Here is a 71,943-nt window from a genome sequence, read left to right on the forward strand (position 1 = left end):
AACCCACTTGTCATCCTCCACCCTTGTTGGGAAGTTACGACATTAGCATGTATTGCATTTGCAGGTAGAGTACTTCCACTTATAAAAAGCACATTAACTGTCTTCGTATGATTTCTCCAAATAAAGGGCAAAACAGACCACTTTTATAATTGAACTATGTACTTTAAGCTTTGTGTAAACCATCATTACTTTGTTTGCAAATTAAACCATCGTAGCTGACCTGTAAGATACTTAGTAGTTGACCTTTTAAAAGTTGTAAAAATATTGCTTTAACCAACACTGTAAATACTTCAGATAAACATTATATTCTTGTATATAAACTTGACAGCCTGTTTTACCTACTTTCTTTGTCTTCTGTCTTTGGTTTGAGGGATTGTTTTTTTTAAATCTCTTAGAAAAAGAATGCTTTTTGCTTTTTGCTTTTTTTTTTAATTTGTTTTGTTTATTTGCTTGGGGTCCACACCCAGTGGTTCTTGGGGCTTACTCCAGGTGCTCAGGGATCACATCTGACAGGACTAAAGGGACAATTTGAGGTGTCAGGAGAGTGTCGAATCCAGGTCAACCACATGCAAGCCAAACACCCTCCCAGCTCTACTATCTCTTCAGTCCCTTTTAAGTTTATTTTTTCCCTCCTTGTGTTACTGCCAATAGCGGGGGTGACACACACTTGGTTGCAGTGCTTGAGTACTTGGTACTATGTGCATATCCTTAGTTGTGGTGGCCCAGAGATTTCACACTTCACTTTAGTGTTGGGATTCCAAACAACGTTCTCTCCAGGCACAGGCTGGGCTGGGGTACCACGGATAGAACTCCGGACTTAACCACTCCATCAGAGAGCTATCCCAGGCCCCTGTCTTGTTTTGTTAGTGGACATGGACTCTGTGACCATCACCAATATGCTCCCAAGTGACTTTCCCTCCACATCCAGGCTTCTCATGTCATGTGTGGATTTACCACCTGGGACATTGCAGGGAGGCAGGAATTTGCCTTCCGTTGTCCTTTCTCAGCTGTTTTTGCTTCACCTCTGTGCAACACAATTCTAAACCATGGGTGAAGAAGGAACACCAGTTCTGCCTCCAGGTCTGCACACTGTCCCACCAGCCCCTCATGCTCTACAGGCTATTGAGCGCATTGGATTGTCCAGGTGTAGAGCCACTCAGTGCCTCATTTTACCACCTCCTCCAGAAAGAAGACGTCAAAACCATGCATTCCTCCCTTTTAAAGAGATTTTTTTTGTCCTCTACAAGGATACAGATACCTCCATCTTCATGAGATTTCTCTAATAACATCAGTTTCTGCTTTGCAGCAGAAGGTCAGGTTTTCAACAATCTTGGACTGAATACCTACTGTGTGTTGGGTGCTGTCCAGGGTGCTGATATCTCCATCCTACCCAACACAAGTTCCTTTCTGGGGCCCCATGGCTTAGAAAGCTGCCTTATCAGTGTACAGTATTTTTAATTACATATCTGAGAGATAGATCATTACAAAGCTATTCAGTCATACAATGATCCAACATTCATCCCTCCACCAATGTACAGTTCCCACTACAATGTCTCCCATTTCCCTCCCACCATCCCCAACACCCTCCCCAGGAGTAACCCCTGAGCATTGCCAAGTGTGGCCCCAGAACAAACACAAACAAACACAAAACATACACAGCAGCCTGTGATCTGAGGCTAGCAAGAAAATAAAACTGAAAAATATATCAAACAAGAAAAGTAATTTCAGGGCTGGAAACGCACAGCGGGTAGGGCGTTTGCCTTGCACGAGGATGACCCGGGTTCGATTCTCAGCATCCCATATGGTCCCCTGAGCACCGCCAGGAGTAACTCCTGAGTGCAGACCCAGGAGTAACCTCTGTGCATCACCGGGTGTGACCCAAAAAAGCAAAAAAAAAAAAAGTAATTCTGCCCAGCAGAGCCAGACTACCAACATAAATCATAAACAACTTTTATGATATGGAAAGGAGTGATTCAGACAAAGAAAGTACAGAGAGAAGGCAGTGCGGAGAAATAGAACATTTGACAATAGTAACTGGAGGTTCCCAAAATTCACTTTGAACAATGGATTAACCAAGCAGGCAGGAAGCGGGGAGGTGCTCCAGTCTCTCCTTGATCAACCCCAAGTCCTTGAACTTACTGCATGGTGTAGAGAGAACATTCCCCAAGATATACCATATATAAGGCCATATATAAAGCCCCAAATATTTTCAAAGGCCAACTACCACAAAAGAATAAAATTAGAAATAAATAGCAAAGGGAAATTTGGGAAATTTACAAATAGGTAAAAATTAAGCAGATTTCTAAAAGTGCTTGAAATTTAGGTGAAAGGAAATGAAAGCTCAGTATAACAAAGTGTATGGAATGTAGCTAAAGTAAAGCTCAGAGAAAGCGGCTGGAAATACAATATTACAAAATCAAATCACACAAAATCACAAATCATCCTGTTATTCGTCGATTGCCTCGAGCAGGCCCCAGTAACGTCTCCTTCATCCTAGCCCTGAGATTATATTCAAGGCTCTTTAGGAGAATGAGACCCATCATTGTTACTGGTATGACTACAAAATCAAAAAAAAATCTCAAATCAACAAGCTACCTTTGCTCTTTTTTTCCAGGAAGAGAGCATTGCTAGCCACACCCAGCTGGGATTACTCCTGGCGACACACTCAAGAATCACTCCTGGCAGTGCTTGAGGGACCATATGGGATGCTGAGAAAAGCTGGGGGCCACTCAGGTTGGCCCCATGCACAGCAAATACCTTTCCCTCTGTACTATTGCTTCAGCCTCTGACCATTTTAGCAAAATTAAAAAAGAATAAACTAAGCCCAACGCAAGTAGAAAGATATTATGTGGATTAGAGAAAAAAGTGAAGAAATTTGAAAGCAAAAATTGACTGTTTAAAGAAATCAATAAGTTTGAAAAGACTTTAAATTTACTATAAAACAGGAGAGTTCATAGAGGAGAGTTCCAAATTACTAGAATGAGGAGTGAAAGAGGAATATTTACTACTACCCGCACAGAAGGAAGAAGGATATTAAGGGGCTATTAGGAACGATTTTATGCCAATAACTTGCATAACAAGATAAATTTGACTTTAAAACAAATCAAAAATCTCTAAATATCTATACCAAGCAGTGACACTGAATTATTAATTTTAAGTCCCCTGAAGAAGAACTCATGGGTTTTACTAGTGGATTCTGAAAATATTTAAAGAAAAATTCACTAAAGTCATTCACAAATTTATCCAAAGACAGAAGACTGGGAAACACTTCCCAATTCATTCAACGAAACCAATATTATTCTGATATCACAACTAGACAAAAAGATCACAAAAAATAAGACTGTAGTCTTATGAATATGCATGTGAAAGTCCTCAACAATAGAGCAGCATTTTAAAAGGATAATAAACCATGACCAGTAAGACTCATCCCAGGAATGCTAGCTTGGTTTAACATATGAAAAATTAATCAATGTAGCACATGACAGTCATAGAATAAAGGACAGATCTCACATATTCATATCAATAGATGCAGAGAAACATGTGACAAAATCTAATGCCCTTTCAGAATAATACCCTTCACAAACTACAAAAAGGAAGGTAGCTCCACCACGATGTGATAAAGTCATCTAGTTAAATCCCATGGTTACCACCACACTTAACGGCAACAGTCCAAATGCTTTTCCTTTACATTTGGGGGGAGAAAGGTTACATCCCCTCTAGCCTCCCTTTTCTAATCATGGCAATAAGGCAAGAAGGGAATAAGGAAGGGAGGCAAGGAGAGAGGGAAGGGGGAGGAGAGGGAGAGGAAAGAGAAAAGCTTGTCAGATGGCATGTGTACTTGAATTGAGACTTAGATCCAAGTTGATTTGATTGTATTCCACTGTTTGAATGATCAGCTCTACGCTGGCGCTGTCTTTTTCATGTTATAGACTTTCTGGGAATGTCAGCACCTCAACACAGAACCTTTTCAGACACCTACTGTCTGTCTCTATTCACAGGTATTTTTTTTCTTGAATCACTTTGTTTCTAGCTGTGGATACTGTTTCTGTGAGGCCTGGAAATGCCTCAACATCAACCCACCTTCTACTTTATTTTTCTTTTACCCATAACTCTTCCTGGCAGTTCCTCCTCCCATTGACTGGTACCATTTCAGTTTCTCATGCCAGATTATTAGCTGATCCTAAGTCCAAAAAATTGCTGGGTTTCTGGGTCTGGCCATTCTCGCCAAGAAGACTACACTTAACCACATAATTGCAGGGGTTTTGCCAATTAGAGGGAGGTATATATTCAAGAATATATTTTATATCCAAGAATCCTGGTTCCATCTCCAGCATCATTTGGTCCCCTGAGCATCCCTGAGAGTTACATCCCCCAAGCACAGAACCAGGAGCAGATACAACCCCCAGCACTGTTGGGTGTGACAGGAAAGAAAGAAAGAAAGAAAGAAAGAAAGAAAGAAAGAAAGAAAGAAAGAAAGAAAGGTTAAAGGTTGGAATATGACCATGATGTGAAGTTTTTGTTTTAATTATGCCAGTATTACTTAAAAATAATTTATTAATAAAGGTCTTTGTTGCATAATTAAGAGGCACAAAATATTTGCAAACGCACGTTAAAATTGAACAGTCCAATTTAACATTCATCATTTCTTTATAATTAGGTAACATTTTTTATGGTCTGAAAAACAAAATTTTAACAAGTTAATTGCTATTGACTTGTGCACTATAGACAAAATACTATGCATGAGAAAAAGTATTAGTGCTGTGTGGTATGGACTTAAAAAACTGACTCTGAAGATTCTGCACTGCTGCTACTGATTTTGTCATTTGATGTGCCATCCTCAGCAACTCTCCTCTCAGATGTGTCTACGTCTACACCATCTTTGGGTCCATCTAATACATTCAACATTCTCATCTTTTCAAAGCTCTTGATGACTGTTTCATTTGGTGTGAGGTCTCACGTCTTAGCTGCCCACATGCATGACAAGGACAGGTCCTTACTATTCCCAGAGTTCATCAATTGGCAACTACTATGCATCACTAACTCCTTATAGAAAGAGTGCAGGTAGGTTTTGGAGCGGTTGTTTATCAGTGACTGCAAGAAAGATGCAAGACCAATGGGAATACTACCAGTTGTCCCTTATTTTTGTGGAGAAGCTGCTTTGCTTCCATTGTGTGTGAACTTGAAACTAAGATGGTGTACTGCTGGCAGACAAATGACAGTTTAGCTAGCTGTGAAGACAGGAGTCTTATCTTAGCAGATCATGTGACTTACACAAATCAGCTACATGTGCCTCCTATCTGCTCTCCTGCTCCAAAACCTCCTCATTGGGTTGAGTGAAATGTCCCCCTAAGTACTGCAGCACTTTAAATAAAATCTAGACTCACAGCTCACAGAGCTTGAAAGACCTAGGCTCACCCACAAGCCACCAATAATACACTGCTGCTCTGTTTACCTCTAGGGCACTGGAGGCTCAAGTTTTGGCCTCTGTGGCTCAAGTGGTGATGGGGAGTGGAGGGCTCAGTGATTCTCAGTCTAGTGGGATGGCAATTCAATGCAAGAGCCAATGCATGTAATGCCACTCAAGTGCTACTCAAGCTTGTGCTGTCAGTACTAAGCCCATGTCCAACTGGGCACTGCTGGAGACCTCCGAGGTTTGGGGACCTCGTGGTACTAGAAATTGAACCTTGGCTTGGTGCAAGCGTAGCATGAGCCCTAAATGCACCAGCATCTCTGGCCCCCCTCTTTGCTTTTTCAGTGTTGTGATGAGCAGAGTTCCATCATGTAACAATTAGGCACTGAAACATTATAAACCAATGGTTTAAATACTTTGAATAAAAACACAGTTAAACAACTAAGAGAAAAACTAAGAGTTTTTCTCCAGAAAACCCTAGTTTAAGACAGGGAGGTTGGACCACCGCCAGTGATGCTCAAGCCTTACTTCTGACTCTGTGCTCAGAGATCACTCCTTTCAGGAGGTGAGGAACCCTATATAGTGCCAAGGGTCAAACTCAGTCAGCCACATGCAAGGCTAGCGTCCTACCTGTTGTACCATCACTCCATTCCTATAATTCTTTTCTTTTTTCTTCCAAATAACCCTAAAGAGCCACAAGGAGAGACAGGCCCCTGACTTCTCCACATTTTCAGAAGGATAAAATGTCCTTTACCCCTAACCCCCCAAACAATGGTCGCTTGCTTGGATAGATTTCAGAAAAAAATCTTAAATTAGCATCTAATTATGTCCTGAGTCACTCACTATTGTATTGAAGATAACTTCTAACACCTTTCCTTCTTTGGAGACTCAGAAAAATGTTTTACTCCAAAAATTAAATATCCATAAGCAATTTTAAAAGCATCACAATTAGGCAAACTGCCTGGGCAAAATTGTGCCGAGAACCATTTGATAGCTTGAATAACAAAAATTGTGTCCCCCTCCTCCAACCCTGCCACCAAATTAACTCATCAAGAACTCCAACATTCCATTTCTCTAATATTCCCAAAGTATGTAAATATGTGCTTGATTCCCCCGGGTGCACTTGTTCAACTATTATTGGATGTTTAAGAAACACAGCTTTTCTAGAGTGAACTGGAAAAGCAAAAACATAGCCAACACTCCAGTGTTCCACATATTTTGAGCAACTGTTGTAGCTGAACATAACAATAATGTCCATTGGCTGCCCTGAGGGGAAAACAGGTGGACTGGAACAGACCCAGACTTTCCCCTTAGGCACATCCCAGCTTCTTTCATGATCACCAGTAACGGCACATTATAGAGTAAGATGTAGCACAAGCACATTCTGAAGTACAGAAAACAATGCCAATGCACTGAGGTCTTTCTAGTTATTCAGTTTGCGTCTGCCTCACTGTGCAACATTCGGTTCTCGGGTCCTGGCGTGGAAAGTTGTTGGAAGGTGTGGCTATGGAGAAAGGATTTCCTCTCCTTCCCGGGGGAATCTCTGCCCACAACAGGACAGGAAACCTCCTGTCCTCACCCCCTCTAGCACTAGGTGACCTGGCAGTATGACTACCCTGTCAACTAGAGTGAGCTCCAGGCCAGGGAATGTTCTCAAAGCAATGATAGAACCTAGATCAGATGGGGCCAGAGAGTACATCCTCAGCACCGCATATGGCCCCCAAGCACTTCTAGGAGTCATCCTTGGCCATAGAGCCAGGAGTAAGCCCTGAGCACCGTCGGGTGTGTATTCAAAAAATAAATATGAAGGGCTGGAGCAATAGCACAGTGGGTAGGGCGTTTGCCTTGCACGTGGCCGACCCGGGTTCGATTCCCAGCATCCCATATGGCCCCTGAGCACCACCAGGGGTAATTCCTGAGTGCAGAACCAGGAGTGACCCCTTGCTTCGCCAGGTGTGACCCAAAAAGCAAAATAAATAAATAAATAAATAAGAAGAGGCTGGAGTGATAGCACAGTGGGTAAGGCATTTGCCTTGCAAACAGCTGACCTGGGTTCGATTCCCAGCATTCCATATAGTCCCCCAAGCACCACAAGGAGTAATTCCTGAGTGCATGAGCCAAGAGTAACCCCTGTGCATAGCCAGGTGTGACCCAAAAAGCAAAATAAATAAATAAATAAATATGAAGTTGTGGCACTCTCTTGCCACCTGTGGTCGGTGGTCTCGGGCCACTTTCCCCACCCCCAACGGTTAATGACAATGAGTGGGCGAAGGAGCAAATGAGGGTCAGGCTGGTGGTGATCAGTTGCAGTTATTCCAATCCCATCTCCTTCTGCCTCCTTCCAATCTCACCCACTCCTGTATTCCTCCTCTCTCCCTCTCGATTCTCCTCTCCTCCTCCTCCTCCTCCTCCTCCTCCTCCTCCTCCTCCTCCTCCTCCTCCTCCTCCTCCTCCTCCTCCTCCTCCTTCTCCTCCTCCTCTACCTACTGCCCACTCTTACAGCCTTAGTGATATTCCCAAATCATGAGGGGTTGGGGTAACAATTACACATAGGTGTGGTCATACAACCAACAGATGCAAAGTCCTTCCCTCAGGGGAAACTTCTTCTAGGACAAATTCTCATGCAGCAAGATGACCTGCCTAAGGGCAAAATACAATCTAGGGGTGTGTTTCTCCTTTCCTAGTTCAACAACCATGTAAACACTCATCTTAATTCTACTTCTTAAGAATATCAGTCAATTTTTATGGACACAGTAAGAGATACATTAAGCTTATAGGGGGGCTCTCCTGGGGACATCTCGTTATAGTTCACAGACTACAGTGCTCAGGCCAGATTAGTCCTTCCTAACCTAGCACTGTCCTAATCCAGTTATTATTCTTTGGATTGTGATAGAATTTGTCCATGAACCATGCTCATAACTTATAGTTAAGTATTATGGCTCTTGGCCTGACCCATTTCGATGCGATGGTAGCTCTCAGCTTGCCCTGGGTCCATCAAGTCCTTCGTTGGCACCCTGATTTTTAGTAAGAGCAACTGAGGCTTAAGTTGAGTAAACAGATATCCAGGGGTCAATATTATTCAGAGTCAATTAACTCCCAAATTACAAAAGCATAGCATTAACTGTCTTCCTGTGTCTGTACAAAAAGGACATTGTTCTAAAATAACCACACAAAAGGACATAAAGAGAAGAGAAGATTTGTATTTACAAATTCAAATCCGGAGTCCTTAGAAGGATCTGTTTTTACAAGTCAACAGAGTCTGATTTGGGGATAAAAGTGATCGACCAGTTGGGGAAGCAGAGCACAGAGAAGAGGTTAAAGATAAACACAGAGGAATGGGAGTGCCTCTGGAGCACTGTGATGAGTGTAATCCAACAAACCTAAGCTCCCTGTGGCCAGGGAGAAAGGACAAACCAATGTTGTCCTACAGTTGGGTATGACCCCAAGCCCCAAGGAATGTAGATCAGAATAGGATTCTGCTTTCCAGAGCTGTGTAGTGAGGGATTACAGACTAGGTCCCAGACCTGAAGCCAAATCTGAACAGAATAGAGGCAAATCTGCCACGTTGTCAGGCACAGGCCGGGAGGGGTGTTCCCATATAGGTCTAAGAAGGCCTGGTGAGCAAATGGAATATTTGGGGCCTGTGGATGAGGAGCTTCTAAGGATTAAATAAGAAGAGGATTCTGGTAATGTGACTTAGTTGTAGAACACCTGCCTTGCAACCATGAGGCTTTGAGTTTGTCCCCGGCCCACCCCACATGGAGTCATCCTGTCAAGCTGCCTTTAATAATTCTTGGCATCACAACATAGGGTGTAAACTCCAAGTTATCACAACAACAAAGGGATGAAAAGGGAACATTATTATTATTATTATTATTTTAAAATTTTATATATATAAGTAATTTTATATAAATTATATAATTACATTATATTCTATCATCGAGTAAATCAATGAACAATGGGATGACAGTGATACAGTGATAGTGATTATATTAGGTATTATATATGATTACATTATATATTTGCTCAAGCGGGCCCAGTAACGTCTCCATTAGAGACTTTGTTGTTACTGTGTTTGGCATATCAAATACTCTCGGTAGCTTGCCGGGCTCATAAACATATACTTATACATAAATATATTGTAATATAGTATAATATATGATATGATATAATAATATTACATAATAAATATATTATTATATATTATGTGTTGTTATATAATAATAAAATTATTATCATTATTATTAAATGAGGAAGGGAAAAGACATATAAGCAGAGAGCAGAGTCCAGAAGTCCTTTTTTGTTCTCCCTGACAAAATTAAAATTCTAATAACAGTATATCAACCAAATAGGGTGTTTTTAAGAAGGACCTTCATGGAAAGGGCCTGAACTTAGCAGAGAACATAAAAAGGGTTTGAACTGTTGGGTGCCCGGAGAGCAGGCTCTATAAGGCCAAAAGCACTCTGGGAGAAGGCTCAGCACTAAAGCGAACTCTGTGTCCACGGTCTGGTCTCAGCCACACCCAGGCAGAGCAAGCCTCTGAAGTCAAGAGAAAGTCGGAATCTCCTATTTTTCCCTTCCCGTGTATATGACTTCTGTAGAAGAGAGACAAGGGGTTTCCTGTGATTCACTCAGCGTGGACAAATAACAATTAGCCAATGCTGGGACTTCACTAGAAGTGACAAGACAACAGGCACACCAGGACAAGGCGGGGATACCCCAGGAGCTGGAGAGAGAATGATTGATGAGGAGTAAAGCGAGGAGTCTCTGGGACTCAGAGGTCCCCTCTGTGCAGTGTTTTGGTGGTATGTGTCACGGCGGGTCCCTTTGAAGCCAAAATGCTATCAAACACAATACTCTGAGCTCAGGGCCGGCATGGCACGTAAGGGCAGGAGTTTGACAAATATTAACCCTTGTTCTAGGCAGGACGGTGGAGACCGGCTTGCTGAGGACGGGCTGTCTGGCTTCTAACTCAGCAAGGATGAGACTTCTTAGAAGAGGCACCAGAAAGGGAAAACAAGGGGAGGGGAGGGGAAGGCACCCCCTCCGGGGCTTAAATGTGGTTTTCCCTCCTGCTGAGAGGGGCCCGGTGCTCAATAAACTCGAATGACCCGAGCTGAACTCCCGGCTTGAAGGCAGCAGAGCCCGGGTTTTGAAAAGAGTTCTTTTTTACAAGATCAATTGTCCCACAAGCTGAAAAGCCGTCCCTGGGAAGAGGCGCGGTCCTAAAACCTGCAGGGCAAACCCTGAGGAGCGGGAATGTGCCTTTTCTGTCCCAGGAGGCCCCGGGGCCCATCTGCCGTCTGATGGCTGTGTCCTCTCTCCCAAATTAGCCAGAAACCCGAGACCCTGAACGCTGAGCTCCAGCGAACATTATTTAAATGAACCGGCTGTTACGTGAACCTTAAACCACATGTCATTTGGTTGTAGGGCTTCCCTGGGCCAAGAGACTTGAATTTAGAGACTTCCCAGCTCACAAACAGATTGCCTTCCCAGCGTGCATGGAGGCCTTGAGGTTGGAGGGGCACTCAGCACTTTCCTAGAGATGCGAGGTTATAATGGGTGACTATTATAACCACAGGGCAGCTCACAAAACTCCACAGCGCCAGAACAGGGCCAATACTGATCCTTTTAGCCAAAAGAGGAGCCGTGAATAGCACTCTAGTGTTTGGAAGCTTATTTCACACCACTCACAACAAATCCACTCAAAATGGATCGACTCCATACACATGAGACCTGGTACCACAGCATCTTCAGAAGCAGATAAAGCTGCTCACCACTATAGGTCTTGGGGACTGGGGAGATAGTACAGGAGTTAAAGCACTTGTCTTGCATATGGCCAACTCTGGTTTGGTCCCCACCCAAAATATGGTCCCCCAAGCACCAGTATGTGTGGCGTAACTCTCCACACCCCCCCCATTCACCCCCCTCAAAATAAAAACATAAATTGATCTTGGAAATAATTGTTGGGGCAAGATTTTGAGCCCAAAAAAATCAGCATAAAAAATGAATGGGGAAACAAATCAACAAATGGACTACATCAAACTCAAAGGTTTCTACATAGCAAAAAAGAAAGAAAGAAAGAAAGAAAGAAAGAAAGAAAGAAGGACAATTTACAGAATGGGCATATCATCTGAATATTTTCATAATCCATGAGTACATCAGATCAATGGTTAATATTCAAAATACTCAAAAGAAATTAATAAGCAAAAAAATCTCATTTTAAAATGGAAATTTTAAAATTGAAAAACATGGAAAAATAAAACTAAGTAGACATTTTCCCAAAGACTTCAAACTGATCAACAGATATTCAGAAAAGACAGTCCTGGGGCCCAGGGCAACAGCACAGTGGGTAGGGCATGTGTGTGCTTTGCATTGGATCACAGGTTCAATCCTTGGGACCTGTGGTATTCTGGAGTACTACCAGGAATGATCTCGATGAGTGCAGAGTCAGGAGTAAGCCCTGAGAACTGTCAGGTGTGTCTCCAAAACCAATAAAAGAAAAAAAGAAGATGAAGTCAATATCACTCATCATTAGGGAAATTAAAATTAAAACAGTGGTGAAATGTCACATACATCAATTAGATTGGCCACTGTGAAGAATACAGAGCAAGAGTTTCTGGCTGAAGGTGGGTTGGATGGGGGCCCTTGTATTATGCTGTCTGGGATGGGATATAAACGGGTTCAGGAGACATCTTAAGAGATTAACATCAGACTTGGAGATATGGCCCCAGGGCCAAGGCCTATCTTGCTGGTTTGGCACCAGTGAGATCCCACATGCCACACCTGATCCCAGTGGCACTGCTATTTGCCATCTCCAGCACCATAAGCATGCAATCTCCCCAACTAAATGTGTGCAAGCTCCAGAACTGAAATGCATGACCCCAGCACACACCACAATCAAGTGTGCAAACCACCATGAAGAATAGGGAAAAGGATAAATGAAAAAAAATCAGAGCTTTTCACTACTTACAACAGCCAGAATGTGGAAAAAACCCAAGTGCCTGAGAACAGATGACTGGTTAAAGAAATTATGGTACATCTACACAATGAAATACTATGAAGCTGTACTAAAAGATGAAGTCATGAAATTTGTATATGTGTGGATCAACATGGAGAGTATCATGTTCAGTGAAATGAGTCAGAGAGAGAGATCAGAGAGAGAGAGGGACAGACGTAGAATGACTGCACTCATTTGTGAAATATAAAGGAACATAATGGGAGACTAACACCCAAGGATAGTGGAGATAAGAACCAGGAGAATTCCTCCACAGCTTGGAAGCCTGGCCTCACTTGAAAAGGAGAAAGGCAGATGAGATAGAGAAAGGACCACCAAGCAAAGGATGCTTGGAGGGCTCGCTCAGGATGGGAGATGGGTGCTGAAAGTAGACTATAGACTGAACAAGATGGTCACTTAATACCTGTATTGCAAACCATAACACTCAAAAGGAGAGAGAGAGAGAGAGAGCAAAAAGGAATCTGTCAGTCACAAAGGGAATGGGGTGGGGGTAACGGGAAGGATACTGGGAAAATTGGTGGGGTGGAGAATGGGCACTGGTGGAGGGATGGGTACTCAACCATTGTGTAACTGAAATGCAATCATGAAAGCGTATAAGTCTGTAATTGTATCTCATGGTGTTTCATTTAAAAAAATTTTTTAATCACTTAATCACTTAACTTCCCGTTAGTCGTCGATTTGCTCGAGCGGGTGCCAGTAACGTCTCCATTTGTCCCTGTCGCGTGCTAGTGTAGCCCAATGGCATCTGTTCGCTCCGGGAACATGAAGGGCCTCAAACCGATCATTCATGATCTTGACGAAGAAGTCTGACCATCTGGTAGGTGGGTGGCCACGCGGTCTCTTGACATCCCGTGGAATCCAATCAGTAACAGCTCTAGTCCAACGGTCGTCTTTAAATCTCATTACGTGACCAGCCCATCTGATTTTCGACACCTTGGCAAATGAGACAGCGTCCCTGATCCTTGATCGTCGACGGATGTCAGAACTCCGGATTCGTTCTCTCATTTGAGTGAAACGTGATATTCCAAGCATAGCTCTTTCTATTCTTCTTTGGGAGACCTGAATGGCGTTCTCATCTTGTTTGCGTAGGGCCCAGGTCTCTGAGGCATATGTTAATGCAGGAAGAACAGTGGAATCAAAGAGATGTGCCCAGAGCCGGAGGTTCTTCGTCCTCTTAGCTATTTCTTCGACGTTCTTGAAGGCGTTCCAAGCTGCTCTCTTCCTCCTGCGCAGCTCGGGTGCCAGGTCATTTGTCATGTTGACCTCTTGACCTAGGTAGACATAGCTGTTGCATTCGGAGATGGTCGTTCCATTGAGAGCGAATGGGGCGTCAGGAACAAGGCTGTTTCTCATAAAACATTGTCTTCGTAAGATTCAGCTGTAGTCCTACCTTTCCACACTCACGGTCAAAGTCGGCCAGCATTTGTGCCGCTTGGCTGATGTTTGGTGTTATTAAAACAATGTCATCAGCAAAGCGGAGGTGGTGTAATTGCCGACCATCTATCTTCACTCCCATTCCTTCCCATTCCAGTCGTCGCATGATGTTCTCGAGGGTGGCACTGAAGAGTTTCGGTGAAATGGTATCACCCTGCCGTACCCCTCTCTTGACATCAACGATCACTTCTTTGTAGAATGGTGAGATCCTGGTAGTGAATCCGCAATACAGCTCACGGAGGATCCTGATGTATTGGGCTTGAATGCCCTGATTGGCTAGGGCTTCAATGACCGCTTCCGTCTCAACAGAATCAAAGGTCTTCTTTAAATCAATGAACGTTAAGCAGAGCGGCATCTTGAACTCCCGAGAAACCTCAATGAGCTTGGTTATCGTGTGGATATGGTCGATGGTGCTGAATCCTTTGCGGAACCCTGCTTGCTCACATGGTTGTCCTTCATCTAATGTTCTGCCAATCCTATTCAGGATGACTCGAGTGAACAACTTGTAGATGACAGACAATAGGCAGATCGGGCGATAGTTGCCAATGTCATGGATGTCTCCCTTCTTGAACAGTAGTACGGTCCTGCTGGTTTTCCATTGGGACGGAACCTTGCATTCAGACAGGTAGCGAGTGAAGAGCCGAGCCAGTGTATTTTAAAAAGAAAAAAAAGAATACAGAGCTTCTGAATGATCTGGGAATTCCTCGTCTGGGCACGGACTCGAAGAAAAGGAAATGGGATTTTGATGCTATAGGTGTGTCTTCACATTTATCTCAGCATTATTGATAATAGTCAAGATGGGAAAAAAAAACTCAGAAGGGTATCATGGAGTAAATGAACTAAAAGGATCTGGTCTGGGTGCTCAATGGCAGATCAGTCAGTCGTGAGAAAGGAGATTATCCTGACACTGGGAACATTCTGGACCACAAGCTAAAAACTCAACCAGAGAGGGGCCAGAACCATAGTACAGTGGGTAGGGCACTTGTCTTGCACTCAGTCGATCTGGGTTCAAACCCCATCCTGCATGGTCCCCTGATCACTGCTATGAGTAATTCCTGAGAGTAGAACCAGGTAACCCCTGCGCATCTCCAGGTGTCCAAAAACATCAACCTGAGAACAAATACTATATGCAAACATGCACCTGTGGAATCTAAAAATTCAAACCAAACCTACGAAAAAAATAAATAAACAGAGGGGAAACAGTGATTATCAAGATGTGGGAAGTGAGGAGATAAGATCGATGAGGTTGGGGGGTCAGAGCAATAGCACTGCAGGTAGGGAATTTTTCTTGCACCCGGCCAGCCCGGATTTAATCTCTGGCATCCCATATATTCCCCGAGCAATGCCAGGAGTAATTCCTGAGTGCAGAGCCCAGGAGAATCCCCTAAGCATCAATAGATGTGACCCACATAGCACTGTAGCACTGTCCTCCCGTTATTTATAGATTTGCTCAAATGGGCACCAGTAACGTCTCTATTGTGAGACTTGTTGTTACTGTGTTTGGCATATCAAATATGTCACAGGTAGCTTGCCAGGCTTTGCTGTGCAGGCGGGATACTCTTGGTAGCTTGCCGGGCTCTCTAAGAGGGGCGGAGGAATCGAACCCGGGTCAGCCGCGTGCAAGGCAAACGCTAAAAAAAATAGTGATAATAAAATTTAAAAATAAAAAATGATGAAGTTGAAGGGAACAAATTTGGTACAAGTAGTTTACAAGTCAAAGAACTACCTACGCACAATATGATGACTACAGACAATAATGCTGTACTGAAATGATATAATGTAATAAATATTGTTCTATGATAATCATAAAAATGTTTCTTCATTTCATTTCATTTCATCATCCTGTTATTCGTCGATTGCCTCGAGCAGGCCCCAGTAACGTCTCTTTCATCCTAGCCCTGAGATTATATTCAAGGCTCTTTAGGAGAATGAGACCCATCATTGTTACTGGTATTTGGCATATTTGGTACGCCACGGGGAGTTTGCCAGACTCTGCCCTGTGGGCAGGCTACATTCGATAGCCTGCAAGTTTGTCCAAAGTAGGAATGAGACAATAAGATGTCATAAAAAAAAGTTCTGATAAGATGTCGCACGGCCGCAAATGCGGCCGTGCGGTTCCGGGATCTGGATTTTATAGTCTCTGAGTCTTGGCCGCTGATGGGATTACACGGCGCCAAGGGGCCAGGTGGTGGGTGTGACCCCCGCCTACTGGAATTTGGAGGATCTGGGTGGAGGATGCTCGACTCCAATCTGAGTAGGCTTGGAGGTCTCGGCCCCGGAACCCGCGTGGCTTTGTCCCTCTGCCAGTACCTTCATGTGTGCGGAGAGTGGTCTCAGCATGGTGGTGGCTGGTCCTGGAGGTCTGCAGACAATAATGCTGTACTGAAATGATATAATGTAATAAATATTGTTCGATGATAATCATAAAAATGTATTGAATAATAAATAAAAAACCTTAATTTATTTAAAAAGTATAATGTGGAAGTTATAAATATTGTTATAAATACTGATGTTGCAATATTAATAATTAAAAAATGAAAGACTATCTCTCTTTGAATATTAATGCCTTCCAAAAGCATATTAAACTTAGGGAGGATAAAAGGGGTAATCCCATGTGGCTGCTGGCCCAGGGAAATTTGGGACTCCAGCCACGAATCTTGACAGTTGGAATCAAACTACTTATACAATTTCTGCTGATTTTTAAAATGTTTTTGGGTCCTGTCCAGCAGTGCCCAGGGACTATTTCTACCTCTGTGGTGAGGAATGATACATCGTGAGTTCAGGATTTAGTACATCACTCAGGGGGATCAAACCAGGGTCTAAAGTTGCAAGTCCAGCATCCTACCTCCTCTCTCACTAAGGCCCAATTTCTGCCAATTTTAAGGGACATTTATCTATATATAAGAGCCCAGGAAGTGGGGTGATTGATGAGAAGTGGACCTAATCACATCAGTGTACCATTTCATCATCCAAGGTGGAGACTGGCTTCAGCATCCCTTTACCATAAGGACTTATGGCCGCCATAGACATCCAGACTCCCCCTGGTCCCAAAGGTCCCTGAAGTGTAGAATCACTTTGAGTGGTTTCTTTAACCTGCGTGCAGACCAGACAAGCTCTTGGCTACTCACATTTCTTGGTGGTCTTGAATTTGCCCCCTCTGCCCCATTTAGACCATGTTGGCTCTCCCCACTCTCGCAGCTGAGGGGCCCACTCATTCTCTAGACTTTCACTCCAGTCCTTTTCCATGTGACCTCAACTCATCCAGGCTGCAGACGTGATGAGTCACCCATCTGAGCTGCCATGCTAAGGATCAAAACCACATTTTATCCATAACCAGGAGGAAGACATGAGAAAAGAGGACAGGCGTGAAGTGAAAAAGAAAGTTACTTGGAAAAGTTCATTTGTCAGGCAATGTACTGCAGATTCTGGAATGCTGTTCCCTTCAGTCTCATTTCATTAAAATTTGATGAGGAAAAAACCAATCCCAGTCCATGTTGAATGATGTTAGCCTTAGACCCATACTCCTTAAAGTTACAGTTTCCGCATCCTGCTCACTTTCTATGCAGGAATTTAACTAGAATGGACTTATTCAAGATCTAACCATTAGGTGGCACCAGTGGTTCAAAACAGTTCCCTTCAACAAGGAAAAGATGAATGAGTGGTCGGTGGGGTTAGAAAGCTGGGGGAATCATAATTTGATATGTATACAAGAATTCCTGTGAAATGCAGGATTTGGTCACACTGAAAGTCATGCAAAAATTAATTTTTCTAGAATTAGAAAAGTGACTCATTTCGGGGCTGGAACAATAGCACAGCGGGTAGGGCATTTGCCTTGCACACGGCCGACCCAGGTTCGATTCCCAGCATCCCATATGGTCCCCCGAGCACCGCCAGAAGAGATTCCTGAGTGCATGAACCAGGAGTAACTCCTGTGCATCGCCGGGTGTGACCCAAAAAAGCAAAACAAAACAAAACAAACCAAAAAAAGTGACTCATTTCATTTCTTCTCCTTGGTTTATATTCCCAGAACATTTTCAGTTCTTTTACACTTTACAAGATTTCTATATTTAAAATTGGTTTGAGAACCCCGCCCCATGTTGCTTTCCTTAGCAGTGAACCAATTTACGTTCCCACAAAAGTTCCCTTTTCTCCACTCCTTCACCTGCACTTGTTGTTTCTTGTCTTTCTCATTTGCCTTTTTGTTTTTCAGACTTTAAGCATTTTTAAATTCTTTTTTAAAAATTACTATTGAATCACCATGAGATACATAGTTACAAAGTTGTTCATGACTTGGTTTCAGTCATATAATGTTCCAACACCCATCCCGTCACCAGCGTACCAGCCTGTATGGCAAGCACTTTTCCTCTCTTCCTCCTCCTCCTCCTCCTCCTCCTCCTCCTCCTCCTCCTCCTTCTCCTCCTCCTCCTCCTTCTGCTGCTGCTTCTTCTGCTGCTGCTTCTGCTTCTCTCTCTCTCTCTCTCTCTCTCTCTCTCTCTCTCTCTCTCTCTCTCTTTCTCTCCCTCCCTCCCTCCCTCCCTCTCCCTCTCTCTCCTTTTGAGCATTATGGCTTTGCTTGCCTATTTATATTTGTGATTTACTACTGTAATGATAGTTTCATGCAGATATTGATCCGACACCACACCCACAGCCAGAGTACCTCCTTCTCTAGACCAAAATCCCAGAGACCTCCCCTTCAGACAATTCCACAACTCAGTTTCGGTCCAGCTCCCAGTTCTGTTGCCTCTAGCCATTCGTTCTATGGTAAGCAATAAGAAGATTTCTTGAAAAGGTAAGAATAGAAGTCCCATTGGTCCAGCGATGTGGAACTTTAAGTCCCCCACTCCACTGAGATCATTCCATACCCATCCCTTTCCTTCTGACTGACTTCATCCGGCGCAATACCCTCTAGTTTCATCCATGGTGGACAAACTGCATGATTCGGTTCTTTATTCGATGTGCTAAGTCTTCCATGCACCACAACTCACTGATACATTAATTCATCGCGAGGACCCCAGAACACAACAGCGACAACAACAACAACAAAATGAATAAGCAAAGAAATAAAAGTAGAGGGGCTCAGGACCCTGGGGGTCTGTGTTCTCCCCCCTGGCTGGGGGAGATTGGAGTTCACAAGGGACTGTCACAGTCAATGGAAGAAGAGCGTCCAGGGGACCCAGGGCAGAAAGATCACTGGGGTTTCAGTCTCCCGGAGACTGGACGACCCTCTCGACCCCCTTCTCCCCCCAGCCCCCCCCCCCCACTGGCCGGGAAGGCTCCTTCCAGCCGCTCGAGGGCCTGTCCCCCTCGGTCCCCGAGGCGTCTCACTCCCTGCTCCACCGATTTCTCTCCCGACCGCCCCCCTGAGCCTCCTCCCGCCTAGCCTCGGGGTGTCGGAGCCCCGGTTCCCGCTGTGCGCGTAGGTCGCACCGGGAGCGCGGGTGACCAGGGCCAGGTTCCCCCAGGAGGCCTCCCGGGGCTTGGGGGGCGCGGGCAGGGCGCAGCCGCACGCCCGGCTCGGCTTCCAGGGCCGCCCCCTCCGGCGGATCGGCGAGACCCTCTCCGGCCCGGATTCGGCGCCGCAGCCGAGGCATGGCCCGGGGGGCGCGCAGGGTGGCGGCGCCGGTGCTGGAGGCGCCCCCGGAGCATGAGCAGGTACGGGCGGGGGGCGCACGGCTGGCTGGGCCCCGAAGGGGTCGCCAGGCAGCCGCCCGGGGGAAGCCTATTTGCACCCCTCCCGCCCTCCGTCCCTTTCTCTTCCCTCCCTCCCACAGGCTCCCTTCCCAGCCGGCGCCTGCCCGGTCCTGCCCGGCCCGCGAATGCCCCCTCCGGGGCCTCATTTCTGCAGCTGGTTTGCAGACTCTGCCCCGGGCCCGCCAGCCCAGGAGAGTTTCGGGGTGGTGGGACATCTGGCTGGAGCATCCCCAAATCAGAGCATCCTTCTGGAGCTCCCTGCCCCCCCCCTCCCCCCCGAGCTTGGGTACCCGCAGACCACGTGGCCACCCGGGTACCCTGCGCCCCGCATCACACCCCCACCCCAGGCCCCCTGCCACTCCCTGCCGGTGGGCGGGACAAGATCGAGCCACTTCCGGGGTGGTGCCGACCCTGGTGGACCCCCGGGCCGCGGCTGTCCGCCTGCCCGTGCAGGAGGCGCTTTCCAAGGCCGCGATGCTCTGCGGACCCAGGCTGCCTACGGGGCCTCGCCAGGCCAGGAGCTGGGTTACTGGGGAACGCCCAGAAAAGCTCTGGAGGACTTTGGGGGGGATTCTTTATTTGGGGGGTCACACCGGTGATGCCCAGGGTTGACTCAGGCTCTGTGCTGAGGATCAGCCCTGGCAAGGCTCTTGGAAACAGATAGGGTGCCCAGGAGCAAACTGGGCGGGCCACCAGCAATGCAAGCCCCCTACACTGCACCACTGTACTATCTCTCTGGGCCCGCGATTTAGAGGATTCTCTCTCTCTCTCTCTCTCTCTCTCTCTCTCTCTCTCTCTCTCTCTCTCTCTCTCTCCTATTTCCTCTCTCCTCTCTCCCGCTTTTAGGGTCACGCCTGGCGATGCACAGGGGTTTCTCCTGGCTCTGCACTCAGGAATTATCCCTGGCTGTGCTTAGGGGACCATATGGGATGCTGGGAATTGAACCGGGGTCAGCCACATGCAAGGCACATGTCCTACCCTCTGTGCTAGCGTTCCAGCCTCTCTCTCTCTCTCTCTCTCTCTCTCTCTCTCTCTCTCTCTCTCCTCACACCTGCGGTGCTCAGGGGTTACCCCTGGCTCTGCACTCAGGATTCATTCCTGAAGGGCTGGGGGTTGGGGGTGCAGCAGGTTGAACCGGGTTAGCAGAGTGCAAAGAAGTGCCCTCCCCGCTGTACTATCTCTCTGAACCTTCGGTTTGGAAGATTTTTTAAGAAGCAAGAGGGCCTGGCAGATGACTCAAGGGTTGGAGCACAAGGAAGGAAGGAAGGAAGGAAGGAAGGAAGGAAGGAAGGAAGGAAGGGAGGGAGGGAGGGAGGGAGGGAGGGAGGGAGGGAGGGAGGGAGGGAGGGAGGGAGGGAGGGAGGGAAGGAAGGGGAGGAGGGAGGGAGGGAGGGAGGGAGGGAGGGAGGGAAGGAAGGAAGGGGAGGAGGGAGGGAGGGAGGGAGGGAGGGAGGGAGCTGATGTTTCACCATAGAGCCCTCCTTTGTACCCAAACTTCTCTTCCTTAGAGAAAACCTCACACCGCCTCTACTGCCACTTTGTCTATCCCCGGGAGTTTTGTCCTGTCCCTGCAACATGGATTCCATATCACTCCAGACCCGCAGTTCTTACACCAGGGGCACGTTAGGACCCTAAGAGTGTGCAGATTAGGGTGTGAGGCACCGAGTGGCTCTGTCACTATGCGAACATCATGGAATGTGATTTCTCTGCCTGTGCCTATGCCACCTGGGGTGAGGGCGGGGCGGCGGACCTAATATGACCAGCAGTGCTGCATGTGGCCCAGAACATTAAGCGATGCAGAACCACAACTGGAGTTTCCTGATGGGTTTCTGCCACTCACATTAGTGAGATTTTCCTAACTGCTGGGGCTTCATGGAAGGAGAGTGGAAAGGGGGAGGCGTGAGTTCAAGGGAGATGCAGCTGGGGCAGCCCTTACCTGGCAGCTGTTGTACCTATACCCCACCTGTGCTGTATCCCCCTCTCAGATGGCGGATTCCCCATTCGGGCGGTCTACTTTCCCCTGTACCCTTTCCAATAACGGAAATTAGAGTGGATTGGACTTTTTTAGGGAGGATTTCATTTAGGGGCTGCACCTGGTGGTGTTCAGGACCTTTTTCCGATTTGGTGTTCAACAGTTTGCCCTGTCAGGACTGCGCAGTGCTGGGAATTGTCACACCAGGGTTTATTCTCTCTCTCTCTCTCTCTCTCTCTCTCTCTCTCTCTCTCTCTCTCTCTCTCATTTATTTATTTATTTATTTAGGTTTTCGAGTCACACCCAGATGAGCTCAGGGCTTATTCTTGGAGGTGCTCAGGGGACCATATGGGATGCTGGGGATTGAACCCAGGTCAGCCACATGCAAGGCAAAGGTCCTTCCCACCACTGTCCCATCTCCCTGGCCCACCCCCCACCCCCCATCCCAGGGTTTCTACATACCGAGCCCAAGTTCCCGTCCTCTCAGCTCTCCCCATGGTCCTTGTGCTTAAATGTCTTCAAAATCTGCTTTTTTTAAAAAAAATTTTTATTATTTCTGGGCTCTACATCGTAGTTAGAAATGCCATCTTCACATACATTCATACAAATGTTTACCCATATTTCCTTCAAGTAACACTTAAAGGAATATTTTACATGTAAACATTTGCCCCATCTGGAATTTATTTTGAAGTAGAGTTAGGTATGGATCCAGCTTTGCATTTTTTCCAAATGTCTAGCCAATTGTCTCGGCACCATTTATTGAATAATCCATTTTTCCTCACTATTAGCAGTGACTCATCGGTCCTATGTATTTGGATCTATTTCTGGCCCCCGTGGTCTGGTCACTTATCTCTTCCCGTTCCTTGGCCAGAACTGCTCTCAGCTCATTCCTGCGGCTCGACTGTGGATTTCAGTGTCTGGAAGGCCAACCCTCGGGCTTCTTTTACTACTGGATTTTCCTGGCTGCTCTTATGTGCTTATCCTTCCAGATAAATTTTAGTGTTGTTTCAACTTCCAAAATCCATAATACTATAAAGTTTCCAGGGTTAACGTCACACCTTTACATGTATAATACTCATCCCTCCTACCACCAAAGTTATTTCATTGCCCAAAAAGGCAATCTTTTTTTCCTATTTACTGATTTTCTACTTACTCATTTCCTATTACTATACATTTATTTTTATTTTATTTTTTGCTTTTGTAAGTACTGTGCTTTATAATACTGTTAATGATGGATTTATGTGTATGTGGTTCCAGCATCACACCCATCACCAGAGAACCTATTTCTCTCCATCGTGGTCCCAGAGCCCCTCCTTCTAATCCTCCTTCCCCTACCACATCACACACACTCAGTTCTGTGGACCAACTCTCCAATTCTGTGCCTTTAGATCTTTGTTGCTCCCTTACTGTGTATAGGTCAATCCCACATATGAGAGAGCTCATTCTGCCTCTATCTCTGTCCTTCTGACTCACTCCACTCAGCATGATATCCTCAAGTTCTATCCATGTTGCCATGTCACAGCAAATTGCATGATGTTGTCCTTTCTTCACAACTGCATAGTACTCCATTGTGTTTATATACCAAACTTCCTCTGTTCATCCATAGTTGAGCATTTCGGTTGTTCCCACATTTGGGCTATTATACTAAGGGTTGTGTTGAACATGAGTATGCAAACATCCTTTTGAATTAACGTTTTTGTGTTTTGGTGATAGACACCTACAAGTGAAATAGTTGGATATCCTATGGGAGTTTCATTCCCATTTATTTTCAAAGATCTCCATACTGCTTCCCAGAGAGGTTGAACTAGAGGACATTCCTACCACCAGTGGATGCAGGTTCTTTTCTCACCATCACCCCACCCAAACTAGCTGCTTCCAGACTTTTTTGATATATACTGTGTCACTGTGTGAAATCACATCTCCTTACTGTTTTGAATTGCATTTCCCTAATCATAAGTGATGACAAGCACTTTCTCATATGCCTATTGACCATCTGTATGTCTTTCTTGGGGAAGTGGCTGTCTTTCCTCCCTGTTTTTGTATGGAGGTGTTGAGGATTTTTTTTTGTCATTGAGCTTTGTGAGTAAATAAAGTCCCTCTTTTCTATCGTTGTTCTTGTGCCTTTTCAAGGACAACACCTTTGTACCCCAGCGAAGGGAAGGAAATGAAACAGTTGTGCACTTGTATGCATGTAAGCATAGAGTTGTTACCCAAACCTGATGTTTCTCCAGATTGTACAAAAAATAAAATCACATACTTTATGTAAGAAAAAAAGTATGCACAAAAAATAGTCATATACATGTAAAGTCATATACCTTATGTATAGTATGTATAAGAACACATTCTATAATGTCAATTAACTTATAACAGCCAGCTTTGAGTGTTGGCTAATAGATTTTTTGCCTCATTTTCATACCATGAACTGTTCCTTGTACATATATTGTCACTGTCCTTTCGTTGTTCATCGATTTTCTCGAGCGGGCCCAGTAACGTAACGTCTCCATTGGAGACAATGTTGTTACTGTGTCTGGCATATCGAATACGTCACGGGGAGCTTGCCAGGCTCTGCCATGCGGGCGAGATACTCTCGGTAGCTTGCCAGGCTCTCCGAGAGGGGCAGAGGAATCGAACTCGGGTGGGCCATGTTGGCTGCGTGCAAGGCAAACGCCCTACCGCTGTGCTATCACGACTATTCAGAAATTTTATAAAACAGAGTGAGAAAATATTGGTGGGAATGTAAGCTGGTTCAGCCTCTATGAAAAAGAGTTTGAAACTATCTCAAAATACTAAAAGTGGATCTCTCATCTGATCCAGCAAGTCTACTCTTAGAATCAATTCAAAGAATATGAAAACACTAATTTAATAATAATTTTAGAAGCTACTACTTGTACATATTCACACCTAAATTCATCGCAGCACTGGTTACAGTAGCTGAAACTGTCTAACAACTATTAGTTGGAGCAAGAGAAAAGAAAGCACAATAAGATAGGGGGTCCAGATTTAAGCTCTGCCTTCCTCAATAAACAGCGATCAAAGTCTTGGGGTCAAGTTTGGGAAAGACTGGTGTTTATGTGTTTGCAAAGGTAGCCTCTACCCAGATTTCAGAGCCCCCGCCATAAAGTCAATCTTTGATGTCAACCATCTCCCAAAGGCAAGTTTGGGGGATGCTAGATTTTTGCTGCCCTTCATCTCTGCCTTCATTGTAGGGTTTAACTTTCCAAGGACTCCTTTTAACACAGCCGGGCTGGCAGTACGGCAGCTTATGTGCCTGAGGAGCGTACAGCTTGACCTTTCCTGTCACTGGCTGCAAGGTTACAAATGACCCAGCACTGTGGATGGACAGCGATCCAAGGGCAGGCACAGAGACCCTCTGTGGATCTGTCAAAAGCCTTTCGTGGACGGTCACTGGCTCTGTAGGGCCTAGGCCAAATTCTTGCCCTCCCTAGGCCAAGCTTTCCGGGCAATCGCAACAAGACTGATAATTCTCATTTCTGAATCCTGGGATCTGGAGGTGATAGTCGTTAGTATCGGTGGGGCAGGCCTGGGGGATGGGGCACACACCTGGCTGTGCTCATACTCACTGGCACCATTGGGGTGGGCCTGAGGAGGAGGCCACACTTGGCTGTACTCAGGAGCCGCTCCTGGCTTTGCACTCAGAAGTGACCCTGGCAGTACTCAGGGGAGCGTGTGTGTTTCTGGGGATTGAACCCCCTGTATGATGTCTCTGGCCCCTCAGTGCCATCATTTAACATGCCAGCAAAATAGAACCACACCATAGAATAGAATAGGCCAGATGCCAAGGCGGGCTAGTGCCTGTTGGGAGATTGCTCCCTGCAGCCCTGATGAATTGCTGAACAAGGCAAAAGAATTGAGCCTCATCTGGTCATGGGACCTAAGAGAGGACTTGTTCATAATTAATCATTGCATCACAATACGCAGATATATGTGCGTGTGTACTTAGGCGTGTGTGTGTGTGTGTGTGTGTGTGTGTGTGTGTGTGTGTCATTCCATAAGCAAGCATTTTATCAGGGGATTTATCCTAAATTCTTCCCATACTAGGGAAAATGTACCACTGTTTCTCCTGGTTTGGGTTTCCCAAATTAAGTACAAGTTAAGAAAACAAAAACATTTTGAGAAATTTGTTTTTTTTTTTTCTTTCTGTTTTTCAGATCTCTCACACAAAGTTTTCTGCAGCTGAAGAGTGGAAGTAAGTGATTCAGATTTTTTTTTTAATAGTTGTTAGACTGAAAACTCAAAACCACCATCTGATGTATCAGTTTCCCAGGACGGAGAAGGTGGGTCGACAAGGCTGAGGTCCTCAGAGACGACAGCCCAGTCACAGCCCTGTGCACCCCCACTGAGCTGGGGCCCCATCCCTCACAATCGCGTCGTCAGCATTTCTTTTAGGAATATGATGCATCTGGTTTCCATTACATGATATTTCCCTTGTGTTCTGGTACCTACTGTGGGGCCATTAGGTCCTTACAAGGAAATGAAATAAATATGCAAAGTTCCCCCATGAGCATCAGTTCTGATTGTTTTCCTAATCAGAAGAGGAAGCATTTATTACATTTGTATTACATTACCCATTACGAAATTCAAAGTTTCCCTTATTTTAGAAATGTCTTCAGTATATATCAAGAAATGGATGAATAGCATACAGCATGTTTCCTTTTACATCCGCGTTACAGTCTTCTTTGATGATAATTTCACTCTTCCAGCTCATGGCCTAAGTGGAAAATCTAATTACATAGACTATTAGGTCAGTATTTTGGATTTAGGGCTGCAAAAACTGTATGTAAGCTCCTGAGCATTTTTTATTTCTCTTGACTTGCATTTCTTCAGCAGAATCACTGTATTTCATAAGCTTCTAAAATCATTCTTATTTTCTAAGCTCAGCTTCTTCCACCACGGAAGCTATATAGGTTTCAGCTTCTTGGTTTGACAAATGACTTTCACCAGGCTCTGCGGTGTCCTTTTGGCACATTGTCCAGCAGGGGGCGCTCCCGGGATTTGGATGGGCCTAAACTGAGCTGCCGGGGGTCCTTTTCAGCCTTCAAATGCTGCTGAAAAGTTGCATTCTTGAGTCCCAGAACATTACCTTTGCAGCTTCTTCTGACTTACAAACTAAATGCATGCCCTAACTAGTCAGAAGCAGAAATTTGGAGGAGTTTGTGACTGATGGCTCTGAGTGAGGGTGAGGATTGATTACATATTGGGGTTAGGGCCACACCCAGTGGCCCCTGTGGGGCTCCTCCCGGCTCAGGGCAGTGCTTGGGGATCCTGCTGTGTCAGGGATGGAACTCAGGGCACCCCTACACAAAGTCAGCGTCCAGCCTTCTAAGTTGTCTCCCCAGCCGTGATCATTACTTACAAGTCATTCACAGTGTTTGTCATTTCCAACCCTTTTCCTTTGTCTTGACTCTGGGTTCTTCTTGCTTGTTATTCACAATCTTGGCCTATTTTAAAATCACATCCGAGGCTACCTGGCCCCCCCCCCCTCCTGGAAACCTGCTCTTGTCTGGTAGAGCAGACGTTGCAGCGCACGCCTCGTGGGGAGACTCAATCACCGACGTTCATTTCCTCCTAACTGATGAGGTGAGAGAATCCAGTTGTCGTAGGTTCTTCTGAGGCCTCAATTCTTGGCCGCTTCCCCTCGTCCTTTCGTGGGCTTCCTCTGTGTCTAGAGCTGAGTTTCTGGTCAGAAAAATTAGGGGCCTGCCAATAGCCCCCATTTTACCCCTTTAAAGCTTCTAAGCTCTTAGGGCTGGAACGGTAGCACAGTGGGTAGGGCATTTGCCTTGTACACGGCCAACCCGGGTTCAATTCCCGGCATTCCATACGGTCCCCCAAGCACTGTCAGGAGTAATTCCTGAGTGCAGAGAGTGCAGAGCCAGGAGTAACCCCTGAGCATCTCTGGGTATGACCCAAAAAGAAAAAAATAAAAAGCACTTCTAGCTCCAAAGACTCGAAAGAAAAGACAAAGGGACAGAGAGAGAGAGAGAGAGAGAGAGAGACAGAGAGACAGAGAGAGACAGAGAGACAGAGAGAGAGAGACAGAGACAGAGACAGAGAGACAGAGAGAGCATTGAGGCTCTCGCCTCGCTCCCCAGCCCATCACCCCCAGGAGTGACACCTGAACGCAAAGCCAGAAATATCCCCTGAGCACTACTATTACATGTTGAACCAAAAACCAAAAAAATCAAATAAAAAAAACGAAGTCTTCTAGTTCCACATGTACTTCCTGAGGTCCTTTAGTCTATGAGTCTGTGGAGATTAAAAACTCAACCTTTATGGCAGTGACTGTGCCATGGGTCTGGGCCACCACTTGGATTCTGAACCTGTCCAGGATTCCCGCTGGCAGCAACTCAGGAGCCCGGTGCCAGGCTGCCTCTGCACATCCGCAGTGGAAGCCCGAACCTACATGATGAGGCTCTTCTCACACTGCACAGAACTAAGAGTCCAGCAGACGCAGAAGCCCTGGCCACCCTTTGAATGTTCACGCCTGTCACTGGTCATGCGGAGTTGTCTTCCTCCTTATAATAGAAACAATTCGTACAACTCACTCAAGGGTTTTCCTTAGTTCCATGAATGGGATCTCTGCCGGTGCCATCTTTAGGATATCCCATATCTGAGAGAGATCATTGTTGTGTCTGACGGGCTTCACTCAGCAGAACTTTCAGGTCGACCCACGTAGCAGCAAATTGCCGGATTCCATCTCCTCTCACAGCCCAGTAGTACTCCCTGGCGTGTATGTGCCACGGTCTCTTTGCCCAGCCTTCCACTCTCAGACACTTTGGGTTGTTTTCCGAACACGGCTGCTGTGAGCAGTTGCTGAAAGCATCGTGGCAGTGTTTCTGGTGCTTGTTTGTTTTGCTTCGTTGTGTTTATTCTCTGGACGCACGCTCTAGAGGACTTGCTCAGATGCCCTCATGTTCCGGTTCCAGCCCGCAGCAGGAGCAGATGGACACGACGCACCGCGGCCACGAGTCCATGCACGTGGAGATGATCCTGATCTTCCTCTGCGCCCTGGTCCTCGCGCAGGTGGTGCTGGTGCAGTGGAGACAAAGGCACTGCAGGTCCTACAACGTGAGTCACCGCTGGGTGGGTGGGCATGGGGCCCAGGCTGCGCTGGATGCTGCTTCTCTCACCAGGTCCCTCCTTCACTACCACTTTGTGGTTTTTTTTTTAACTTGGTATATGTATTTATTATAATTATCACAATCAGTTTAACATATATCCCCTCAAAGAGTTATAATTTTTATCATGTATTTAGAACTTCCAATGTCTACTTCTTCTACAATTTTATTTTTTTATTTTTATTTATTTTTTAAATTTTTATTAGTGAGACACCATGAGGTACAGTTGTAGACTTACAAATTTTTGTGCTTGGGTTTCAGTTATACAATGATCGAGTACCCATCCCACCACCAGTGCCCATTCTCCACCCCGACGAGTCCCAGTATCCCTCCCACCCCCCATCCCCCCATCCCACCCCCCCTCTGTAGCAGGGCATTCCCTTTGGTTCTCTCTCTCCTTTTGGGTGTTGTGGTTTGCAAAAGAGGCATTGAGTGACAAACATGCTTGGTCTATAGTCTACTTTCAGCATGCTTCTCCCATCCTGGGAGGATCCTTCCAACACCCTTTATTTGGTGCTCCCTTCTCTATCTGAGTTGCCTTTTGCCCTAGCATGTGCTTTACTACCACTTTGGAGTAAATGGTTTGCTTAGGTCTGTAGCCCTCAATTGGATGTCATTTTGCAGCCAGACACACTTGGGGACATTTCAAGGCATAGATACTGATGTCTAGTGTGCAATGGTGGAGGGATGGGTGTTCGATCATTGTGTGACTGAAACTCAAGCATGAGAGCTTTGTAACTGTAGCTCACAGTGATTCAATTTTTAAAAAAGAAAGAAAGAAAGTGCCCCATGGGACTCAGCACACCCCCCCACTGGGTCCCAGTGCTCTGTCACCTTTTTTGGCCTCCGAGGTAGCTTCAGCTGATGGAATCTGACCTTGTTGAAGAAGTAGCTTCTGTGTTAATCTCGAGGAGCCAAGCGGTGGGGTGGGGTGTCATTTTGTCATGGAGAATGCTGAGGGCCAGGGGCCCCTTGAAGCGATTGCTGCCGCTACATGGTCTCACTCTAATGACCTAGGGGACCCCCCCTACCTGCTGAGCGAGGTCACTGTTGACAGCTGGAGGCCTCTGCCAACCTGCTTCCCTTTGCCCTTCATACGCTGTGCTGCCATCACAACCCTCCAGAGCCGTTGATTTTACTGCTCAAACCGCCCACCCCACCCTCACCGGATTCCAAGTCGCTCCCTGCTGCTCCCTGGGGTCACTGCTCCTGCAGCAAATCCCCCAGTCACTCTACTGAACAGCGGCCCAAGGGCAGTGGCCCGAGGCAGCCCTTGGAAGTGAGTGTGAGGCTGTGTCAGAGCTTTCTTCGGGGAAGTCTGCAGGACATTGGCACCAGGCCAGGAGCTGGAAGAGGCCTTGTCTGTGGCCAGGGACTGAGTGGAGTCTCAGGGTGGCCCTTGGGTGCTCTGCAGGTGGCTCACAGACTCCACGGCCTTAAGAATGCTTCAGGGGTTGGAGAAATAGCACAGTGGGTAGGGCATTTGCCTTGCAAGCGGCCCACCCGGGTTCGATTCCCAGCATCCCATATGATCCCCTGAGTACAGAGCCAGGAGTAACCCCTCCTGTGCATTGCCAGGTGTGACCCAAAAAAAAAAGGAATACTTCAGATAGTTCCCACTCATATGCCAAACACAGTAACAACAAGTCTCAAGATGGAGATGTTACTGGGACCTCTCAAGCAAATCAATGAACAATGGGAGGACAGTGACAGTGACAGTGACAGTTGGCCCATCTGGGCATCGATGATGATCTCTGTCCCAAAGAGCAGGAGCTTGAGCCCTCCTCCCCATAGCCTCTGCTGACATTCTTTGGCTCGAGGTGAGACTAGTGGTTCGGCTAGGCCTTCCCACCCTGCTGCTCCCTCTGTGGGCTTCACCGCCTGAGCCAGGCACCAGCACACAGGGACCTCTAGGCATCCCGGGAACCCTAGGGATATCTGCGACCAGAGCTGGATGCGGGCCAGAGCATCCACTGCCGACTCCGTTGGTTTCTCGCTTCCTCTTGGCAATCTGCACGAACTGTCTCAGAAACCCCATGGACTTCCTGCCCCACTCCACTTCGTGTCCCGGGCTGGAATTTGATGGACAGGTTTCCACAGAGAGTCACCTAAACCGTCCTATCATCCAGCAAGAGCTTCACTGGAATTTTTTTCTCTTGGCATCTAAGATTATATGGGAACTACCAGAGTTCAGACTCATCTGTACACATTAGTTGGGGCTGCAGAAATAGTGGAGTGATAAGGCACTTGTTGACCCAGGTTTGATTCCCAGCACCCTAGATGGCTCCCCAAACACCTTCTGGGGTGATCGGAGACATCCCGGAGCACAGAGCAAAGAATAAGCCTTGAGCTGTTTTGGGTGTGACCCCCTGCCTCTCCTCCCAGACAGAAAATTTAGAAAATTGCTTTCTATAGGAGAGTCATATAGAAAATTTTATTTCTATTATTTAGTGTTATAAACTCTAACAGTAGTAACATCACATATCTATAATGTTAATTATAATCACGAGAGCAAGTTACGATTAAAATTACAATACTAATACTAACCCTAACCATAATGTTTGTAAAGTAAAGTAAAGTAAAGGCCCTCCCGTTGATCGTCGATTTGCTCGAGCGGGCCCAGTAACGTCTCCATTGGAGACTTTGTTGTTACTGTGTCTGGCATATCAAATACTCTCGGTAGCTTGCCGGGCTCTCCAAGAGGGGCGGAGGAATCGAACTCGGGTCGGCCATGTTGGCTGCGTGCAAGGCAGACGCCCTACCCGCTGTGCTATTGCTCCAGCCCATAATGTTTGTAGCTACATGTATTAATTCTGTTATTATAGTTGTCATAAGTGCTTTTTGCACATTATTTAAAATACTCTGGAGGTAATTATGTCTTCCCATTGTAAATATAGTTCAGAGGGATTAAATAACTTCATAAATAATACAGAGATTCTAGAATCCTTCCTCATTAGCCATTTTTTCTTATATCAAGGGTAAGGATAAACTCCAGCAGTAGAACAGAACCGTGGTTTCCTTAGCTGCAAATGGAAATACTGCAGCAGGAATTTATTGCCTAACATTGCCACAATTCAGAAATGTCTCCTTGTCTGGAGTGAGACAGTACAGCAGGCAGGGCACTTGCCTGGCATGTGGCTGACCTGGTTTCAATCCACGACATTCCACATGGTCTCCTGAGCACCACCAGGAGTGATTCCTGAGTGCAGAGTGAGTAGTTGGTTCAGGATATACTCAAGAGATAGTGCAGGGGCTGGAGAGATAGCACAGTGGGTAGGGTGTTTGCCTTGCATGCGGCCGACCCGGGTTCGATTCCCAGCATCCCATATGGTCCCCTGACCACCACCAGGAGTGACTCCTGAGTGCAGAACCAGGAGTAACCCCTGTGCATCGCCAGGTGTGACCCAAAAAGCAAAAAAAAAAAGGAGCGCTTATATATAATATTCATGCAATGTAATTGTACAGATTCTTATGTAATAAAATAAAGTAAGTATAAAATAAAAATGTATGATTACATAGAACAACAAGGATTATGAAACTCAACACTCTGGTTCTCCTCTTATGCTCACTACCTCTAATATCTTGTACATACACAGTCTGGGTTTGATCCCCGTCACTGCAAAAATTACCAAATATACAGACAAAAATAACAAAACCCCACTCACTTCCTGGACAAAGAAGCTCCTTTCATGCTCTCTTCTGTAATGATCATTCCTTATCTGGCAGGAATATCGCATTTCTATAGAATACATTCACAGTACGATTAAGTAGAAATTATCCCAAATCGGGAAGTAGAAATTATCGGGCTGGAGCGATAGCACAGCGGGTAGGGCGTTCGCCTTACAAGCGGCCAACATGGCCGACCTGAGTTCGATTCCTCCGCCCCTCTCGGAGAGCCCGGCAAGCTACCGAGAGTATTGGATATGCCAGACACAGTAACAACAAAGTCTCCAATGGAGACGTTACTGGGCCCGCTTGAGCAAATCGATGATCAACGGGAGGGCCTTTACCTTTACCTTTTAATTTCTGTCAAAAGCAGTTCCCTAATGAACGACTCCTTTCCTTAATGCTTTCCCAGAGCAAATGTGACTATTCAGTCATTAATCTACAACTCAGTTGACGAAGCCAGGTGAGATAGGGAAAGAAAGACGAGCTGGGGGTTTAGACGGCTCTGCCTGGGACCAAGAGATGTTTCAGCAGTGTGAGCTGAATTCACACATATGGCGTGTGGAAGATTCGATTCAATCCCTGCCACTGTCTGGTCCTCTGAGCACTGCTAGGGGCAAACCCGAGCATAGAGCAGCAGGTCCTCGAGCACCGCCCACTAAAGCGCTGAAATAAAAAACAAATTCAGTGAACCAGAGCGAGCCTTCACTTCCTGATCTTTCAATGAATGACACTTTCAAAGTAAGGACTTCCAGTTTCTGGCCCACTAAACAGCTTCAAAGACCTCCACCCCTATCTTACAATTTTAAAAAAGCCAAACTAAATATCAGTAACGTTCTTTGGCCCTGTCAGAGAACTGAAGTTGATGGACAAATTGCTACCCCAGTCTGGAAAGTCAAAAGAATGACAGGGAGATCTGTAACTGGGACAGAGGCTGGCAAAGGTGGAAATGGGGAGAAACATTCAACGTTAATCAATTTCGGAGTTTACACTCCACAAGAGAAGAAACCTGGGGGCTAGAGCAATAGCACAGCAGGGTAGGGTGTTTGCCTTCCATGTGGAGGACCTCAGTTCTATCCGGGCATCCCATAGGGTCCCCCAAGCACCGCCAGGAGTAATTCCTGAGTGCAGAGCCAGGAGTAACCCCTGTGCATTGCTGGGTGTGACCCAAAAAGAAAAGAGAGAGAAAAAAAGAGAGAGAGAGAGAATAAAATGGTGTTGTGAAGGTACCAAACAATTTCACTAGACTTGGGGACCACTGCTTGTGTGAGGGTCTGGAAGAGCCAGGCAGGAGGCAGCAGAGAACTGGGGGCTCTCGGGGGTCCACTGGCTCCCGACTTTCACACCTCTGGACCCATGAGAGTAGGAGAAATATTTCGGGAACAGCCAAGACAGAAATGAAAAAAACATGATTTATAAAGAATATTTATTTTATTGGGGGGAGCGGGGCTGGAGAAAGAGCCCAAAGACTGAGCCACCTCATTCTCCAGGCTGTCAGCTGAAAGCTGATGTCCTCGCGGAACTGTTTCCAGTGGGGGAGCAGGCTATGCTGATCCTGCAATATCTGATCTCCAGTAAGTGGATGGAGCTGGTTAGAGTCAGGCAACTTACCTGGAAGCGTAGCAAGGAATGGAAGCTGGAGAAACAGGAAGCCCGTACACAACAATACTTGTGATCAGCTGTGTACACTGAAGATGTTAATACTTCTACTACTACTACTACCACCACTACTATTGCTACTACTACTATTTGTGTGTGTGTGTGTGTGTGTATTTTGCACACTAGTGTGATGCTCAGGAGTTACTCCTGACTGCACTCAGGAACTACTCCTGGTGGTGCTCAGGGGACCATATGGGATGCTGGGGATCAAACCTGGGTCAGTCAACTGTGGGCAAGGCAAGTGCTCTCCCTGCTGTACTATCATTCCAGAGAGAGCAGGAGGGAGAGAGAGGGAGAGGGGAGAGGGAGAGAGAGAGAGAGAGAGAGAGAGAGAGAGAGAGAGAGAAAGAGGGAGAGAGAGCTCCTAGTAAGGATGAAACCCAGTGGCTTTGCATGTTCACGTCCTCAGTTTTCATCTCTGGAAGGGAAGGAGAGAAGAGAGGGGAGTATAAGAAAGAAGAGGTGAATATATACATATAAATAAATATACATCAGCAGCTTCTATTAGTGCCAAAAGTTACAAACAATCCTCGAGAGTGACCAGAGAGAGTGCAGGGTTATTCAAGCACTTGCTTTAAATGCCTCTGACCTGAGTTCCAGCCCAGGCACCACCCGGAGTGACCCCTACGCAGAGAGCCAGGAGTCTGCCCTGAGTACAGTCAGATGTGGCCTCACCCACCTCCCTTTAATGTAAAAGTAAATAAATGATTTTCAAAAGAAAAAGAAAGTATTCAAAAAAGGGTATTTTGTAATCTTGTGTTAGAGATACTACTAAATACCTGGATGTTTCTATTTTATTTTTTGAAGTATTAGGGTTTTAATGTTTATATATATATATATATATATATATATATATATATATATATATAGGCTGGAGCGATAGCACAGCGGTAGGGCGTTTGCCTTGCATGCAGCCAACTTGCCGACCCGAGTTCGATTCCTCCGCCCCTCTCGGAGAGCCCGGCAAGCTACCGAGAGTATCTCGCCCGTACGGAAGAGCCTGGCAAGCTACCTGTGATGTATTCGATATGCCAAACACAGTAACAACAAAGTCTCCAATGGAGGCGTTACTGGGCCCGCTCGAGCAAATCGATGAACAATGGGAGGACCGTGACCGTGATATAGATATAAGAATAGTTTATATAAAATAGTTTATATGTAATAATATGTTATAATATTCTATATAGAGAGAATAGTTTTTATATATAGATATATAAGAATGGGCTGGAGTAGGGCGTTTGCCTTGCATGCAGCCAACTTGCCGACCCGAGTTCGATTCCTCCGCCCCTCTCGGAGAGCCCGGCAAGCTACCGAGAGTATCTCACCCGCATGGCAGAGCCTGGCAAGCTACCCATGACGTATTCGATATGCCAAACACAGTAACAACAAAGTCTCCAATGGAGAAGTTACTGGGCCTGCTCGAGCAAATCAATGAACAACGGGAGGACAGTGACAGATATAAAAATAGTTTATATATACTCATATATATACAAGAATCATTTATCAATATACTCCAAAATTGACCATAGTCTGCTAGTTACCTAAACATAGCTGGAAATGACTTTTAAAGTGCAGAAAATAGGACTGGTGATAGTACAGCGAGTAAGGTGTATGCCTTGCGTGCTGTTGACCTTGGTTCAATTCTGGCACCACATATGGTTTCCTGGACTTTTCCAGGAGTGATCCTTGAGTGTAGAGACAGGAGTAGTCCTTGAGTATTTCAAAGGTGGCCCCCAAATCAAAAAATTTTAAAAGGTGCAAACATACCTAGATGTTTTTAAACAATGACTTTTTTTTAAATAAACAAATCACAACATAAACCAAGCAATAAATACTTCAATTTTTCTCTTTCTTGTTGATAGTATTGATATGGTGTAGACAGATGAAATCTCAAAGTTAAATGGTTTCTACATGTCTTTTTTGTAGCTGTTTGTTTGTTTGGGGGCCACACCTGGTTTTGCTTGAGAACTTGACGACTGGCTCTGCACTCAGGAATCACTCCTGGCAGTGCTGGGGGGCCAGATGGAATTCCAGGGATTGAACCAGGCTGGCCATACTCCAGGGGAGGCAAGCCACCTCTCTGTAGTATCTCTCCAGCACCTGGAATGTCTTTAAATGGCATTTCATTAAACTTGAAATTTTTCTTAACCTTTTTTTATGCCTTATTTTTCATGTCCACAAGAACTAGGGTTGGGTATCCCAAAGAATCCTCATCTTCCCTCAAGTCAGTAGGAAACCTGATGACTGGTCTTCATCATCATCAACCTAAGGACTTCCCTTAAGTCAGTAGAAGACAAAGAATCTGGGCTCAGACAACTCATAGGCAAATAATGTCCTGCAGATTGAACATTGCTCCTTTTATTTTTGTATGTTTTTATTTATTTATTTATTTGCTTTTTGGGTCCCACCTGGCAATACACAGGGGTTACTCCTGGCTCTGCACTCAGGAGTTACTCCTGGTGGTGCTCAGGGGACCATATGGGATGCTGGGAATCAAACCCAGGTCAGCCGCGTGCAAGGCAAATGCCCTACCCGCTGTGCTATCTCTCCAGCCCTACATTGCTCCTTTTAAATCGAACTTCCTGCCTACTAGTAGTGATGTAACACTAGAACCTATTACACACCAACAAAGAAGTGTATCACTCAGATCTTTTTTAAATTAGGCAAAATACAAATGTTCACATTACGACACACACAACATTGCAGAGCCTCCTGTAGGATTTAAGTAGGCAAGAGCAACAATCTGAATAGACTGAAGCTCGAAATAGGAGCATGGCCCCAAAGAATTCCTGAGTCCATAGTCTACTTATTCCACTTTGGTTCACAATTTCCTTCACTGCTTTTAAAAGCAGCACACTTCCTGGAGTTATTTATTTACAGATAATATTCAGCTTACCTCTCACCATCTTTCTGCTCTTCCTCAAACACTACCAACCCCGACAACTCCCCAGATAGTTTGGGATTTTCAGCCCAGAGCTCTCTCTCTCTCTCTCTCTCTCTCTCTCTCTCTCTCTCTCTCTCTCTCTCTCTCTCCCCCTCCCTCCCTCTCTCTGTCTCCCCTCATTTCTTTCATATTTATGACCCGTTCATTTTATACAAATAAAAAGGTGTCTCGTTTTGTCTTGCTTCGCAATTCCTTGCCATTTCCTTGTGTGTGGCTGCAAGAAAAAGACATGGTACCTTTGGGCAGTATCCGGACTCATCAGGAAATTCCTCCTGCCCTCCTGTGGGGGTGGGGAGAAGGTGGGTGATGGGATCCAGATGTAGGGCTGCCGCGTGCCAGCAATGCAGATGTGTTACCGAGGCGCATGCCCAGATGGTGACCCCTCCGGGCATTAATTAATATGTCCCAGCTGCGGCTTCCCCGTGCATGCATGCATGCACCTTGATTTCCCTTGCTTCTGGTGTTTATTTATGAGGAACAACATTCCTAGTTTTCTTAGTAGCAGTTACTACTAAAAATGAGAACTTTTTACGACTCTGAAAACTGCTGGAGTATCTTTGAAATTGCAGTGAAATGAAATCCTCATCCCCAAACGGACTTCTCATGCAACTGTTGAATTCCTAATGCAAATTTCTTACCTTTCTCCTTACATATCAATAAAATAGGGTGTTGGGTAAACAAGTTGAAGATAGCTAAGAAATTAAATAGCTGCATGCATAATGCACTATAGTTTTCGATAGTTTTCTTTTATTTCTGAATTACATGGCCTATTTTTAAAAGGTAGCATGTTTATTCATTTGACCACTGTTCTTCACTATTACTTACAGATTCTTGCACCCAGGGAGAATAATTTGGGATCTTCTAGAAATGGATGGTAGATTCACAGGGAGAAAACTTGTTTTATAAAAATTTAACCCAATCATTCCTTCCAATGATCATAGATTGTAAATCTGCACAATTGATGAAATTAAATAGTCTTAAATATTCTGTCTTATTATCAGAAGTATAAAATGAAGAAGCATGGTAGTTTGAACTGAATTCAAATCAATTGACTCTTCGAGTTTTATTTTTATTTTTTAAATTTTTACTTATTTAATCTTTTAATTGAATCACTGTGAGATACAGTTACAAAGCTTTCATGTTTGCGTTTTAGTCATACAATGATCAAACACTCATCCCTTCCCACATGCTGGGCCACGTAAAAACAAAACTACATAAAAACAACTACATAAAATTGTAGCACTGTAGCACTGTCTTCCCGTTGTTCATCGATTTGCTCAAGTGGGCCCAGTAACGTCTCCATTGTGAGACTTGTTGTTACTGTGTTTGGCATATTAAATGCGTCACGGGGAGCTTTCCAGGCTTTGCTGCATGGGAAAAATACTCTCGGTAGCTTGCTGGGCTTTCCGAGAGGGGCAGAGGAATCGAACCTGGCTCAGCTTGCAAAGCAAATGCCCTCTGCTGTGCTATATCACTCCAGCCATAAAATTCGGGTTTTATTTTTAAAGACTCAGCATATATAGGGAGAAATGTAGTGCTGAGTCAAATTCTTATTTGATTTTTCCTTTATTAAAAAATGCATAATGTCATCCTATTATGACATCTTATTATCTCATTCCTACTTTGGACAAACTGGCAGGCTACCGAATGTAGCCTGCCCACACGGCAGAGTCTGGCAAACTCCCTGTGGCGTACCCAATATGCCAAATACCAGTAACAATGATGGGTCTCATTCTCCTAAAGAGCCTTGAATATAACCTCAGGGCTAGGATGAAGGAGACGTTACTGGGGCCTGCTCGAGGCAATCGACGATTAACAGGATGATTTGTGATTGTGATTGTGCTTTTCTATCCGTGGTGGTGGGAAATGGGCACTGGTGGAGGGATGGGTATTTGATCATTGTATAATTGAAACCCAAGCACAAAAATTTGTAAGTCTACAACTGTACTTAATGGTGTCTCACTAATAAAAATTTTTTTAAAAAATGCTTTTCGGGGGTCTGAGGTGGGGTCTTTTTGTTGTTGCTTTGGGGCCACTTCTTCCTCTGTGCATAGACACCTCTGCTGGCGGGGCTCAGAGGACCATAAGGGGTGCCAGTGATTGAATGAGGGGCAACGGGATGCCAAACAAATGCCTTGACACCTCTACTATCTTTCTAGCTTGAGATGATCCAATTTCTTAAAGTTAAAAGATGAAAAACAAAAATAATAGGTGATCAGATTTTAAAAGGTAAGTTTCTTGTCCATTTCCTTCTTTAATTTCTGAAGAAATTGACTAAAGATCTAAACCTATCATTTATCATAAACAATGACCCATACTCAGGGTCAAATTACAAAGATGCTAGTGCCAGAGAGAGAGTAGAGTGGGTAATGCACTTGCTTCGTACACAGCTACTCTCAGTTGAATCCTGGCACCACATATGGTCCCTCAAGCTTCACCAGGAGTGATTCCTAGGCAGAGAGCCAGGAGTAAGCCCTGAGCCTGCCCAGTGTGTCCCTCTAAAAAAGAATGAACCCAGATCTTTCTAAAAGATCCAAAATCATTCCCCTTAGTTGCCTCCTTTTTTTTTATCACATGGTGAAGGAAAGAAAACAAATAATTGGATGTGATAGCACAGCGGTATGGCATTTGCCTGGTGCGCAGCCGGCAGAACTGGGTTTGATTCCTTTGTCCCTAATGGAGAGCCCGGCAAGCTACTGAGTGTATCTCACCTGCAGGCAAAACCTGGCAAGCTACTCGTGATGTATTCAATATGCCAAACACAGTAACAACAAATCTCACGATGGAGACGTTACTGGGCCCGCTCGAGCAAATTGATGAGCAACAGGAGGACCATGATTGTGATACTTTTTAATGCAGATGATATATCTTTGCATATCACTGGAAGATGTTGTGAACTGACCATGAATCTCCTTCCCACTAAACCAGCCTGGTTCAAACCCTCCTTGGCAAAGTATTGCCACAGACTCTATGAAACTCACTGGAAGCGCCCCCCCCCCCCCCACCTGCCTCCAGGATGGTCTGGACAATCCCTAGCACCGCCTGGCTCTCAAGCATAGTGTTCTTGGACATTCTCATTGGCAGTTTGACAGATTGGCAGATAATTGCCAAAAGAGGGTCCTGGGAAACTTGAGCATTGTTTGGATCCCCCAATAATTTAATTTAATTTTAAAAGTATATATATTCTAAAAGTCCCCTCGCCTGTAATGTTGAGCAAATAGCCCATAGGCAGCCTGAGTAGGATAAAACCTAAAGGACCCAGAGTTGCTGCTATTGTGGAAAATGACTGGGGGCCTGGGCGGTAGTACAGCTGGTAAGGTGCTTGCCTTACATGCGGCCAACCTTGGATTGGTTCTTGGCATCCTACTTGGTTCCTCCATCTCCTCCAGGAGTCATCTCTGACGGCAGAACCCAGAGTAAATCCTGAGCACTGCTGAGTGTGACCCAGAAAAACAACAAAATAGAAAATTATCTACTTCCCTTGGGCTGGAGCGATAGCACAGTGGGTAAGGCGTTTGCCTTGCAAGCGGCCAATATGGCTGAAACGAGTTCAATTCCCCTGCCCCTCTCAGAGAGCCCAGCAAGCTACTGAGAGTATCTCGCCCGCATGGCAAAGCCTGGCAAGCTACCCGTGAAGTATTCTATATGCCAAACACAGTAACAACAAGTCTCACGATGGAGATGTTACTGGTGCCCACTGAAGCAAATCGATGAATAACGGGAAGACCGTGACTGTGACCGTGATCTACTTCCCACAATGTGGGACCCCAGTGTGGGAATCACCCCGTTCCCTGACACAGCCTATTTTCTCAGCCCAGCTCAGCTCCTGCCCTCTGGAATTGGAACCAGGTTCAGATCTGTGGGACAGGTCACTTAGGGTTTGCACACAAACAGACAGAAAACAGACTGCAGCACATAAGGGATGGGAAACTCAATAGGTAAATCCAAAATGAATGGTGGGCTGTGGAGCCAGGAGTCAGGGCAAGGGAGTCTCTGGGGTAGGGGCATGCAGCCTTCAAAGCATCCCAGGACCGCAGGCAGGAGAGAACCCAGGAGCTGCTTGGAAGCACAGACCCCATCCCTTCAGTGGCCTCTATGGTGCTGTACATTTGCACATGCTCCTGAGCTTGTCCTACCCGCCTGCTACTCTTGTTTCCGGAGTGCGTCCCATTTGATTGCATCCTCCCTCTGGACTGACCAGCAGAGCACTTGGTCATCTCCAAATTTACGACAGAAGTGAGGCCGCTCTCTCCATGCCTGAAGCCCTGGGGGGGTCAGAGAGAGAGAGTTCACCCGAAAATACCCAGAGGAAAGGAGCCTTGGGACAGAGGGTTCTTGGGATGATCTTGTCCTTCTGTTTTCCAGATCACTGAGCTCCACGCTTTTGCACAGAGATGCATTTTAGAATCTGGCAGTGAGCTGGTAGCCATCGGGGCATTGCAGACCTTTAGAGTCCTGCATAACCCCTGGAGCCTCTGAGAAATTTCCTCCCGGACTTGACTCTGTTGGTTTCCCGACAGCTGGTGACGCTGCTGCAGATGTGGGTTGTGCCTTTGTATTTCACCATCAAACTCTACTGGTGGCGGTTCCTGTCCATGTGGGGAATGTTCTCCGTTATCACCAGCTACATCCTCTTCAGAGCGACACGCAAGCCCCTCTCAGGGAGAACTCCGCGGTACGTCGCCTCTGCTGGCCCATGATCCCTTTCGTCTTCCATGTATCATGACAGTTCATTTCCATGGGTAGGCAGGAGGATGCTACGCTTCCTTTACCTTCAGAAACAGGGGTATTGGGAGTTTAGGGGCTCTGCACTCACCTTCATTCCTTACTGGTTATGCAACACACAGGGAAAAGTTATTACTCTATTAGCTAGTAAAGCCTGGGGATAGAGAAGTGAAAGTGTTGTGAGCATTCTGAGAGAGCACTATTTGCATGCTTGCTTTTAGCTTAGGACTTAATTTTATTCTGCTAGAAATTGTGTGCCACACATCTTGAAGCGGAACAAGTGCTAGAAGTTAGTATTTCAACTTGAAACTAGCTGATAAATATTAAGTCATGGACAACTTATTACTTTCAAAACAAATGAGGCAGGGGCCCGAGTGATAGTACAGCAGGGAGGGTATTTACCTTGTATGCGTTGACCCAGGTTTCGGTCTCCAACATTTCATATGGTCCCCCGAAGCACCACCAGGAGTAATTCCTAAATGCAGAGCAAGAAGTAGCCCCCAAAATAAATAAAATAAAGGGGAAAAAAAAGAAGTAGCCCCCAGCATCACCGGGTATGACCCAAAAGCCAAAAAACAAACAGACAAAGAAAATGAGGCCATAATATCCCAATGACTGTTTGAAAAATCACTGTCAATCTCTGAATGTTTATATAAATTTTCAGATCATTTCCAAATTACTTATAATCGCATCATGTGCTCATTAGCTTGCTCCTTCTTTTGTGAACTAGAGTTCCATTCTATCCAGACCAGTCTGATGGGATAAAGAGAAAATCTATAAAGTCTGAAACGGCAAAAAGATAAGGATGATTTTTTATGTCTATTAGAGAACAAGTTAAGCTCCTGTGAAATATTTTAAAGATGAACCATTTAAATATTTGGTTTTCACCCTCTAAAATGTGGAGATGAATAGCAACTTTTCTTTGAAATGAGAAGGTTGGAAGAGATCCAAGAGTTTCTAGACAGAACCAACGATTTGTGAAGGCCATTTTCACAAGAGGAACAACATACTTGGAGTACTTGTCATGTAATACACTGTTATGTCTGCAAATGTGTGCGCATGCATATGGAGTTCTTTATATTGTGCTTTAGACATTACATGAAAATTCTTTTTTCACTGACTTTAGCTCATAACATATATATTAGATTATATTCCATAATTAATAAAATTTAGAAGTTAAACTAACATAGCAAGATTTGAAAAAGATAAATGCTGTATTGTAATATATCACATTCTCTCTTTCTCCTCCTCCTTCACTCCGTAGACTGGTCTACAAATGGTTTCTCCTAATCTACAAACTCAGCTATGCCTTTGGCGTGATGGGTTACTTGGCCATCATGTTTACAATGTGTGGATTCAATTTAGTTTTTAAGTAAGTATCTGCAGTGAAGACAGTTGTATCTTCAAGCCCTTGCTTGTAATATTTATCAAGTTCTCTGTAGTGCAAAGCCATTTTTGATCCTATAACTTTCCACATAAATATTGTGTTTAGTAGTTATTATTGGTCTAGTCATTGGGAAAGGAAAGGAAACAAAACAAAACAAAACAAAATGCCCAAAGAGTATTCTCTAAGCATAAGTTTTATACCACACCATCTGCACATTTTTTGAAAAATCATCATTAACAACTGGCCTCCATATATTAGAGAATAATTCTTATTGAACTAGAAATTTCCCTCCCATATAATTCTGAAGTGTCATGGTCAGAGAGATAGTACAGCAGGTAGGGCACTTGCCTTGCATGCCATCATCCTTAATTTGATCGCTGGTGCCCTTGAGTACCGTTAAGAGTGATCCTTGAGGGTGCTGGAGTGATAGCACAGTAGGTAAGGCGTTTGCCTTGCACATAGCAGACTCGGATTCGATTCCCATCATCCCATGTGGTCCCCTGAGCACCGCCAGGAGTAATAGGAGTAATACCTGAGTGCAGAGCCAGGAGTAACCCCTGTGCATCCCCAGGTGTGACCCAAAAAGAAAAAAAAAGTGATCCTTGGGGCTGGAGCAATAGCACAGCGGGTAGGGCTTTTGCCTTGCATGCAACCAACCTAGGTTCGATTGCCAGCGTCCCATATGGTCCCCCGAGCATCACCAGGAGTAATTCCTGAGTGCATGAACAAGGAGTGACTCCTGTGCATCACCGGGTGTGACCCAAGAAGAAAAAAAAAGTGATTCTTGAGCTCAGTGCCAGGGATAACCCATAAACATTACTGGGTGTGGTCTGAAAAGCAAAACATAAAAAAAATTATGAAGTGCCATTTCTTTTCTTTTTTAAAAAAACTTATGATACAGATTTTATTTTTTATTGTATTGAATCACTGTGAAATAGAGCATTATAAAGCTATTCATGATTGGATTTCAGTCATACAATGTTCTAACACCATCCACCAGTATAATTTCCCAGCACCAACCAGTATCTCCAGTTTCCCTCCTACCCCTCATGTCACTCCGCATCCCTCCCTGCCTCTATGGTAGGCACCTCTCTTCTCTCTGTCTTTCGTCTCTGTCTCTATATCTCTGTCTCTATCTCTTTCTTTCTCTCTCACTCTCCCTTTCTTTTTCTCTCTCTCTCATTTCTCATTTTAGGCATTACTGTTTGCAATACAGGTACTGACAGGCTATCATGTATACCGTTCACCTACTTTCAGCACTTAGTTCTTGTCCAGAGTGATTGTTTCCAACTAATATTTCTTTCGTATATATTTTCCTCAAGTCCCCTGGAGACTTCACTCCAGGAGCCGCTGGCTCAGGTGACTGTTGGGAGCTTAGTATTGTAAACAGGAGGCGGAATATGTGCTGAATTTCAAAGGCTCTGTGCAAAGTAAATGCCATGTTGTGTGTATAGAAATGATAGTATTGAGGATGTCTTGATGAAATTATTTTACCCTTCTGTAATTTTTCCCTAATATTCTTGGCAGGGAGATAGTGCAGTAGTCCATGCCTTGCTGTGCCAGGCTCTGAGTTTCATCTTTGTGCTATCTCTCCAACCCTAGATCCACTTTTTTTTTTTAGGTTTTTAGGTCACACCTGGCAATGCTTAGGGGTTACTCTTCGCTCTGTACTCAGGAATCACTCCTGGAGAGCTTAGGGGACCACATGGGATGTCGGGGATCGAATCCAGATGGGCCTCATGCAAAGCAAGCACCCGACTTGCCGTACTATCACTCTGGCCCCTAAATCCACTTCTAAAGACATTTCTTCCTTGGGGCTAGAGAAATAGTACAGGGATTAAGCACATACTCTGCACACAGCAGACTCTGGTCCCCAGCACAGGGTCCTCCAAGCACTGCCAGGTCACCTCTGGAGCCTCCCAGCACTGCTTGCGGGGAGGGGATCTCCAAAACAAGAGATATTTTCCCTAAAGAGTCCTAGAGGGGGCTGGAGCAATAGCACAGTGGGTAGAGTGTTTGCCTTGCACATGGCCGACCTGGCTTCGATTTCCAGCATTTCATATGGTCCCCTGAGCATCACCAGGAGTAATTCCTGAGTGCAGAGCCAGGAGTAATCCCTGTGCATCGCCAGGTGTGACCCCCCCCCCAAAAAAAAAGCAAAAAAAGAGTCCTAGAGTGTTTGATAAAATCTAACCTTGGGAGGAGGGCAGGGCAGCATCTGCCTGGTGGCCGAGGAGCTTGGTCCCTGCTTTTAGTTTGTGCCAATGGCCATTCTAAACAAATCCTTTTTATCTAGGTGTCCATATTTGTCAAATGTAAAGCAGGGTGGATCAACCTATTTCAAATATTTGTCCATTGAGATTGATTCCTTGAGGGCTGCCTATAAGCCTGAGCTGGAGAGCAAGGATTCTTCTTCTTCTTTTTTTTTTATTTCTAATACTTTCCTATTATGTACTTTTTTAAAAAAATGTTTATTAGTGAAACACCATGAGGTACAGTTGTAGACTTACAAATTTTTGTGCTTGGGTTTCAGTTATACAATGTACAATGATCGAGTACCCATCCCTCCACCAGTGCTCATTCTCCACCACCACTAATCCCAGTTTCTCTCCCATCCCCCATCCCCCATCCTGCCCTGCCTCTGTGGCAGGACATTCCCTTTTGTTCTCTCTCTCCTTTTGGGTGCTGTGGTTTGCAAAAGAGGCATTGAGTGGCAATCATGTTTGGTCTATAGTCTACTTTCAGCATGCTTCTCCCATCCTGGGAGGATCCTCCCAACACCCTTTATTTGGTGCTCCCTTCTCTATCTGAGCTGCCTTTACCCCTAGCATGTGCGGCTGGTCTCCAAGCCATGGAGTAAAGGATTCTTGACCCCAGTACAAGGACAGAATGTTCCTGGAGCTCATCACCCAGAAATACACACCCTGGCAGACCCCAGCCCACATCCAGCAGATTCCACTGACACCCAGCAGATTCCACTTCCTTTAATTTTTTTTTAATATTTTTATTTTATAAAGAAGTTCACAATATTTGATTACATTTAATACTCAAACACCAACCCCACCACCATGACACCTTCCTACCACCATATTTCGGATGTTTCCATCCCAAACCCCAATCCCTGCTCCAAAGGGGAACAAAAATAGTATATTTTGTATGGTTTGTTATGAAAAAAATGCTGAAAATGCTACAAAAAAGTATCATTAGAGGACAGAGTGTGAAGATTGTTGTATTTTCACCCAGGGGCCATTAAGCCCTACTATAAGAGATCACTAACATGTTAAAGTTTGAACCTTGTTTGCTTTTATAATATATATGTATATATATATATATATATATATATAATCTGTAAAAAAATTTCCCCCTAAAAATTGGTTGCCTCCCATTTTGAATCCCATCAAATGTGATGTGGTACTCTTGGAGTATGGGTAGGGTATGTCATATGAAGTGTCCACTTCAGGGATTTGCTCACCACCTCCAGGTGACTTTTGCCTTTATTTCCAGCTGAAATTCCTCTTTCTCTCCACCCAAGAGGCTCTTGATCCCCCATGGAGAGCCCCACCCTGCTTTCCCCCAAACCCCAGGTTCAAGAGCTTCTAAAACATTGTTTGGAAACACTTCAGGGAGATTTATTTTTTTATTAAAAAATAATTTTTATTATTAGTGAGACATCATGAGGTACAGTTGTAGACTTACAAATTTTTGTGCTTGGGTTTCAATTATACAATGATCAAATACCCAGCCCTCCACCAGTTTCGAGCTTTTTGTGCGTTTCTCTGTGCACTGACGCTTGAGAACTTGGTCTAAGTGAAGCTACTTTTGAGTCCTAAAAAGTGTTTCAAGACCCTCAAGATTGACTTTTGGGGGCTGGGGAGGTAGTCTGGAGGGTCACGCCCTCTGGGCTTAGTCCCTGGTACCACAAATGATCCCCGAGGACAGGCAAGAGTGATCCTTGAGCATGGAGCTAAGACCAAGTCCTAAACACAGCCGTGACCCCAAACCCTAAATAATAATATCATAAAGACTTTGTCCACTGAGCACTGTGGCCAAATGGGAATTTAGAGAATTTTTCGTCCTTTCATATTCATATAAAAGCCAAGCAAATGGGGGGGATACCCCATAAGGTCTGTTAGGGACTGGGGCAGGACATGTCTTTCATGTTCTCCCTTTACTTCGGGAGTTCTGATTTCCTGACTCTCTTGTCCCAGCAGAATCCGGGCTCGAGATTCCATGGACTTCGGCATTGTGTCGTTGTTCTATGGCCTGTACTACGGAGTCATGGGGAGAGACTTTGCCGAGATCTGCTCGGATTACATGGCTTCCACCATAGGAGTAAGTGCTCTGTTGGGGGATCCCAGGGACCACCGAACACAGGAAGGAGTGTTCCCGTGTGGGCAAGAGGAAGTGTTTTTGATTTTTCCAGACCAGTTGTTCCCTGAATTCTCCTTATATCAAGAAATGCCTTTGTCACGGGGCAAGACTGATAATACAGGGGTTAGGCATATAAAACTGCCCAAATCCCCAGCATCCCACAGTCTCCCAGCATCGCCAGGTGCAGCCCTGGAGGCCCTAAGCACCCTCCCGGCTGGCCCAGGTCATGGCTGGCACCAAGGGGCCCTCACAGTGCAGTGTCCTCTGCGCCTCACATAGAACCGCTGGAAGATCAGTGGACAGGCCCAGGCCCACTGAGCACCACTTGGGAGGTCACATACACACACACACACACACACACACACACACACACACACACACCACTGTCTTTGCAGAGTTAGAACCGCAGATCTCACGTATGCTGGGATCTAAGGCCTGGACCAAAGAAAACCTGCATCTGCCATTGGAAATCACAATCTAAGGGACTCAAGGCAAGACACAGTTAGAGGGGCAGACCGGATGTCGAAGTCAGCCTCCAGGAACCTGAAATCCCAACTACATCTGCATCTGCCGGGCCTCAGATTTTGATGCTTCCACGTTTACATCAGCCACACACACCAGCCTCCCTCCCTGCTCCCTAGCCCCAAGCCTACCAGCCCTATCCGGAGTCCTCCCCACCACCCAGGACCCCACTCCTGGTCTCCTAGGGCCATGGAGAGCAGTGGAGCCCAGGCTAGGAGATGCCTTGGCTGAGTTAGGACCTGGGTACCATCCCTGGTACTGCAAACAAAGCAAAGACAAAGTAAGAAAAATGCATTTTCTACTTCCACAAAATGGTTGGGAATGAAGGCATCTTAAAGCTTAAAGCTAATATATATGCTCATTATTTAGAAGTTTTCATAACAGCATATTTTGATTGCCAGCACTTAAGGGATTCTACGAACTTCAGTAATAACAAACGCCATTTATCTCTGCTGAGTCTCTGTCTACAGCAAGCAGAATTGATGTGTGATGCTGCAGTCAACACTTCAGCTCCAGGGATTGGATCAAAAAAAGATCAGTTGTTGGTATAAACCTCCAACGACTAAGAAGATATCAAATGTTTCCTTGTCGCTCTCCACACGCAGGGCCACCGGGCTGACTGAGGGGCCAATAATGGCAGCTCTCCTCACACAAGCAGCCTCAGAGGTGGGGTGAGTACACAGAGGCGCAAGAAAGACACACAACTCCAGGAACGCTTCGGAGAGACAGCTCATTTATTGCAAGCGGGGTCAACCTTATATTCTGCAAGGGGCAAGAAGCAAACACTGTAGGGGGATTTCCAGAAAATTCTTGCACAAAGTTAATGCCTGCAGAGTGAAAGCAAGGTAGGATAGGATGCTGATTCTTTTTGACTGGGGCCCTGTTCATTCAACTGTCCACTGGCATTGTTTCACTGAGCACACATTTACCAGAGGGGAGGGGAACTGTTGCTGGGAAGGGACTGCCTACTGTTCAGTTTCTCAATCCTCACCCCTAACTACCCCCCAGCTACGCCCCACAACATGTCCCACACTTCTTAATGTGTTCTCTTCTCCACGGAAGCCCATGGTAGAGATTGCATCTGCCCAAAGAACCAAGTCTCAAAGCATCAACTTTCTGGAGACTTCTTTACCTCCCATCCTTCATCTTCTTGTCATCCTGTCATTTCTATTCCAACAACCACAGACATAAATCCACTGCCTCAAGCCATGGGCAGAGCTCCCTGGGACACAGGAACGAAGAGGAGCATATGTGTGCGTTTGAGGTCACGCTCTCGAAGGAGGAGAGGAAGAGCTCTCTGTGTCGCGCTCCTGGGCCCAGCCCACACTCTCGGAGCCAGACTCTGGGCGTGGAGCCAGCACCTCTGCTTTACTTTGCAAACTCCCTAAGAAAAAAGAATGGTTTATGAACCCGGCATGCGAACACATGGATGGATCCCACATACATATTACCAAGTGAAAGAAGCTAGTGTGAGAAGGCTGAGTACTGCGTGGCTCCGTTCATATGATATTCTGGAAAAGACGCAACTATGGAGATGCCAGGCAGCTTCCTGTTTGCCAGAGGTGTAGGGAGAGGTTAGCACAGGGCTCGGTTTAGGGTGGTGAAATGGTTCTGTAGGATGGCAGATAAAAGACACTAAGAATCTGTCAAAACCAATAGGGCTGTATAGCAGAAAGGATGAAACTTCATGTATGTTAATGTAAAAAAAAATTGAGGGACCAGAATGATATACAGTGAGTAGGGCACTTACCTTGCATGCAGTTGACCTGAGTTGGATCCCTGACACCCCATATGATCCCCTGAGTCCACTAGGAATGATTCCTGAGCATAGAGCCAGGAGTAAGCCCTGAGCACTGCAGCGTGTAAACCAGACCCCATTCCCATTTTTTTTTTTTAGCGCATCAGGGAATTTTAGGAGAGACTGTAGACTGTGGTGAAAGACTAATTGTATTACACAGATGTGATTTCACCATGCTGGAGGGGTTGGGAGGCGGGGAAGGCAGGTGTATGTAGACCTGACTAACTCTGAAATGAGTAGAGATTTTTTTGGTTTTGTGTAGGGGGTAGGCAGGTCACCCAATGCACTGAGCTCATGCTTCACATGTGGGACGCTCAGGTTCATGTCCCAGCACTGCATGGTCCTTTGGTACTGAAGGAGCAATCTCGAGCACAGAGCCAGGAATCACTCTTGAGCAGTAGCTGGTGTCACATTAATAAGGGTTGGAGAGATAGGGCAGGGATTAAGGCACTTGCCTTGCATGTGTCTGAGCCTAACTTGATTCCCTGCTCTGCATATGGTCCCCCAAGGACCTCTAGGAATGACCCCTGAGCACAGCCTGATGTGGCTCCCAAACCCCAAAATAAATAAAATAACAAATAAATTTTATAAAATACATTGATGCCTGGGTTTTCTTTAGATCAGAGTCTCCTGGAGAATAAAAGGAAGGGCCAGACTAGTAGCTCAGAAAGCTTTTGTGGGGCTAGAGTGGTAAAACAGGGAATAGTACATTTTCCTTGCACACCGCCTTCCCAGGTTCAATGCCCAGCATATCCCATCTGGTTCCCTGAACACCACCAAGAATGATTCCTGAGCACAGAGCCAGGAGTAATCCCTGAGCACCATCAGGTGTGACACAAAAGTAAAATAAAAAAGTGAAAAAGAGGAAGAGGAGGAGAAGGAGGAGGGAGAGGAGGAGGGGGGAGGAAAAGAAGAGGAAGAAGAGGAAGGAAAGGAAGAAGAGGAAGGAAAAGAAGAGGAAGGTAAGGAAGAAGAGGAAGAAGGAGGAGGAGGAAGGAAGAAGAAAGAAGAAAAGAAAGTTTCCTGTGTGAATGAACTACAGCCCTGCATAAAAACGCTTCCCAGTAGGATCCCACACAGCAGAGAGTGAACTGCAAGTTATGATTTGGGATGTGCCTTGGAGCCAATGCGGGTCTGGCCTCCTGAGCGCCCCTGTTGCATCATTCCTTAGAGGGAAGGAGTTTCAAGTTCTATCTAACCCAGCCACCTGCCCCAAAGCCCGCTGTAAGTCCCACTTCCTGGAATGACATGACTCTCTTTTCCCTCTGTATCCTGTGCCTCTCCCAACAGTTCTACAGTGTCAGTGGGATTCCCACCAGGAGCCTGTCAGACAATATCTGTGCCGTCTGCGGGCAGGAGATCATCGTGGAGCTGGAGGAAGAGGGGCTCATTGAGAATACCTACCAGCTCTCCTGCAACCACGTGTATCCTTTGCACCAGAAACCACTGGGGCTTTATCAAGTCACTGGGGAGGAGCAATCTTTAAATAATCCATGTTGGACTCAGGAAATGGCAAATCAGGGGAAGACTGGCTCAGAACCTGATTCCTTTCTGCCCCCTCTTCTCTCTGTCTCTGCTGATTTCGCTCCATCTCCACACCCCAGGCCGTTCCTCTTGCTATCTTTCTCTGAGACTTCCTTATCATCCTTTCTCAATAGGAACTTCTAATTAAATTGAGCTTCCTTCTCCTCCAAAGAGTCCCTTAATATGGGGAGTGGGGTGGAGAGGAGTGGGAAATTGAGGGTTGGAGAGATAGTACAGGGATTTAAGCATTTGTCTTGCACGAGATGACTTTGGTACCCTGAGCATCTCCAGGAGTGATCCCTGAGCACAGACTGATGTGTCCCAGCTCCTCCCTTTAAAAGGAATTGAGGGCTGGAGAATTATTATAGGGGTTAAACCACTTACCTTGCACACAGCTGACCTCAAACACAAACTCTACATATGGCCCCCAGGCACTTGTTAGGAGTGATTCATGAGCACAGAGCAAGGATTAAGTCCTGTGCACAACTAGATGTGGCCCAAACTTCCACCGTCACCCCCAAAATAGGAATCTTGGAGTGGGGAGATAGTTCTAAGAGCTGGAGCACAGCACGTGGGGGATATTTCTGATTTTGTTTTGTTGTTGTTTGGTGCCACATCTGGCAGTGCTCAGGGCTTACTCCTGGCCCTGCACTCAGAAATCACTCCTGGCAGTGCACAGGGGACCATATGGTGTGCCAGCAATTGAACCAAAATCAGTTGCATGCTGGAGCATGCATTTTTTTATTTAAATTTTATTTTATTTTTATAATTTCACTATTTGTGTGCACTGTAGCACTGCCCTCCTGTTCATCATTTTGATGAGCTCGAGTGGGTCTAGTAGTGTCTCCATTGTGCGACTTATTGTTACTGTGTTTGGCATATCGAATACGCCACAGGTAGCTTGCCAGGCTTTGCCATGCGGGTAAGATACTCTCAGTAGCTTGCTGGGCTCTCTGAGAGGGGCAGAGAAATCAAACTTGGGTCGGCCAGGTCGGTCACATGCAAGGCAAACTCCCTGCTGCTGTGCTATTGCTCCAGCCAAAGTTGTTCACAATGGGCTGGAGTGATAGCACAACAAGTAGGGTGTTTGCCTTGCACGCGGACGACCCAGGTTTGATTCCTCCATCCCTCTTGGAGACCCCGGCAAGCTACCAAGAGTATCCTGCCCACACAGCAGAGCCTGGCAAGCTCCCCGTGGCATACTTGATATGCCAAAAACAGTAACAACAAGTCTCACAATGGAGACATTTGGAGACATACTGGTGCCCGCTCAAGCAAATCGATGAACAATGGGATGACAGTGCTACAGACAGTGTTCACAATAATTTATTACATTCAATATTCCAACAACAATCCCACCACCATTACACATTCCCATCACTATTATTTCAAATTTTCCCACCACCACCCAAGCCTGCCCCAAAAGCCAGGTCCTAAAGAGTTTATTTTGTTTTGCTTGTTGTGACTAATCTGCTAAAAATGATCCCAAAAGTTTTCCTTAGAGGAAAGTGTGTGAAGATTGTTATATCTTACTCTGAAGCCATTAAGCCCTTGTATAAGAGATTACTAACATATTGTTATGGTTGAGACTTGCGAGGTATATATATTATATCATATATATATGTATATTATCAAGATTGGTTGCCTTCAACAGTGGCGTAGAGTTATGAGAAGTCATATGGCTGTGAATGTGGCCACATGCTCCAGGAATTCTAAAATTTTAAATAGGGTGATACAGCTGGAGTTAAATTTTTAAGTGGATGGTGATTTGGGGTCCAGAGGCATCTCTGCAGCTTGTTTCTCTCCCTGAGATTTATTTGTGAGTTTCTGGATCATGGCCTTTAATGAGTTTATATGGCACCAGAGGCAGTTCATGGGTGTGGCTGATAGGTTTCTGGAAGAACAGGGAGATGGAAGGAGGTTGCTCATCTCCAACTCCATGAAGGCCTGGAGATTTCAATCACAAAACCTGCATGTCTGATTGTTTCAGCAGATTCATTGTCATGCATGAGGCTTGTTCCAAGTCTGTGGAAATCAACCATGAGGATGACAGCGATTGGTTTCTGGAGGTTTTTGGCTGCCAAGGCTTTTTTTGGATGGTTGGTGAGCTCACTGTCCCTTTCCAGGATGGAGCATGCATTTTACATTTTAGGATCCCTGAATTTGATTCCCACCACTGTGCGGTCCTCTGACCACAGTCAGCACTCAAGCACTGAGCAGCTAGTAGTTCCTGAGCATCCATGTATATATGCATATGATCTACTCTCTCTCTCTCTCTCTCTCTCTCTCACACACACACACACATACACACAAAACTTTTATACCACTACCACTTGAACAGGGAGGTTGTAGGCAGGGGGCTGCCTAGAGGAAGCTGGTCATTAGTGAGCAGACAGTAAGAAGCATGAAAAGAAAAGATTCAAGGGTGAAAATGGTGATGTTTCCAATTCAATCAGCTAATCAGTGGCTGAATAAATAGCAGTACTCCTACAAAAAAAAATAGTGATGTTTCCAATTCAGGGAGGATCTGGGCTCTCAGATGGCACCCTGTGTTTGACTTTCCTGGGACTAAGGAGAACAAAACATGCTTGACCTATAAGTAATTCTAGGAATTCCCTCATATCAGTATGGAAGTGAGGAGAATCAACTTTCTGATTTGGGTTTGCAAAGAAGAGGAGGCCCCTTAGATAGCAGGACCCCTTCGATGACAAAAATAGAGATTAAAACTACAAAAGTGGAGATCAAAACTTGAACTAGACAGATACTTCATAAACCAGCTTCCCACCTGTGGGTTCTGACCCCAAATGACCATCTACTTAGTGTGGGGTTTAGGTGTAAGGGACCAGGCAAGCACAGACCTGGAAACCAGAAATCCCCCATCAAACCCAGAAACCTTTAAAATATATTGACACTGGTGTGCACCACCAGTGGCTCACACTTAAATGTGGCTTAACACAAATTGCAGAGCCAGCATCAATGCTCCAACGTATTAACGTACTCCTCCATCAGTGCAAAGTTGCTGGGATCAAGAGTCATGAGAGAAGCAAGCTGTGCTCCCTGTTAACACAAAACTCAGGCACCCAAGTTGTGCTTGAGTTGGCCAATCATCTGTATTCTAAGTCCAAAAAAGTCACCATACACCTATACAATAAAATATCAATTTTATAATATTGCTGTATGTCCAATTGGTTCAAAGATGTGGACTTGTCAAGGGGTTAAGCCATCTACCTGCCTTTCGCCAGCCAACTCCATTAGTAATACCCTTGATATGCAGGGGCGATGACTCAATTCTGTTTAACCTGGATAGCGGCCCTTTATGCAATCTGGATGGTGAAAGATTGGACCAAATGTGTCTGAAATGTAATAAGAGCATTTACTTCAGCATTTAAACCTTAATACTTTAAAGAAAGAAACCCAAAGATATCCCACGTGGAATTCTACAGTGGTTTTATAATACCATTCCCCAGATCTATCATTCTTAGTGGAAATTTTCCATGTCTGGCCCTAGTTTTTGATATGATTTACTTCTCAAAGGTTGGAACAGAGCCCGTTCTGCCATTTATAAGTGGAAATATTTTCTCTCTAAGCCCTTTGGAGTTGCTAGACGTGAGTGTCTATGTAATCCAAAATGTAGTCGCCTTTCAATTTGCTTTGAGGGAGTATTATGAATGGCTCCTTTTAGTACGAGTCATGGGTAAGTATAAGTCATATTAACCAGGGGAGGGTTGATCTGAATATGGCTCTGCAACCCTACCTGGGTGGCAGCTTTTCAACTTTGACATTTTGAAGATGACAGGGAAAATTAAAGAAATGTAATGTTATTGACCCTGAAGTCTAGACCAACCTAGAAGATAGGACTCTCAGCCAATCCTTTTGAATGAAGGAAGATAAGGAAGGATGATAAGGAAGAATCTCTCTTAGAATTGGGTATGTCTTGTTAACTCAAGCTTATCACAAAAGAACTCCCATTCCAAGAATATAAAATTATTATTTTTATTATATTTTTATAATGGCAGAGCCTGGCAAGCTACCCGTGATGTATTCGATATGCCAAACACAGTAACAAATCTCACGATGGAGATGTTACTGGGCCCGCTTGAGAAAATCGATGAAGAACGGGAGGACCATGACCGTGATATTTTTATAATATTTATATATAATTATTGTAAAAAATTATAATTCTTATATAATATATTTTAGTCTCCAATGAGTGGAGACTCCTAGTTGCACAGAGATCTGATAATGAGGAATCGTATGGGGGTGCCTGATCTTTTCCGCACCTTCATGATACCGCACCGTTGGAGAGGGGAGCTGCACATGCCTGCTGTTCACCGGTGTACAAACATTGAGATCTTATCCCAAAAATCATTTGCAATCATGAGCATAGAAGTAAATAAAGTGATAAGCTAGAACTCATTAGAGTTAATAATTTCCCTCTAGATCTACAAAGTTGTGCTTCTGGGGAAATTTATTTGCAAAGTAATCAGTTTTGAGTTGTTCCCTCAAATATTTGTCCAATGAAAAGGCACTTAGAGACCACATAGGGTGCAGAAACCATGATAAATGAGTGAGATATCCCAGTGAAGTAGCTTATGGCCCAGGAGTGACACAGAGCTGAGCAGAAAAGCATGTCTCTGTGTGATGTGTGCTAAGAAGAGCAGGGAACTGGTGCTTTTAATAAACACAGGGTTTATGGCAACCTTGGGGACAAAGAATCAACTTTTTTGACTGGGGAATGATTTTTAAATGCCTAGATTTTCAGCAGTTTATTAGCCCTATGTTCTATCTAAAATAACTGGTTTGGGTGAGAGAGGTAACTCGACAGGTTAAGCACATTCAGAGTATGCTTGGCATACAGGGAACCCACGTTTGATCTGATGTCCTCAGGACCAGATAGTCTCCTGATCAGTGCCAGGAGTGACCCCCAAGTACTACCAGGTGTGGCCCAAAACAAAATAATTAAAATATTTTTTAAAAGCTGCTTCTCTAGGCCAGAGAAAGAATACTACATGCAAGGTGCTTGCATTGCATGTGGCTAACCTGGTTCAATCCTCAACACCCCATGCTGTCCCCTAATCACTGGCAGGAGTGATATCTGAGCCCAGAGCCAGGGGTAAGGTTGAGCACTGCTAGGTGTACCCCCCCCCAAAAAATCCAAGGGGCCAGAAAGATAGTACAGCAGGTAGGGTGCTTCCCTTTGGGGTACCAGGGATTGGCAGCTCAACCCCATATGACCCCTCCCCCCCAAGCACCTCCAGGAGTGATTCCTGAGTGCAGAGCCAGGATTAACCCTGAGCACCACTGGCTGTGGCTCCAAAACCAAAAACTAATACAACAACCACAAAATTCTTCTCCTTAGTATCACTATCACCCCGTTGTTCTTCAATTCGCTCTAGCGGGCCCAGTAACCGTCTCCATTCGTCCCTGTCATGTACAAGTGTAGCCCGATGACATATTGGGGGCTCCTTCAGGGTCAGGGGAATGAGGACCATTCATTGTTACTGATCTCCTTAGCAATTTTTTTTAAAGAGAAAAAAAAAACTTAGGAAGCTAATAGATACACTTGTATGTTTATGATCACAAATAACTTAAGCTTATTTAAGCACAAATCTGATTAGGAAGTTGATAAGCAATGTACAAGAAGTAGAGTTGGCATGTGGTCTGATGCAACCAGGAGTGATGCACCAGGAGCTAGGTGAGAAAAATGATTGACTTATGTAGAAAAACACTTTCACATCCTTGATCTATTTAATTCCTTTGAGGCAGCGGGGTAGGGGTGGGGGAGACCCATACACAGTGGTGCTCAGAGGCTACTCCAGGCTTTGCTCAATGGCTACTCCAGGTAACTGCCACAGAATCATATTTAATTCTAGCTATTGAACAGGATAGTCCACCTGCACAGCAAATGCCTTAACTTCTATGTCATCTCTCTAGCCCAGTCTGGTTTAATTCATATGAGAGTCGAGTGAGACCAGGAGAAAAATGTAAGACCAAGTTGCTTAATAAATTCCTTAGTATGGTTTAATTCATATGAGAGTCGAGTGAGACCAGGAGAAAAATGTAAGACCAAGTTGCTTAATAAATTCCTTAGTTAAGTTTCTCTGTGTACAAGCTCACTGTCCTGGGGGTTCCGTTCCCACCCTCCACTTCAATCTCCTGCACTTGCAGTCATTTCCTTCAATCATCATGATGCAGATGTTGCCCTTTAAGTTCTAGAAACTTCCCTAACAAGATGCTTCAGCTTTCATGAATTCTGCATCCGAGGATGGTGTATTGTGGGTAAAAAGCAGACTTGTCCTTACTGCAAAGAGAAGGTTGATTTGAAGAGGATGATCAGTAACCCGTATCCTTTTTTCTTAAAGTGGTAGTATTTTATCTTATGACTTTTGGTGAGACATTTTCCAACCTCATTTATATGATCTTTTGTCAAAGCAGAAAACATTTTACCTAGCCACCTATTTTAAAACAATTTACTGGGTTTTTTTTTCACCCTGTGCCTATGTACTACAATTCTGGTTAAGAAATTGGATGCCAAAATAGAAACATTCCAATTTTTATGTTCTATATATTCCACTTTAAGAACATTCAAGGGAATGCTCTTGAAAATTGTGAAAGATGGGAAATGCATGAGACAATGATGATAATAGTTAGATAATACATAGATAAGATTCGTGGTGTTTGAGTGGATGAATAATTTGGAATAGAATGTTTTAAAGCCCCAAATGTGGAGTAGTAATTTAAGTATGTTCCAGATATTGTTTGTACCAAAAAATAGGTAGATTCCCCCCCCCCCCACTCAATTTTGACTTTTTAAAAATTCCATGTCATGTCTCATCTTCTCTTAGGCTAATCTCACTTGGTCAGCTTATAGCAGCAACTTGGATTTGGGGGGAGGTTTGCTTTTGGGTCACACCCTGTGGTGCTCAGGGACCACTCCTGCTGGGCTCAGGGATGAAATGGGATGACAGGGATTGAACCCTGGTTGGCCACGTGCAAGGCAAGTGCCCTACCCGCTGTAATATGGCTCCAGCCCCATCAACCTGGATTTTTAGAGATGCTAAGGAATCTTTAGTAGGTAAGCCAAAATATCAATCATGTCTCAAACGTAGTTGCCCCATCTTGAGATGATTACTAAGACTTCACCCTCCTGCCCCCAGCCCTGCTGTCTCTTTCCAGGAGTCAGTGGGATGGAAACATCTCCGCTAAAGAAGCACAATGAGGGGCTGGAGCAATAGCACAGCAGGTAGGGCATTTGCCTTACATGCAGCGGACCTAGGTTTGATTCCCAGCATCCCATATGGTCCCCCGAACACCGCCAGGAGTAATTCCTGAGTGCATGAACCAGAGTGCATCGCTGGGTGTGACCCAAAAAGCAATAAATAAATAAATAAATAAAAAAGCACAATGAGGAGATTGATTTCCACCGACCAAGGGTCTCCACAGTTTTGGAAGGGAGGGTCTTCTAAGCAGATCAAGGAGCTGCCTGTGCTGTGGGGAGCACATCCCTTGTTCGTGCTCTCCCTGTTCCTCAGCAAATCAAAAGGCATAGCTTTTCACAATGGTCATGGGGAGCACCGAGCTCACCTCTGGGGCTGCAAGCTAAGGACAGGCTTCCAAGCAGAGCCACGGTGGAGGCTATTATTGTTATTATGGTTTTTTTTTTTATTTTTTTGCTTTTTGGGTCACATCCAGCAATGCTCAGAAGTTACTCCTGGCTCTGCACTCAGGAATTACTCCTGGCGGTGCTTGGGGGGACCATATGGGATGCTGGGAATCGAACCCAGGTCAGCCTCGTGCAAAACAAACGCCCTACTCGCTGTACTATTGCTCTGGCCTGCCTTTAGGTATTGGAGCCTGGGTTTTCCAATACACTCATTCCCCTCTTCTTTTTCATTCTTTTGTTCATATGTGGCCCTTGCTGTTGTTTTTCCTTTCTTCTTTTTGGGGGACCAGATCTGGCAATGCTCAGGGGTTTCTCCTGAGCATTCCTGGCATTACCCAGGGGACCCTAAGGGATGCCAGGGATTCAAACTTCGTAGGCCATAAGTAAGGCAAATGCCCCACCTGCTGTACTATCACTGTGACCCTTGTGCTTTTCTTTCTCTTTGGGGACTATATTATAAACTTTTGACTTATGTTTGCAGACTTAGATATGGTAGAAAGAATAAGGATAACCAAATGTTTCAAATGTCTTTTAAAGAGCTTTTAAGTGAGTATTTATTGACCAAAAATACCCCCAAAAGCCAGAGAGCTAGTACAGGGGGTTAGATTCTTGCTAGAATGTACTGATCTAGGTTTGATCCTTGTGAACACATATGGTCCCCTGAGCACTGCCAGAAGTTATTCCCAAGTGCAGAGCCAGGATTAAGCCCTGAGCACCACCAGGTGTGGTCCAAAAACCAAAAGAAAGGAAGTACACACTCATTACATTGGTTATATTTGCAAATGATATTTATGAATATTTCTGCTACTTGGCTCATATCAAGTAACCTCCTTAACTGAGATTTAGCTGGGAGCACACACATATTTTATATGGACAAATCCTGGATTGGCTTCGTTATTTGGTGGCCTGGCAACCGGTGGTGATCGGGGTAGTTCAAGGCATTAACTATTCACTGGGGCTGGAATAGAGCCCCCAGAAGCAATACATTGCATGTTGCAATTTTTAGAAAATCCTTGTCCCTGGATTTAATATTGATGTTCTTTTCAAAAGCTGAGACATGATCCCAAGAGTGTGGAGAGCCAAATAAAATTTGGTGTTCCACAGAAGGTAATTTGTCCATGTGGAAAGAATTTAAAGAGTAGCCGAACAATGGAATAAACAATAAAGGATTCTTGGCATTCCCCCACCCACACTACAGTCGTTTTCCAATCCATGCATAGGATACACTGCTTACACACCCCGCGGGGAGGTCCTGCCTCTACTTTAGCTGATAATGATCTCATCGGTCAATTGTTTCCCGGGGGCTACCAGGGATAGCTCGGTGGTCGAGTGCCAGCCTTGCAGGCACGAGGCTGAGGGTTGGATCCACATGCCAAGTGCAGCCCAGGCGGCATTGCTGGCACCCCCAGCGCCACAGCCAAGTGTTTTATCTCCAGCAAACAGCGGAAGTTACGTGTATCAGCACCACAACCGAAAGTGTGGGCTACCCTGGCCATCACAGCAACAACAAAGAGAAGGGAAGTGGGGGCTGGGGGGGAGAGGCTTAAGAGGTCTGCTAAGGACTTCTCAATGCAATCTTCAATGCTACCAATACCTTCTCATCCATGCGGCATGTTCCAAGCAGCAGGCAGGGCGTGAGGTCACGTATAGTTTTAGGCCATGGTCTTTCCGCGGTCAATGCTTGTCACTGCATGCCAGCTGAGGTATCAGAGAGTCTTCTGTATTGAGAAGATTGTACTCAGACCTCCAGGGCCTAGCCCACCCCATGGGCTCAACTTACCCTGCGTTCACCCCTTCCCATGGCTGCGCTTCAGGGAAGTCAAGACTCACTGTTCTAGGCCACTTTGCAAATACATACAAGCACACTCACACCCTCTGTTTTCTGCTTTTATTGTCTTCAAAGCATTTCTCCATTCCTGAACTCTAGTTCTAGATGTACTTGTTATTCTTCGTGATTCTTCTTCTGACCCTCCATGAAGGCAGGGAACTTTGCTCCTTGCTGTATCTCCCACACTTGGAGCAGTGCCCGGCAAGAGATCGCATCCGGTAAATATTTGCTGAAAGACTGAATTGGTCCAGCAGGAAGGAACCAAATTTGAAATTTGAGAAGACCCATCAGAGAGAGTAAAGCTAAAGATGAAATGTTGGCCTCTGCAAGTTAATTCCTTTTAAATGCTGGTCATTTGTAGAACAGCCACCGCTGCATAACACCAGACATCTGAATACTCTGCAGTCCTTGAAGACATTCCACTTGTATGAAGCAACTGGAAGCACCCCAGTTGTACAAATTGAATTTAATACAATTCAGATTCTATCCAACTAGGTGGAGCAAATTTTTCCCATCCGTAATCTTTCTTTTTGAAATTTCTCATTGCTCCATTACTTTGATTGGTTCCCATCCAACTTATTGGAAGGTTTAATCTTATAACTTTCTCCACTGAGCAAACAATTCAACAATTCAGTACTTATCATGTACTAGATCTGTACAAGGGTTAAGGAACTAAAAGAAGGTTCTTGAGATTAGAGTTTACTGAGCAATAAAAAACATCACAGTTAAAGTATTCCTGAAAAGAGAGTTTTCCTTCTGTAATAGCCCTTCAGTTAATCTCTTATATGTTTATCACTTATGGACAATTGCATAAGTGTGGATTTGATAACTCTTTACAACTATGGGCCAACTAATTTTAGGTACTTGCATGAAATTTTGAATGACTCTCAAGTTCAAAACTGTTAGATGACCTCAAGAAAAAAAATCTCAGAAAAATATTTTTAATTTTTTTTTCATTATTATTCACTGTATAAAGAAAATGCTACTTTATATAGTGAAAGTATTTAAAATTCTGATTTTAATTTTAGAAAGGACTATATAGCTATCTCTCTATATGTATATTCTATCCTATCTATGATTATCTAGAGAATATGTATAATGTTTTAATAATGATTGAGGAATTATACGTTACATGAATGGTAACATATTCCTAAGGTAAAGGGATAATAGCTGGTTCTTATTATATTTGCTTTCATCTCATCTCCCAATGGCTGGAGCGATAGCACAGCGGTAGGGCGTTCGCCTTACACGCAGCCAACATGGCCGACCCGAGTTCGATTCTTCCGCCCCTCTCGGAGAGCCCAGCAAGCTACCGAGAGTATTCGATATGCCAAACAGTAACAACAAAGTCTCCAATGGAGACGTTACTGGGCCCGCTCGAGCAAATCGATGATCAACGGGAGGGCCTTTACCTTTACCTTTACCTTTACCTCATCTCCCAAAATTCTACAGTGGATGGATCTGTTTAACATTTGTGAAGAGAAAAAGATTACTTTAACACCGTTACATTAATCCTACCAATTATCTATGGTGCTATTTTTACTGCTATTGAGCCTTGCACACAGGTAACTCAAGTTCGATCCCCAACACCACATGTGGTCCCCAGGAGTGATCCCTGAGCACAGAGCCAGGAGTAAGCTCTGAGGACTTCCATGTGTGTCTCCAAAACAAACAAATTCAAGCTGTAGATCAAGCCCATATTTAGACTAAGCTTTTGCTCTATGTAACAAAGAAGAGTCAAGCAAAAAGTTCATTCTTGTGTTTGATTTCCATGGCACCTGCTAGTGTCTTTCTCCTGAATTGTCATTTTGTTTGGTGGACTGCCTGCTCTTTCCTCCAAAACATTCTCCCAGGTATTCGTACAGAAAAGAACCATATTAATGAACTCAAGAGCTATAGCCTATTATGCTCTTAATGGATGTATTTATTTACTTTTAATGTAGGAGTACTACTGTTTATTCAGCCATTGATTTAGCTGATTGAATTGGGCATGAAGTCCACATTGCTTTTTAAAAAATGTTTTTTAATTGGATATCCATTTGTGAGATAGACATTGCAAATCTGTTCATAATTGAGTTTCAGTCACACAATAATCCAGAACCAATCCCTCCACCAGTGTACATTTCTCACCACCAATGTCCCCTGTTTCCCTACCATTATCCCCCACTCTCCACCCTCCACTCCCAGTCTTCCCCTATGGGAAGTACTTTCCTTCTTGCTCTCTCTCTCCTTTTCCTTTTGTGAATTAGGGTCTGCAACACCGGTGCCAAGAGGTCATGGTGTTTGTTCAGGGCATTTGGTGTTTTTATCGGGACAGTAAAGCTGGGGTAGCTTTTTAATTGGATGTCAGCTTTGGGGTGTGGATATGACTGCTGAGGCTTCTGGAAGTACAGAGAGGTGGGGAGGTAGCACATCCCGACCCCAAGTAAGCATGGAGATTTCAGTCACAAAACCCGCATACCAGAATTTGTAGCAGATAATGTTTTGGTGAGATCCGTCCTGAGACAGTATAGTCAGGCTGCGGGTATGGCAGTGATTTTGGATTGTGGAAGCAAGCGGCTGCTGGGAGCTCAGCTTGGGCAGGCACCAGACTGACTTTCCCCCTCTGATTTACCTCCTTCTGTTCAGTCATGTGCGAGTCTGAGATTAATTGCAGCTTTTGATCTCTTTCAAGATATATTTATGAGTCTCTGAAGCAAGGCAGGTAATAGAGCTTACATGGTGATCCTGGAGCTGGTTTGTGGAGGTGACTGCCAGTGCTTCCATGAGTATTGGGAAGTGAGGGAAGGTAGCCACCCCAACTAATGGATGTATTTATGTGGGCTATTTCCCTGAGTACTCTGTGGTCCTGAGCACAGTGGCACACAGCCCTGTTGGCCCCTTGTACCGCCAGGCCCAGGAAATATTTCATTACTGCTCCCAAATGTCCCCCAGAGCACCCTAGTTTTCTGGGTGTAGCCCTTATAAACATATCGCTCACTTACATCACTACCAGTTACCCATCGCAGAAAAAATATTCTTGTTTTTCTAAACCAGTGTATATCAGGAGATGAATTACTTCTTGGAAAACATTAATAATATTAACAATAGCTGACAATTGACTCTATACATCCCTGCCATGCCATGAAGACACCTAAAGTCCTTGTCTAGGTTCTCTTGCTCTCCTCACCCCTCAGAGGAAATGATAACCCAAGATATGTTCTCAGTGACCTACTGGCATTTCTGGGCACTGATAGTGACATTTTGTACCCTACTTTAAGGGCAGGAGAGCACTGAGAGGTGAAGTGTGTAGCCTGAGGAGACACAAAGCCAGGACCTTCTGTTCCCCGGATCCCAGGTAACTACATTAACCCAGTCGGGCTGAGGATGTTGCAGGGCCAGAGGCAGGATATGGGCCCCAGCTTCAGGAATCACGCCAAACCCATAAAGAACTCATGACATCTCGAATGTAAACATTAGCAATGGCAGTGGCCACAATCTTTAAAAAAATTATTGCACATCAAATTTTATTGGAGTCATTAGGGGTCATTTGTCTAAAAATGTACTTGGTTAAACATCAAGTTAAACATATGTACCATTTCAGAGGGAAAGGGGGAGGGGAGTCTTGCTTTAAAATTAGAAACAAGACTTTTATTTTTAACTGAAACAGTTTTATTTAGAGAAACAAGAGAGGTGTGACAGGAGTGAATGGGAGAAGAGAAAAAAAGGGGGGAAGGGTAGTGTTCAAGAGAGAGTATAGACTCCTCCAGATGGAAAAGCCCTCAAGTACAAATCTCAAGATGAGGGTGAGTCCACAAGGTGGCAAATGCCAGAATCAGAAACAAGACTTTTCAAAAAGGAAAAGTCAAGAGCTGCAGAAAAAAGACTAAAACATGGACTGTAAGCTTAAATGAACAACCCGAATTACACTTCATGGCAGGGGAAGGCTGAAGGGCGTTCAGGAAGTCAGAGGCATCATTCCACTGCGTCTAGCCTGAGATGCGGATGTACTCCACTTTCCTGCTTTCACAGGGAGACATCATTCACTCACTGCATTTCTGGGGCTCAGGACCTTCTCTCAAGTAACTCTAGCTCGAACAACCAATGTAATCCCAGAAATTCATTCCTGGTAGGCATGATAACATACCCTCATGTATGCTGGGATGTATAATGGGGCACAGAGCACTGTTTTCCTAGCAACATGTTTGGCAGAGTGATCAAAACATTTTGCCAGCTGTGCTGGAAAGCAGTGGTAGAGAAAAGGGACAGCTCGGTGGCACAGACAATGTCCTTGGTCAAAGCAGCGAGCCAACCACCAGCTCGGTTTGAAATCTTCTGTTGGTTTCTGCTCATTCCAAATTGCTACAGGGAAGCTCGGTTGCTATAAATAATTCAGCAATAATGGAAGTAAGGGCTGGATCAATAGCACAGCGAGTAAGGCCTTGCATGCAGCCAACCCAGGTTCGATTCCTCTGCCCCTCTCGGAGAGCCTGGCAAGCTGCAGAGAGTATCTTGCCCACACAGCAAAGCCTGGCAAGCTACTCATGACATATTCAGTATGCCAAAAAACAGTAACAAGTCTCACAATTTGTCGTGAGACGTTACTGGTGCCCACTCGAGCAAATCAATGAACAATAGGAGGACAGTGTTATAGTGCTACAATGGAAGTAAATTTTGATGATGATCCTACAGAATAGAGGATCCCAGCCCACCTCTAGCACTTTTTATAGAACAGAACTCTCCATACAACTGGAAAGATTAGTGGTTTAAGCAACTGAGTCCTACTCACTTGCTATGTCCGTGCAGCCTGATGGGTGATTGTGTCAAATGGGCCTTAGTGGCAATAAGTCCCAGGAGGACCAGTGTCAGGCTAACACTGGCCTATTTTGGAGGAAGCTAGGACTTGATTGCCTCTCTCAGACTTAACCAGAAGCCCCGCTGCTCTTCTTCATTATGGGGCCACTCCAGGTAGGTCTTGGTATTCATGACCTTGCGCAGTTTACAGAAACGCTGGGGGATGGCCCTCTTCTCTATGGGCTCCAGGAGGACGAGAATAGCAGCGTCGTTGTTCTCGTCGAAGAGCCGGAAATGGGAGAAGTCCAGCTCATACTTGCACCATTCGCTCTTCACAAAGCTTGCCGAGAGCACAAAGATGGTTTTGTGGCTCTTCTCGATGCAGTCAATGATGTTGTCGATGATCCATTTGCCAGGGATGAAGTCCCGCTTGTGCAGACACAGCTTCAAGGGTGGCTCGAAGTGCTCCAGCTCCTGGACCATGAGGGTCTCCACCCAGTAGGAGTCGTGCTCGCTATAGGACACAAAGGCATCATAGCAGATGTCCCTTGGAACTGCCCTCCGGGGCTTCCTCTTGGCCTTCAGCCAGGCCCAGGTCATTTTCAGATACCACAGTCCATGGAAACGGTAACACAGAACCACAATGAGCAGGATCAAGAGGAGAAGGATGCAGCATGTGACGGATACCAGAGCTGCCAGGTGACACTCAGTGACTGGAAGTTGTGTATCCTGAACCCGCTGGCCCCGCACGTAAGTGGGTGAGTCGCACAGGTAATGATCTGGCCAGTCTCTGAGGAGCTGGGCCAGCCCTGGTTGCTCCCGCGTGAAAGAAAGGAACTCACAGGAGCAAATAAAATTGTTGTTCCCCACGTCCAACACCTTCAGCTCTTGAAAAGGGTCAAGTTCCTCCTTGGAGAAAGTATTGATCATATTCCTGCGGATGCTCAGGACTCGCAAGGCAGGTAAGCAGGAGGCGCTGGGGAGTGTCTTCAACTTGTTTCTGGAGAGATAGAGTTCTCTGAGCTGTGGCAGCATCAAAGAAAAGGAATGGAGGTTGTTATTGCTAACATCCAACACTTCCAAGGTGGCGGGGAGGCAGGAGCTCAGACTGTTCATCCGGGTGCTGGATAAATTCAGGTGGTTTATCTTTTCAGGCCAGCGACACGTTGCGGGCATAGAAAGAAAACTATTCTTGCTGATATCGAGCTTGGTCAGATTTTTCAGCGTCAGCAGGATGGTTGCAGTCTTTTCCAACGACGTCAAATGATTAGCCCTTAAAATTAAGGTTCGGAGGCAGGGCCAGGCACCCTCACAGGCGGAGTTGCTCAAGTATTCTTCCACCATTAGATTGTCGCTGAGATCCAAGTACTCCAAGGATCTGAGGTGCTGGGAAAGGGAGCAGGGGACCAGGAACACCTTGCTGTTTTCTATCGTGATGCTTTTCATGCTGCCCAGGAGGGAATAGATACTCTGCAGGTCATAAAATAAGAAGAACTTGGGGATCCGTAGGGTCCTAATGGTCAGCGTCTCCAGGCTCCTGACGGCTTTCACCTGTTTCTCAGACGGGTAAAAAGCTCCCTGTCCATAAAGGGTGCAGTCATCGAACTCTGCTTCCTGCACACCTGGGGCGTGATTCAACAGACTCAGCAGCCCACTGAAACTTTCATCGGTTGCCTCTACGCCTCTGAAGGTGAGCTTTCTCATCAGGGAACTGCCTTTGTAGACAGGGAGGTCTGGATAGTGGAAGTCTTTTAGGTCAGTCCCTCTCAGTTCCAAGGATTCCACAGAATGGAAAACATCCATGAATATTTCCAGCAGCCAAACGTGCTGCTTCAAATGCAGAATCAGGTAGTGGATATGCTGCACGGATGCCAGGCTCGTGGGCTCATACGTCTGCAGACTGGAAGCCTCGATCTCCAGTTGCTCAAGGAACATCAGCCCAGCCAAGTCCGTCTTCTGAATCTTCATGAAAGTAGACCTATGCCCAATCCTCAGAATTCGCAAGTGGGTGAGAGGAGAAAAAAGAGGCCTTGCCCCAAGTGTCTGATAAGGATTTTCTCGTAAATCTAGGTATTTCAAGGAAGACAAGGGCCAGAACCAGGAGGATGATAAATTTGATAGTTGGTTATAGGATAAATCTAAATATTCAAGAAGCCCCAGGGAACGGAAGGAATCTTCCTCTATGCTGTTTATTTCATTGAACCTCAACTTCAGTGTCTGGAGGTTCACACAGCCCTGCAGGTCAGTCTTGCTCATGAAGGAGATCTTATTATTGGACAGATCAAGGCTTCTCACTGCTGCTGTGAGCCCAGAGGGAATGCTGTGGAAGTCTCTAGAGCGGCCATCACAGATGCCACTGGGGTCACAAGATAGGGTGGTCTGAGTGGAGACTCCTTCTTGGGAGAGGATGAGGATGGCCCCCAATGTCCACAGTGTCCACCAAGCACGTGTCATTGTCCAGCAGTTCAACCTACAGAGGGCAAAGGCTCAAATGAGTAATTGTGTTTGACCACCTATGGTCACTGAGTTCCCAAGAAAACATTTCACAGAGGTAGAACACGCAGACACGCAGGTACACTCATGCACAGACACCATGGCTGCAGGAAACACCAGTGAGGCAGAAGGAATGTAAGGAAAGAGACAGAAAAAGAATGTCAGGGCTGGCGAGACAGTGCAGTGGGGTGAGCACTTGCCTTGCACACTGATGACCCGGATTTGATCCTGCCGTACCATATATGGTTCCCCAAGTCCCTCCAAGAGCGACTCCCAGTACAGAGCCAGGAGTAAGCTCTGAGCACCAATGGGAGTGACCCAAGCATCCCCCCCACCCACCCACCAAAGAACTTTTTGTGGCACAGCTCCTGCCATGGATGAGTGTAGCTCTGAGTTCAATCTTTTGCACCACCTAATGTTGCCAAGTGCGTGACCCCAACACCCCTACCACAACAAAAATAATTCTCTATCACAACTGGGAATCTACTGATTTATTGATAAAGCCATAACTTCCAGTTTTTGTGGGGATTTTTTGGGGGGAGAGCATGGTTTGAGTTACACCTGACTATGCTCAGAGCTTACTCCTGACTCTGTACTCCTGACAGTGTTCAGAGAGCCATATGCAGTTCTGGGGATCAAATTGTGGTCAGTCGCATCCCAGGCAAGGGCTTAAAACCCCTGCACTATTTCTCTGGTCCCAAGGCTTTCATTAAAAAATAAAAGAATAAATAAATTAAAAGTTATGGTTAATTCTTAACCAAAAATTAAGAATTTTGAATTCTTAAATTAAGAATTTAATAATAAAACCATTTAGACTCCTCAGCATCCCTAGAGTCCTTTGAAGTTATAAGCTGTGAAATATATTTGATCCCTGGAGTAAGTCCTGGGCATTGACCAAAAAAACAAAAACAAAATTGTTTGTAGAAAGAAATTTGAGTTCTGGGTTGATGTGATTTTTTTCCTTCCTTCCTTCTTTCCTTCCTTCCTTCCTTCCTTCCTTCCTTCCTTCCTTCCTTTCTCATTTTATTTATTGATTGATCTATATATTTTTTTGGCTACACAAGGGAGTGCTCAGGGATAAGTTGTTCCTGAATTACTCCTGGGGGTGCTTGGAAGACCATATGGGATGCCGGGGATCAAACCCAGGTCAGCCGATTGCAAGGCAAACCTGCTGTATTATTGCTCGAGTCCTGATCTTTTTTCTAAAGACAGTTTTCTCTCCTGCAACTGCTGTGAACACTAGTATTTCAGAAGCCATCTTAGTTAGGCATACCATTTCTGTTATTAACACTTGACATGTAATCTCTCTTCCGGTTTCTCCAGTACTTTAGAGCATGGGGCAGATAACTCAATGTAAGGAAGACACCAAGAAAGGAAAAGACAGTGACTAAAGACAATGACTAAGTGACCGAGTAGATGCCTAGCTAATGAGAGATGTGGGTCTGGACAAAGCAGGGGGAAAAAAATCATCTGCTTTGAGAATTCAGAATGTTGCCAGAACAGGCAAGACTTACAGTGCCAGGCTTGGGAAAGGAACAGCACTAGAGACGACGTGCTGTGAACTTTTGCTGATCCAGTGGAGTTTAAATCCTGCGGCTCATAGTGAAACTGTAACCAGAAATGAACGTTAGGGTTATTAGGACTGTGGTGAATGGGTGAAGAGAATTGGGGAAGCCTCTTATGCCAAACGGCCAATAGAGAACTGAAACATTCTCTCCATGAGGGCATGGGCAGGGAGAAAGCGAGCCTTACATGAGTAGGGACCTAAAATATCTCCACCCTCTGGCCCAAAAATCTCACCCACCTGAAAGTTGGCTCACCTGAAATCTGTAAGGAGTTGAGGGGGGCTGGAGTGAGACAGTGATAAGGAGTTTGCCTTGCATATGGCCAACCAGGTTCAATCCCTGGCAGATGCTCCCTTGAGCCCACCAGAAGTGATTCCTGAACACAAAGGCAAAGTGTAGGGAGAGAACAAGAGAGGGGAAGGGATTTTGGGGGGGGGGAGAAGGGGAAGGAAAAGAAAGAGAGAAGAGACAGCCCAATCTGTCTCATATACTGAGAGAATAAGAATTTTTCAGAACCAAAGACAAGTATAAGTCCCTGATTACAAATGCATATTGGAGTCCATGCAATAAAGAAAGCAAAACCTCTTGCGTGAAAATAACCTTCCTGGGCAGCAAAAACATACCCATCTATCCAGACATTCAAAGACTTAAAACTGACTTTGTATTTATAGATTCTTGTTGAGAGAAACTCTTCTAAATATATGGTCTTCAATAATATGAAAAAAGGAACTTAGTAAGAATAGGTTGGTAAGGTGTTTGCCTTGCACGCATTTGACTTCAGTTCCAATCCTGGCACCCCATATGGTGTCCTGAGCCCACCAAGAGTGTTTCTTGAGTGCAGAGCCAAGAGTAACCCCTGAGCACCACAGAGAATGGCCCCCAAACAAACAAAACAGTAGGCTGAAAGAAGCACCAAGGAGTATTTTTAACTGTAATACTAGAAAAGAAAAAAGATTACAGTCAACAACTCTCCAGTAGCTTTTCAGCTTGAAGAAAAAGGAACTGAAACCTTAAATGGTGAAATAATTTTGACAAGCAAGCTTATTGTTGCGAAGGAATAAAGTCACCTCCAACATATTTAGGATAAAATTGCTAATTCAATACGGTGTGGTGGAGAAATAACGGGCTCTACCAGGTCCCAATAAACCCAGGCACATAAAACCCGGGCATAAGGCAGAAGACCACAACGTCGAGGTGTGTGATTATTCTGTGACAGATCCACAAAGAACCAAACTGCCCGTCTCTGGACGATTATGCTATATGACCAGTGACTGTAAATCAAGCTCAGTCACTAAATGCCAAAAAAGATATTTAACAACCAAGTCCTGTTCTTAAATAAAGGGGAAAATAAACGAATAAAGCTGTCAGCTTGTGGCAACTTTCAGAAAATGAATAAATGATAAATACTCCCTCTCCCTTTCATAACAGGAAGAACCTAAAATACCAATGAATGCGTCCTTTGCAAATAATCACTGGCTACTTCCTTCTCACCGGTGTCTCTATTTTCAAGTCAGAGCCTGTTCCCCGGTTTGTTGGTTTGTTTATTTATTTATTTACTTTGCAAAGATCTGGGAGAGTCATAGTATGCAGACAAGACCCCTCGCAAACTTAGAAGCATGTGAACCCCGCGGACACCCCAGGAAAACTAGCTTTTTGTTCCGCTGGATTAAGCACGATCTGAACAAAAAGTTCTCATGGTAGAAATTCAAGTATAATTAGGGGAACTCCAGAGGCTCAGCTAAGAATCTGTCTCTGCTTCTGTGCCCGACGTTCTTTTCTAACCTGATATTCTGACCGGATAATCATGCCTCCGGCTCCGGGTTCGAGCGTGCTGGGCTCCAAGTCCCAAATCCTGCCCCCTTCTAAGCCTCCTGAGAACCAGAAATTCCCAGAAATTGCCCAAGGTAACGGGGAATGCAGCCGCCCCTCCAACATTCAGCCTTTGCAGCATGCGGGGATGCAGGAGTGGATGCTCTGGAGGTGGGGAGGGGTCTGGGGGATGATTGGCGGCGGGGTGGGGGGCTTTCCTTGCCCGCGTCGCGTTGCCCAACTGGGGTTCGGGTGCAGCCAAGCGCAGAGCCGGGATGCCTAGCACACCTCCCGCCTGGACCTACCTGGGGGAGCCGCGGCACCGCCTCCAAACCGCGCTTTTTCGCTGCTCTCGCACGGACGGGGCCTGCTGCGGGGGGTGGGGGGACCCCGCAAGACAGACCAGGGGCAGAATGCGCGCTGCAGAGCGCCCGCTGCTCCCGCGGTGCCCAAACACCCACACCTGGTCGCCCGCACGTGACGCCAGCTCAGACGACTCGGTGCCCCGCGCCCACGAGGCCGCCCTCGCCCGCGGCTCAACTCGGCGTCCGT

General features: G+C 45.3%; 2 protein-coding genes across 5 annotated transcripts; one reads left to right on the plus strand and one right to left on the minus strand.

The window, feature by feature from the left end:
- Window positions 1-19,340: 19,340 nt before the first annotated feature.
- On the plus strand, window positions 19,341-60,145 carry RNF175 (ring finger protein 175). Of its 4 annotated transcripts, XM_056119155.1 has the most exons (9): window positions 19,341-19,514; window positions 25,695-25,732; window positions 28,473-28,614; window positions 41,454-41,608; window positions 42,923-43,030; window positions 47,257-47,377; window positions 51,027-51,160; window positions 57,502-57,603; window positions 59,770-60,145. In XM_056119155.1, the coding sequence occupies exons 1-9, from the start codon at window positions 19,452-19,454 to the stop codon at window positions 59,888-59,890; spliced, it is 984 nt and encodes a 327-aa protein (XP_055975130.1). In that variant the 5' UTR covers window positions 19,341-19,451; the 3' UTR covers window positions 59,891-60,145. The 4 variants fall into 4 exon arrangements, with proteins under 4 accessions (XP_055975130.1, XP_055975131.1, XP_055975132.1 ...); XM_056119156.1 differs by lacking the exon at window positions 57,502-57,603; XM_056119157.1 differs by lacking the exon at window positions 42,923-43,030 and having other exon boundaries at window positions 47,254-47,377.
- Window positions 60,146-65,610: 5,465 nt separating this feature from the next.
- On the minus strand, window positions 65,611-68,083 carry TLR2 (toll like receptor 2). The gene has a single exon (XM_056119092.1). The coding sequence runs from the start codon at window positions 67,976-67,978 to the stop codon at window positions 65,627-65,629; it is 2,352 nt and encodes a 783-aa protein (XP_055975067.1). The 5' UTR covers window positions 67,979-68,083; the 3' UTR covers window positions 65,611-65,626.
- Between the last annotated feature and the right edge of the window lie 3,860 nt (window positions 68,084-71,943).

The sequence above is a fragment of the Sorex fumeus genome, unplaced genomic scaffold, assembly GCF_029834395.1.
Source record: "Sorex fumeus unplaced genomic scaffold, SorFum_2.1 ptg000039l, whole genome shotgun sequence".
NCBI lineage: Eukaryota > Metazoa > Chordata > Mammalia > Eulipotyphla > Soricidae > Sorex > Sorex fumeus.

Excerpts from the sequence above, each read along its gene's own strand:
- RNF175 (XM_056119155.1), top strand. The coding sequence starts at position 19,452 with ATGGCCCGGGGGGCGCGCAGGGTGGCGGCGCCGGTGCTGGAGGCGCCC. Across the intron at positions 43,031-47,256 it reads GGATTCAATTTAGTTTTTAA|AATCCGGGCTCGAGATTCCA; the intron begins GTAAGTATCTGC and ends TTGTCCCAGCAG. Across the intron at positions 51,161-57,501 it reads CAGCTCTCCTGCAACCACGT|CTTTCATGAATTCTGCATCC; the intron begins GTATCCTTTGCA and ends AAGATGCTTCAG.
- TLR2 (XM_056119092.1), bottom strand. The coding sequence starts at position 67,978 with ATGACACGTGCTTGGTGGACACTGTGGACATTGGGGGCCATCCTCATC.